This window comes from Bidens hawaiensis, unplaced genomic scaffold (assembly GCF_021521415.1).
Source record: "Bidens hawaiensis isolate Kalapana, Puna unplaced genomic scaffold, B.hawaiensis_p1.1 tig00004773_1, whole genome shotgun sequence".
Classification (NCBI taxonomy): domain Eukaryota; kingdom Viridiplantae; phylum Streptophyta; class Magnoliopsida; order Asterales; family Asteraceae; genus Bidens; species Bidens hawaiensis.
The window spans coordinates 1,458,759-1,530,847 of NW_027491297.1; positions in this window are offsets into that span (position 1 = coordinate 1,458,759).

The window sequence follows — 72,089 nt, forward strand, 5'->3', positions numbered from 1 at the left end:
CGTATGTATACACAGTAAAAATTTTTAAAGAGGTTTAAAAAGATATTCTTAAAGGCCTTTATCATTGTGTGCGTGATCGACTCGAGTCGCAAGACGGACTACACATTCACTTTATCAATCATAAAGATAAAAGGAATGGTTTCGTCGGCGAATTTAAGGTTTATCTTTTACCACGTAACATCATTTATTCTTATTTTTTATATGCATTGATGTTACTAACTAATGAACCTTTCTAAATTATGCTACAGGAGACTCACAATCCAACCGATAATACATTTACATGTTCTTGTAGGAGTTTCACTCGCATTGGCTACCTAAGTAGACACATTTTTTGTGTATTCCAAGTTGAGCTAATTGATCAAATCCATGAAAAATACATCCCCACACGTTGGAGGAGTGACGTTTTACCATCATCAGTTTTCAAGATTGAATCCAGGTATGGTGTTCCTCCAGATGACAGACAAAACTAAGGCAACAGTTTCTATCTTTAGCCAATCAGTGCGCGGGCCGTGCGCAAGGTAACACGGAAATTCTACAAAATTTGGTCAACCAAATGGAACATTTGAAGGATACAATATGGTAAAATATCCCTACTGAACCGTCTTATAACAACAACTCCACGATAATTCAAGATTTGATTGGATACAAGATACCAGAAACTATCACAATTACTGCCCCCATTAGGATAAGAAATAAGGGTTGTCATTCTCGCAAGCGCAAGTCAAGTCCTGGGGAGGAAGCCAAGAAGAAAAGAAAGAAACCAAAGAGCAACTGTAAAAATTGTAACAACCACATCCGTGGTCATGACTTCCGTAACCATACGATAATTATGATGGAAAAGGAACGAAGGCGAAAAGAAGACGGATCAACGGCGAAAAGACAAGAAGCAATTGCAAAAAGACAAAACTACTGTGAGGGCTAAGCAAACTGTAGGATATGATGAAAGCGGTGAGGCCAGGGATTCATATGAAAGCGTCGAAACCAAAGAATCTGATGAAACCCATGATACCGATTCAAGTTATGATGACTAAAATTGTTTTCTTCATTTTTTTCGGTTACATGTTCCCCAAAGTCACATTGTGTTTATGAATAATATTTTTTTTTATTCCATGAGGTTTTTAATTATCTTATCATTCATATGATTGTTTCCACTTTTTGTGTATCATTTGCTTGACTAGTTACGGATGTCCAACTACATTAATGAAAATTATTTGTTTTTTTTTTGTATATGTAGATACGTGTTTATGTTTGAAAGTATGCATGACGTTATGTGTCCAACACTGCATCTAACCAAATAAGCGTTTGTTTTGGTTGTATGTTTTGGTCTATACGCGTATGTATGTATGTATTCAAGTGTGTATGTTTCTATACATGGGTATATGTATGTGCATGTGTACGTATACACGTATGTGTTTACGTACATACATATGTATGTGGGTACATATTAATGTGTGTATGTACGTAGGTATATATGTAGGTACGTAGGGATATTTGTACGCACGTGCTGGGTACGTACGTATATGCGTATGCATGGACATACGTATGCATGTTTCTATGCATGTTCGGACGTACGGACGTATGTAATCACGTTTGTACGTAGATATATATGTGTATGCATCTCCGACATACGTATGTATATCTTTGTGTATGCATGTATGTGACGTATGTTTGTTTGTGTGCATGATGGACGTACGAACTTATGTACAAGCATACGTATGTATGTATGCACGTATGCTTGTACGCATGTATGTACGTATGTCCACATGTATGCATGTATGTATGTACGTATGTATGTTTGTGCGTATGTAGGTACGATCCGATGTGCATGCATGTATGCACCTACTTATTTATTCTACATACTGTACATACATACGTATCTACCCAATTAACTTACTAACGAGACTACTTTACCATCAGATTTACATCTGTAGTTCACAATTTATGTATATGTATCTAAGTTAATAACGCACCTTTTTAGGTACCTTCATGCACGTATTTATCAAACGTATCTACGTGCACACGCGTATTTACATAAGCATATGTGTCCAACTATTAGACTAGTTTTCCCACGTTTTGTAGCATTATACATAAACTTGACCACTTAATATTTACGGTAGGAATTGTCGAGTTTTATAGTATCGTGCTAACTTGTTGTTTATTAGACCGGAGCTTCTTACAACGGTGTAACATATACATTGAATATGTTTGTTTTGAAATAACTATTATTAAATAGCTAAATTATTAATAATCTAATGAAATTGTCAAGTTTAACAATTATCACCTCAATCGAATGAAATTGGATCAAGTTTCCCATGTTTTCCAATTTTAAGTTGTAGAGCATACAGAGGAACCAACTCCATGAATGCTATCATACAATAAACCCCCTCTTATTATTATTATAAGGCACATCAACACACGTACCCATTACCAGTAACGTTAACTTATAACCACGCACATACAAAAGTTTACATATGTAACCCATCAAAATGTATTTATAATAACTTAACTCCATAACCAAACGCAAGACCTTTCACATTAATATTGTCAAACGCAACCAACCACATCATTAGATTATAAAAAGCCAACATACATTATATCATAACATAACAACGTTTCTACCAAAAAAAACTAAAGTTTAGATACTACCAAAACATAAAGACAACACTAAAATATAAGATATAAAGGACCAAAGTCATCCTCCCTTCATCACTTCTTCCTGGATTTTATTTTTGAGGGTGTTTATGCCCGCAATTAGAATTTTTGTTGTGTTCTTGGTCCTTAAGCTGAGTAGCACCTTAGACAACCCAGACTCTTCAAAACTTTATATTATACATTTTAGTTGCAGCCATTTTGGTTCCACCTCCTAAATTGCAATCGCGTTTGGATGATTAACCAATTGTAGATAACTAACAAAAATCTCCTTTTGCATCCATCAATCGTCATTTACAATAGAATTTCTAAATTTTAGCATCCTAACTCAACCCGCTACACTACTACAAATATACTAATTTCAAAACGTTAACATCCTAATTTCAAAAGCTTACATTAGATTGTACTTACCAGTTTCGTGACTTTACTCATGTAAACACTAACATATTCATCATCCATCTTCTTCTCGGCTCTCGACCTACGCTTAGTTTTTTGATTTATCAACACTGTCTAACACATCAAGTGACAGATTCCTCACATCAAAGCACACCAAACAGTAGTGATCACCAAACAAAATCAGCACGAAAAACATGTCATATTGTGCTAACTTGATGTTATTCACATTCTTCTTCACTGCACGGCTAATAATCTGCTTCAACATGCTCACACCGGTGGTGAACGTGAAATCTTTCAAAGGTATCGGACTTTCATTCTGTATTTAACAAATAATATGTCAACAACCAAATCACAAAAAATGAATAATTCAATGCAAAAATCATGGACCGACGGTTTACACCTACGTCTCGTGAAACTTAGACCCACCCAAAATGTTGAAACACATTGTTTTATTACCCATGAAAACTAACCTACACAACATCCTAAACCAACTCACACATCAACAATATTCTTCTTTTTGTACTATGCATTTACATGTTCTGCATCAACAACCTCGGGACTAACCGTACACAAATCTAATCGTCTTTAACAAACATCAATCACTACCAAACTAGTTTAAACATATATGGTTCTATTTGCATACTTGTTTCATATTATGATCCCTACACAACTACTACCACTCACGCTTACTTGCATTCGAATACATACTCCAAAAATACTTACAAGATTAGTGAGTTCAAGATACAACCGATACGCTGATCGCCCACTCTTTTTTGCCTCTGCATCATTCAACACCACTGACAAACATGATATGACGTTGCTTCTAATTACCATGTCGGGCTGTAGGCTCTCAAAATCACCTCGCGTACTAGCCACACCCTCGTTTGACATAAAAATAGTTTCCCTGCAATGATATCAAATTAACAATTGTTAAGTAATTACATATTTTTAATAGAAATTAATATGAACTAAAAAACATACTTACATTGCATGTCCCTTTGTTCTATGAATATGAATCCAAACGTCTCTTTCTGCTCGCTCTTCTTTCTTTTTAATGTCCACTGACCAGTACGTATACGGGGAGGTAAAACGGTAACTTACACGTGCTTTTCTTTTATCCCTTTGCATAACTTTATCTTTTCTGCTCATTTTCATTCCCAACAAATTAAGCAGTATGTCATCCCTACTTTGGTTCACCTCAATCGGTGGTGTATTGAACTGGACACCACCTACGCTTGTATCAACGGGCCCGTTTGTCGTGCTCGGTGTCTTCAAAACATATTCTTCTAGGTCTTGTGTCAGTCATAAACTAAACGACAGCTCAGCACAAACTTCTGTCCCTTCATGTTCCACTTCCACAAACGTACTTCCCCTTTCACTTTGACTACCAAACAACTTGTCTGCACTATCGCACAACTGTTTCAGAACTTCCGGATCATTCCAAAACTGTGAGCCATCACCTTCTGGTTCATCTACATCACCATCTTGGATGCCTCTTATATCATTGACTGCTTTCAAAATAGAGTCTTCAAACCTTAGTTGCTTACACTAAACACGTTCTCCTTTACGTTTCTCTCCAACATCAACTACCGGCTTACCCTTACTATTTTGAAGATTATCCGCATCCTTATCCTTCTCTACGCTACCCCTCTATTTTTCAACTTATTTACTCCAAACCACCACCAAATATTTTCCTCCTGCTAAAGTCACAGCTGATTTCCATTCACAATCTGTTCGAATAAGTCTATTGAACTTGTAAGCAACTTCTTTTAACCCACCGTCACCGGGATACTCAGTTAATGATTCCTTAATTAATTTTTCAAATGCTTCGTTGTACTGGTAAATCAACATCAACAGCTCCTCCGAACGTTTCAACTTGTCCTACATCAACAAATAAATGTACGTCACACATTATCTTCATATTCACACGCTACACAAACATAATACAGAATCATATAACACGCGTATGTATTTCTTACCTTTAAATCCCCCGATGTGCCTGATTGTTTATTACTCTGGTTAACTCTTTTTTTAGCACTAACTTCGGGTCCTTCCACATCAACATCTATGATCGCAATGCGCCCAAACCTACCACCGACAATTTTGATATGCTATATTTCCTTCAACTTGTCATACGTCCATCCCGCAAACCAATTTCTTTATAGTGTGCTGGTATGTTGTCGCTTGTTGCCGACTCAACATAATACAACTGCGAACATAAAACACTCACCTAATTATTTATAATCACACCAATTCATTACATCACAATTTCTTGGTACATATTTCATGACATTTTCTCTAATAGATCAAAAACAAAATGTTGCCTTGTATCCTATCTAAGATTACCAGTTTAACTTCCTACACTATCTTATTATAAAAAAACACTCTCATTCAAATCAACTACACAAATATCATACTTTATTTTACAAACAAAATTAATTAAGAGCATATATAACTTACAACAAGTATTGTTAGCGGCCCCAGGAAGTTCTTTTGATCATCATGCTTCCATTTGTCGGAGCAATCTCTTAAGCTACGGTACACAGCCTCACACCAATATATCTTGTTGAAATCAAGAACCTCTTTAAAAATGCCAGATACGAATTTAGACATCTCCCGTTTCCAGAGCATTCGACTATCGTGGTTAGAACCATCGCAAAATCAACCTTAAACATCCAATCAGCTTGATCATATGTTTGTAGTCTTCTAGTTATATCTGGGGGGGCTCAACTCACCTTTCCCGTGAACCGCTTTACATGCTTTACTTACGATTTGATCTGATTTTGCATCATCACACTTCTCAATGACAACCCCCACGTCTGGTACCCCACCAATCGATGAATGCCTCTCTTAATTACCCTTACTCCACCTTCCTTTAATTTTAGTGTCATTTTCGTAGTATCAAGATTATCGACAACATAATAACCTAAGTGACCAACGATTTCATCAACTGCCAACGATAGCAACTTACCAAACCCCATCTTTGTTACGCACTCCTTCTGCCCATCAGACAACTTTTTTATTGCATTACACAATGAATTTGGCGATGACCTTGTCCTCAGACTTGGAAGATCGTACGCATCATACTTAGGCTTTCTCTTGAACTTCTCTTTCTTGTGTCTTACTGTTACCGCATCACCCACCATTACTTCAGACTGCTCATTAACAAAGTCATCATCAACGTCCATTAATTTGGATGATGACCCAACACCTATAGTTGATCCCCCTTCACCATCTTGTAAATCCCCTACATTTAGCATCAACATTCATTAACAACAACACACAGATTTATTGGAACTAATTACCTCTATAACAAACTAAAACGAAACCTAATTACTTCTGTGTTTCTTCTTAACCAGTGACATTAGACCTTCCTTCATGGTTTCTGTAATACACCTGCTATGAACATCTGCTACATACATCGCTACCATTAGAGAAGTTCAAAACAACAAACCTTACGACATAAATGTAACAGAAACACACGCACCAATACTTGTATGGGTACTTTCGTCTTCAGTATCCACATCAACCGAATTTGATATATCATTAACAAACCTTGAAAAACTAGTTTTCTTCGCGATCCTTTCACTTTTCCTCCCTATTCAACACAATCATCAACCAATTACCAATATGTCACAACACTTAACATTCAAATACAACACAATATTTTTAACGCATGAATAAACCTTACCCCTGGACATTATCAACTTATGCATTTTCGGTTTTCACCTACAATTTCAATTAAAATGAAAGTGTTAATGCTTCTGGTAAAAACCAATAACAACGTAATTTAATGGACTGTCTCACCTCACTCAGAATGTGTACCATGTGTACGCCATTAAAGTCATACAGCATTCCTAAATCTTATAATACTACTAACTATAAAACTAAATAAAACAACAAACTAAATATACTACGTAACCAGAAATTTAACTCGACACCCAAACAAACACGACAATGTACTACTCATATAAGAATCATAAAAATCACATGCATTTCTATAAAAAATATATCTACAAGCACTAACACCAATTAATAACCCTGAGATTTTAACATCTACACAATCAAAACATGAGTTTGCAACCTTTGTCTACCCATGTCTTAATAACAACTACACTATCCAACATGTTGTACATACATTACAAGGAAAAATAATTAAAGCTACACCTTTTCAAAACAAACCACTACATCTACCATTTACAACCCAACACAAATACCTATTTTGAATCTTTTTAAAACAATAACAACACAACAATTCATTAGTGTTTTTACCATAATTTTTGGAAAATTAAACTGTTTCAATAATCTACACTACCTAACTCATCGACGTCTAATCTGTATGTAAAACATCAATTACTTCTACTACCATGCACTATTCACCTTACCAGTACCTTTCAATCACAACACACAACACAATTTAGGCAACATACCTTCAATTTTTGCTTCTTGCTTCCACTTAATGTCGGACCACAGAAAACCACCAATTAGCCCTAAAAAACAATTTGTGGAACTCAAAGATGTACGCCTGCTTTTTATAGTAACAATAACTCAATCAAACGCCTAAAACCTTCTCGATTACGGGTATCACATCAACTATTCAAGTGGGATTTCGTGGAACGAGGATCCGGGATAAGTTTTGGAGTGAAACTAGGAGCTTTTAAGACATAACATATTTTAAGCTACACAAAAGTCATTCATGCCCTTTTCTTTCATAAAATTTGTTTTAAAGGTTCACAATATTTACAAAACTACCATCGTGTACAAACAACAATTGATTTTCATAACTAACGGTTGAGATTCACTTCTCGCACTTCTCTCTATAAGTTCACTTCTCGTGTGAACCGCCCCCTATATATATATAATGTGAGAACCATTTTGAAATTTAGAACTTTGAAAACCATTTTGGACCGCAAAAAAGAATCTTTTTAAAAAAATGTAACATCCGACACATTAAATAATAAAATAATAAATAAATGATGGTAAGCTTAATATAGATGGACTTAGAATAGATCATGGACTTGTGTGGTAATGGGCTTAAGGTATAAATACTCGTAAAACCCTACAACCCTTTCATCTACATTCATTCATCACTTTAGCCTACACACTCAAAAAGACACACTTAAGTCAAACGCTCTCTGCACCGCTCAATCTTCTGAACCGCGATCAACCGAAGGTAGAATATTTTTTATTTCTGCTGACCCAACGCCACAGAACCCGACACTAAAGCCCCGGGGCGTCGTTTGAGCCGTTTGAATCTAGATCTAGAACAAATCAGGAGATTAAACGAGCTTAAGGATCACCTTATTGGATATAGATCAATTCTACTTGGGTCAAAAATGATCAAATTCCGGCAAAACACGGTGGCTGACGGTGCCGAAAACGCTGAAAACCCTAAAAACGCATTAAAAATAACCAGATCTGCATTTTGGAGCGTATATGTATATGTGGAGTATAACTTTGCACATATACGGCGCATATGTTGTCCAAACATATGTGGCGCATACGTAGACTTATACGTTAGAGGACTTATACGCCAGAACATATAAAGGGCATAAGTGAACTTTCGAATAAAAGAATGATATGCGGCGTATGAGTACATAAACGGTGAATATGAACTTATGCGGTATATAAATTTCTGATGAGATTTTTAGTAAATACTTATTAATGAAAATAAATTTTTTTTAAGTTGACTTGGCAGCTTAACACCAGCCAGGGGCTCTGCCCCTTGGACCTGCTAGAGGCTGCCGCCCCTAGAACAAGTTATTTTTTATACACATATATACAAATATAATAAATGATATTGTACATATGTGTACATTATGTATATCGAGATTAAATAAAAAATATACATATGTGTGTAATAGGGGTTTTCTTTTTGAAATCGGTATGAAAAATAAATTTTTTTTGGTGTTTTTTTACTTTTTAAAAATTTTAGTTTTTTTCTTTTATAAATTTTAAGAGTTTCTTCTGTGTCCCAAATTAGTTCTCAAAGTTTTTAATTTCAAAAAGTTATCTTATGATCCCCACCCTATATATATATATATATATATATATATATATATATATATATATGTGTGTGTGTGTGTGTGTGTGTGTAACATCCCTAAATTTCTCGTTAATCGAACGTCACGCATGTAAGGTTTGTCGATTAATTTCTCGGGGTTCGCTTGGGGGCTCGGGGGCCTAAGGGCATATACAAGATGTATTATGTCTAGTTTGGGAGCCAAGGGGACCAGATTTTATAGAGCAGGGATTGAAATGTAACATTGATTATTTTTTTTATCCCAAACCAAACCCTCTCCCCTTCATTTTTCAACCGATCGCAGTTTTTGCAGCTGTAACAACTCGGGTTTTTAAATTTATATATTTATGCCCGACTCGGTTCAAGGTTCGGTTTTTTTTTTATTAAAAATATTTCGTTGTTGAATTAGTTTGATTAATTTATTAATATTTAATTATTTATAATTAATCTTTATTGTTCTTACACTTTTAACCCAAAGTATAGGTTTTAAATCCTTTTGTATCCAACTTCAAACTTCAAGATAAATCTATAAATATATTATAACCCATATGATAATCTGGATATCCTAAAACCTAAACCCGCCCCATGTTAGTTTTTTTAAACCCGAATTCAATTTCCACTAACTTGGACCTCAATTCTCGTTTAAATTGATGGATTTAATTTTGGGAATCGTTTGCATTATCAATTTCGGCCTAAACCGGCATCCTATACAAGTAAATATATCAAACTATGATCCGTTTTCCATTTTTAATAAACCGTTCGAAACCCAAATTCCTAATTATATATAAACGATGATGATATTCCAGCTAAATTCACACCTAGCATCCCTCAGTCGTCTCCTTATATAACCCCATAACCAATTACGTTTTAATCTTGCTTCCGTTAGTCTTCTAGTATGTTTTCTTGGCTAGCAAAGTCTAGGTCTTGTTCACCATCAAACAAATCGTGTTAAGGTAATTATTGTACATGGTTATGGTCGGATTTACGTGGGGATTAAAAGCCATAAACTTAATCTTTCATACATGGACCCGATTTTCCAATTTCGAAATTAGGGTTTATGATCAAACTTTGTTCAAATGGGTTCTGTTTATATGTATTATCCTCTGATCTTGTTTGCATATAGCTGGTTAGCCCAGCTGGCTATTTCACTTGACTTAGGGGGCAGAGGTCGCGGGTTCAACCGCCTACCACCCGTTTTTGTTTGGAAAATTATTGGTTTTATTTTTTAAAGTTTTAACACTTATACTACTAATAATAATAATTAATAAAGTTTATTTTAATAAAATCGGCATTGTAAAACCCGTTTAACAATCGTTTTCGTTCTCGTATATAAATAAAGGCTTACATATATGTGTGTCTATGTGTGTGTGTAAATATTTATATATATAAAGAATATTGTAACATAAAAACTAATGTTTAATAGATATATAATCAAGTAAACTAATTTTTATGAAATATTTATAAAACTACAAATAACATTTATTAAGTTATGTTTTCATAAATCAAAATAATCATTTTATATAATAAATCCTTATATAATATTATATTATTTACTTATTAATGATTATCGAGTTGTTATAATTAATCTTAAATCTTTACTTAAGCATATCTGTTACTCTCATTTTTCTTAGGCTTTAACGTTCGCGTATGATTCTTTTCCTCATTCTCAATATCTTAATCATCCTCGTTCATATTTGAGATGAGTACCACATTCCCCTATTTTACTTGTTTTCTTATATATACTGATACACAAAACTGCAACTTTGTCTTATGTGGTAACAACTTACACTTTACTTGTTTATGTGCTTATATGCTTTCACATTCGGAGAGGTCCAACATAATCTCAGTCTAGTATGATCATATGCCAGTCGTTATAGCTTTGTGCTTCTCGACATCTCAGTTTTACTTGCTCATTTGGTTAACTTGTTATTCTCATATGACTTGTTGCAAATAAGTATTTTCTATATGAACATTTAAACTGGTGTGTTGCTCACTCAACCTTGTGTTGACAAAACTTCTTTATTTTCAACGCATATGCAAGTATTCGTTTGATGTGAAGTACAACATCACTTAAGGATTTATGCTAGAAGAAAACTTAATGAGACATATTGTTATTGATTGATATATGTACTTGTGTATTTGAATTTTGTATGGATGATTGTTTTATTTGAAATTTATTTAATAGATATTGAAACTTTTAATAATGCATGATAGTAACCTTTGAAAAGCTGTGAGCAATCAGTTCACACCCCGGCATTTCCACAGTAGGTTGGGGTGTGATAGTTGGTATCAAAGCCGAAGGTTTAAGATAGGTCGTTAGAAATTGCCTTAGACACATGTTTAGGAGCCCTATACGTGCCTATCTGTTTACCTTTATGTGTTAAATTTTGATTTGTTTACAGCTTTCTTAGATAATTATTTATTATTTATTGTTATGCACACACACACAAACTCCGAGGCTATGCCTCAACATTCAAAGAAAACTTTTCGAAAATTAGATTGCTTTTATTTTTGAGAAATTCCTTAAGAATTCTCACCTGTTGTTTTCGCTTGTTCACCTTAGGGCTAGGTTATTTGTCATGTCCCTATGATAAATGAAAGGGGAAGAGAAACTGTGAGTTGGGTACTTGCAAAACGGTTCCAAGAACCAAAGGTAAGATACTATTCCTTACCTGGGTGATAAACTGACCACAGTACTCAACCCTATGGACCCGAGCGAGACCTAAAAATGTCATATGACCAACACTCTAACCTGTCAACCGTGACCACATTAGTGTTTACATCCCTATAATATTTTTAAACCGAATTCACGGTGGTTCATGGCTTAAATTTGGTAACCTTCCGATTATGGTTTTACGTTATTTTAAGTGGTTAATCGGGAAACCCGACTTTAAGGCCCCGTTATCGGTGCCCTACTTTGGACGTTGGATTTACTCATAAACGAAGTTCTAAATATTAGAGTTAATAAAAACTTTCGGGAAATAATATAAAAGCCAACCATTCATTACAAACATCCATATCTTGTCTTTCAAAAACATACATAAAACATAGTATTTCAAACATCACGACAAATCTCCAGATGCCAGCCTCTTCGGATCCTGTCATGTGTCTTCCTCAAGCCAACTGCCTCAGTCGATTAGCCTGCGTGCATACTAAAAGTCAGCTACGCTGAGTGAGTTCTAGTTAATCATACAACACTCAATACATTCATAACTACGTACTTCCATACATACTTTATACTTTCGTAATTCATTCATAATATACATACTTACCTTCATACTTTATTCTAAATTCTACTTTACATTATTCTATTCTGCCTTGGATTTTATTAGAGTCTGGTCCCTTTTTCTGCCTCGGATATCATTAGGGTCCGGTCCCTTTTCTGCCTTGAGTATTATTAGGGCTCAGTCCCTTTCTGCCTCGATATTTATAAAGGGCTCGGTCCATTTTCTGCCTCGAATATTACTAGGGTCCGGTCCCTGTCTACCTTGAGTATTATTAGGGCTCAGTCCCTTTCCTATGTACCTGACAATCTCTTACATTCATTCATAACAAGCATACATATCATTCGTACATTATACATAACATTATACCTTGACAGTAAGTGCAATATCCAAAGATCGTTCACGTACCGACAAGCAATCATTCATACCTTATCTACATAACATTCATATCTTCAGCTATCACCCGACGGTACATGCAATATCTGAAGATCGTTCACACACCGTAAAACATTCATTATACATAATCATATAAGGCATACACTTACCACTTAAGGTAAGTTTATTGACTAATCACATCGAGTATGCACACAGCCCCGAAAACATAACAAGGAAAGGGGATAGAAACTCACCTGAAGTCGGTTACGTTCACCGTTAATTGTTATTCCTTTCTTCAATTGGGCACGGCTAACTGTATAATAATTACACGTATCAATTAACTATCACTACTCACATCGCGTTTCTAGTTTAGTTAAAACCCTCAACGAACGGGGGTCCAGGGGGTAGCGCCCCTGGCAGTGGGGTCTAGGGGCGGCAGCCCCTAGCAGGGTCCAAGGGGCAGAGCCCCTGGCTGGGTTCGAGCTGCCAGGTCAGCTTGGAAAAATTTTATTTCTATTAACTGTCTTATCACATTTTCCATTAGCATTTTGAATCATTAATTAATTGCTACTTAAAAATCCAAGGGCTTCTTTGTAATTAAATCATTATTTTCTAAGTCTAGGGACTGTTCTTGTCATTTCGTTAAACTTCTAATTCGTTACTGGTTCATACTGAATTGGCTTATCTTAGCGAACTGGTTCCTATAACGAATTGGACCCTTTAACGAACTGGACTCCTTAACGAATCAGTTCCCTAGCGAACCAGTCCATACAACGAATTAGTCCATCTAATTCGTTATCTCCCCTAACGAACTGGTCATAACGAATCAAGGGTATTCGTTACCCTTTTTCCTTAACGAATCAGATACAAACTAGAGCTAGTTCGTTGTGCTCCCTTATGCGAATCAATTAACGAAACACCTTCCAATTCTTTAAGTTCCCATAACGAACTAGGGTTAGGTCAGGGAATGTCAGAACATTCCCTGACATTCTTTTCCTCGTATTAATTTTTCCGGCGCCACCGCCGGAAAACCGCGGATTTGCCGGAAAAACGAGTTTTAACTCATTTTTCACCGTTTTTCGTCCCGTTCGATCCAGATCTGAGCTAGGGTGACCCCTAAGCTCATCATAGGTTTGGTTTATACCCGATTCCACCCGGATCTCGTGACTTAAACGGTTTAACGGTGTCGGTTCTTCGTTTCGTGATTATATCTAACGGATTTAAGCTCATACAACAAAATACTATCATACCTTGGGTCGGGATCGGTTTTCTCTTCTATACTTCGGCTAGAGAGAGAGAGAGCTTAAGTGTGTGTTTTGAATGGTATATGAAATATGTGTAAATGAGGAATTAAGTGGTGTTTATGGTTTATATATTTATGGATCATGGGCTTAGCCCATGGCTTTCCTCTTTTCCTCTAACCCAAGTCCATAACCCAATTCCATTTAATCCAACACTAGCCCGACTCATAATAACTCATACTTTCGTTTATTAACCGAAACTAGAAAACGGGATGTTACACCGACTATCCATTTCTTAACTTGTTTTCGTATTTTTGTTAGAATAATCAAACGTGGTGATTCACCAGATACTCCGACTACTCATATTTATTTCGATAGTTCGTTATTTAGTTTGGTCGGTTAAAACTCCGTGTAACGCTCATTGGGCCGACAAACTTCATTGCATTGTTAATTCGTTAATTAGTTGAGAAAATCAAATTGCCATGTAACGCTCATGGGCTGTCCAACTCAGTTGTTTTTCGTTAGTTTCTTGGGCCATTCAAATTGCCATGGAAAGCTCATGGGAGGCCAACATCCACAATTTATATTTCGTTAGTTTATAGTAAACTTAATAATCTAAATTTTAAACTGACTTAACTCCTTATGTAGTCATCACACATTAATCTTATTGACTACATCATTTAATAACTATTTACGCAATGTATCCCCCTCCCCCTCATCTTATAATCTTTTAAATTTAATTTTTGTGGTGAAAATCCCCTTACTTCTTAATACAACATGATTATTTCCACACAATTAAACATTTTACTATTCTTATGATTTCCTACAATATATCCTTCATTTTATAAATCCTCATTTTTGATCCCTATAGAATGTCGTCTCTAAGAAATCACCTTCGTCACCAACATTCATCCGGTTCACGCGATCGCCGCTTGGCTTCTAGGATCACAAAAGAATTTGCCGCTGCAATGCCCACAATTCACTCAAATCCAGAGCCTTAACTCCAATGGTTCAGCCACCTCGACCACACCCAATAACCATGATTTCCGTAACTTTCTGAGCACCGAACCTCCATCTTTCCATGGTGAGGAAAATGCCACCTCTTTGCTTCAATGGCTCGAGGAAATGGAAAACATATTTATCCACTGTGAATGTCCGAATGCCAAATGGACCAAGTTTGCTTCTAGCCGTTTTGAGAGTCGAGTTGTCATCTGGTGGAATGCCCTGAGGAACGACCAAGGGTCCGATTTGGTTGTGTCTATGCCTTGGGAAGAATTTAAGGAGGCAACGAAGAAGGAATTTTGCCCGGAACACGAACTGTAGAGATTGGAGGCTGAATTCTGGGAACTTAATCAGATTGGTGGGGATAACTCTGCTTACTCTAACTGGTTTCGCGAGCTTAGCCGTATTGTGCCCCATTTGGTAACCCCCGAGACTCGCATTCAGACGTACATTCACGGTCTTCCGATCATTTTATGTGATGTCGTGACGAGTCGGGACCCGTTAACCATTGGTGATGCGATGGACCTAGCTGCCTCTCTCACCGATAGTCATGTTCGGGATGGAACCTTGTCTCGCAAGGATTCGAAGCCTACTCCCGACATAACTAAGACCGACTCCTCTACTGATGTTGAAGCTGAGACTAAGTCTTCCTACAACAACAATCACCGCAACACCAACCACAACAACAAGCGTAAAGCCTATGACGTTAACCAACCTACTCCTAACCAAAACCAAACTACCCCAAACAAGAAGACTTACCTTGGTCCTCATCCCCAATGTGCCAAGTGAAACTTTCATCACTCTGCCCAAACCCCTTGCCGACTATGCACCCAATGCAACCTTTATGGCCACCTTGCTAACACTTGACTTATCCCACCTAATGCACAAGTCACCCCACGTGCTCAACCCGGTGCTCCTAATACCCACGCTTGTTATCATTGTGGAGACCCAAACCATATTCATAATACGTGTCCTCAACTTATCCATGCCCATCAAGCCCAAGCTATGACTACACCCTACTACTTGACCCATGCTCACTAAGTTCAAACCTAACCACCTCATATCCCTCAAGCTCCTCCTACAAATCTAATCCAACCTTACTTAACCCAACCCTATCAATCTCCGCATCCGCAAGCTCAAGTGTACCAAGCCTACTTTGCTCAAGCCCCTACTATGCAAGTTCAACCCATTCAAGCTATCCCAAGCCAGTCTACCTCAACTGCTCCTACTCTTGCAACTCCTCATGGTGCTCCAAGTCAAGTCAACTAAGTTACTCAACGACCGTGAAGACCTTTGCCGTTCCCTTTATCTATCTTGATCATTTTGTCTTTTTCTTAATTATTGTAACTCCTCTTTATGGCCTTGGATTATTTCTCATTTGAACTATTTATCTTTTATAATCTATCTTATGAATAAAGTTTTTTTTTTAGTTCAATAGATTGTTTATTAAAGTTTACTTTTATCTTATATGTTTACCTTCATAAGTGATGTCTTCTTAAAATACTTATATGTTTGTGATGTCTTAATAAAATTCCACTGCAACTTTTGGAATTATTTTATACATTGATGTTTTCTAATTTAAAACTCCTTAAAAAAAATTTCCTCTCAATCATGTTTTACCTAAACGTTTTGTAACTCACACAATGGGACGAGTTATGTGGACCATCCGACGATTTAAGTAATTATGGATGCATACATAATTAACAAAGTCCTCGCATGGAAATTATAATCCGAATAATTGTGTGTCATAATATAGAATCGTAAGCAGTTGAGATAACGGTACAAATGTAAATATGATAAGGACATGGTGGATACGGCGCTGGTACATCCTATCTATAACTACCCTTATCGGATTTTCGTTTGGAGCGTTATTTCAACTATATAAAGTTCGGTACTATGTATTTTTTTATTTTATTTAACGGTGTTGTTATAGTATTTCTTAATTTCGGGACGAAATTCCCTAAAGTATGGGAGACTGTAACAACTCGGTTTTTAAATTTTTATATTTATACCCAACTCAGTTCAAGGTTCGGGTTATTTTTTATTAAAAATATTTCTTTGTCAAATTAGTTTGATTACTTTATTAATATTTAATTATTTATAATTAATCTTTATTGTTCTTACACTTTTAACCCAAAGTATAGGTTTTAAATCCTTTTGTATCCAACTTCAAGGTCCAATCTGTAAATATATATTATAACCCATATGATAATCTGGATATCCTAATACCCAAACCCGACCCACATTAGTTTTCTTGAACCCGAATTTAATTTCCACTAACTTGGACCTCAATTCTCGTTTAAATTGATGGATTTGATTTTGGGAATCGTTTACATTTATCAATTTCGGACTAAACCGACATCCTATACAAGTAAATATATCAAACTATGATCTGTTTTCCATTTTTAATAAACCGTTCGAAGCCCTAATTCCTAATTCTATATAAAGGATGATGATATTCCAATTAAATTCACACCTAGCATCCCTCAGTCCTCGCCTTCTATAACCCCATAATCAATTATGTTTTAATCTCGCTTCCGTTAAGGTAATTATTATACATGGTTATGGTCGGATTTACGTGGGCATTAAAAGCCCTAAACTTAATCTTTCATACATGGACCCGATTTTCCAATTTCGAAATTAGGGTTTATGATCAAACTTTGTTCAAATGGGTTATGTTTATATTTATTTTCCTCTGATCTTGTTTGCATATAGTTGGTTAGCCCAACTGGTTATTTCACTTGACTTAGGGGGCAGAGGTCGCAGGTTCGACCGCCTGCCATCCCGTTTTTGTTTGGAAAATTATTGGTTTTATTTTTTAAAGTATTTAACACTAGTACTAATAATAATTAATAAAGTTTAATTTAATAAAACCGGCGTTGTAAAACCCGTTTATCAATCGTTTTCGTTCTCGTATATAAATAAAGGCTTACATGTGTGTGTGTGTGTATTTTTATATATAAAGAATATTGTAACATAAAAACTAATGTTTAATAGATATATAATCAAGTAAACTAATTTTTATGAAATATTTATAAAACTACGAATAATATTAATTAAGTTATGTTTTCATAAATCAAAATAATCATTTTATATAAAAAATCCTTATATAATATTATATTATTTACTTATTAATGATTATCGAGTTGTTGTAATCAATCTTATATCTTTACTTAAGTGTATCCGTTACTCTCGTTTTTCTTAGGCTTTAACGTTCGCGTGTGATTCTTTTCCTCATTCTCATTATCTTAATCATTATCGTTTATCGTTGAGGTGAGTACCACATTCCCCTATTTTACTTGTTTTCTCACGTTTTGGGGACATATGCGTAAATTATATTTCTTATATATACTTATACACAAAACTGCAACTTTTTCTTATATATATGCGTAAATTATATTTCTTACTTGTTTATGTGCTTATATGCTTTCGCATTCGGAGAGGTCCAACATAATCTCAGTCTAGTATGATCATACACCAGTCGTTATAGCTTTGTGCTTCTCGACATCTCAGTTTTACTTGGTCATTTTGTTAACTTGTTATTCTCATATGACTTGTTGCAAATACGTATTTTCTATATGAACATTTAAACTTGTGTGTTGCTCAATCAACCTTGTGTTGACCAAACTTCTTTATTTTCAACGCATATGCATGTATTCGTTTGATGTGAAGTACAAGATCACTTAAGGATTTATGCTATAAGAAAACTTAATGAGACATATTGTTATTGATTGATATATGTACTTGTGTAATCGAATTATGTATGGATGATTGTTTCATTTGAAATTTATTTAGTAGATATTGAAACTTTTAATAATGTCTGATAGTAACCTTTGAAAAGCTGTGAGCAATCAGTTCACGCCCCGGCATTTCCGCCGTAGGTTGGGTGTGACAGCAGCCCCTCTCCCCTTCGTTTTTCAACTTCTAAAATCGATTCAGAGGTCCAAGAAGTCGTTCAAGGTGTGTACTACATCCTCATAATATTTAATTGTATTCTCTACGTCGTTTTAATGGCCGATTGATCCGTTTTGAACTAGGGTCAGACTTCGGTTTATATCAATTGACACGCTTCCCAAGGTCTAAAATTGGGGCTTTTGGTGTCAAAAGATTCCTAGGTATGTCTAATATATCATACTAATCTTTCATAGTATTTGGAGTTGTTTTGATAGGTCGATTGCTAGAAACGGATTTCTAGGGTTCTTGAGTGTTGAAAATTGTTAATTGTGGTCATTCGGGTATTAACTAAGGAACTGCCAACCCGATCAGTTCGTGGAGTCTCATGTTAGTGTATGGACAGTAGATAAATTATTTTTTTGGTTAAAGGGGCTGATTTGGTTGGTGATTCCTTAATCGATTTGTTAGCGCGCGTAAAATTGATTAATCGTTAATTAAGGTGGAAAGTGATGAGATTTCAAACCCCATTAACTTCGGTGATTAAAATTGATAAGTGGTCTTTAATAACACCAATTTTTGTCAAAATGGGTATAGTTTGGATAGTGGTTGGTTAATCGATTTGTTAACACGCGAATTCAACTAAATTAACATAAGACGCGCATAGTTTGTGAACTGCCAGCCCCATTTTAGTTGTCAGGAGATTATAATATGAAATTTAAGGTTTATGGGCTGAGGGGGATGAATTTGGTAATGTATGGGGCTTCGGGTCGGTTTAATCGAGTCGGAACGACTCGTAGAGTTAACTAGTAGTTAGCCGTCTAGTTAGTGATATCGTGTGTTGTAACTTGGCAGGTTGGTAAATTTGTGAGTGATTAGCTAGAGGATCCGGTTGTGATATTTGTGCGATCCTTATCAGGTGAGTTTCATGATGCCCGTTTTTAAATGTTTTACGTTTTAGGCTAGCATACATGCTAAATGACTATTTTACCATTTTGAACCGTTTGGATGATTTTGCATGAATTATAATAAATTTGCATATATTTGGTATATATATATGTTTATTATCTATGCTTGGAAGTTTATAAGATTTTATATTTGATTTATTTGGATGTGTGGGTGTTACTTATTCACCCGTAATGCTTTTGTATATTATATCATAGACTTGATGAAGTTTGTATGTTATTCGTATATATGTCTATACAATTGTGTTCGGTCTATGATTGAAGATTTTTTGGTTATTATATGATTTTATTGATGTTTGGTGTGGCCACCGATGTGTATGTTTATGTTTTTGTCAAGCCGTGACCGGGTAGAATAGAAGAAAAATTCCTTGATTTCCCTTTTGGGGGTTAAGTTGAGGAGTCCCAGGACATGAAGTATTGTCCTTGGGGCGAATGGATGTAAAATCCCCTAACAGTTTATCTATCCTTGGGGTGAAGTTTATTCGAGTCCTTAACTTTGTGTTTTGGACTTGAGAGGATGTGACCTGTGTTATGTGCTTGACTGAGGAAAATTTATTTATTTATTCATTGATGTTATTTATGTATTTTATTTTTATGAAGATGTATGTTAAATACCTGTCAGGTCCCGATTATGATGGTCGATTCGGCTCGGATCTTAATCAATTATGTCATAACTCACACAAAATTAATCGTGTTGACAAGAGAGTTAATGATGGGTTACTATATTTAGAAAGATGACCATTTGTTAAAGGCGGAATCAATAACAAACATACGGTTGCAATGAGTATTCAAAATACGAAGACACACAAAGGATTCACTCAAAAGATTTCCATTTATATAACGTTAATCATACAAAAGGATAATCGATTAGGGTTTAGAAGGAATCCTCGGACAGCCGTCACACACACAATATTCTCTTAATAAATGTGTCAGGCTTATCCGTATTGTGCTCTTTCGTTTTTCTCTCTCTTGTCCTTGGCGGCGTGCCCTAAATATTCTATTTATAGGCCTGCCAACCTAGGACAGCTGTCATTCCTTCTAGAAACCCTATCCGATAGTACATATTCAATTTACATATTAAAAAATATACTAAATGTAAAACAAGTCTTCCGGGTAGGCTTTTCATTAAACTTCAGTCTCCGAGTACGCAGTGTACTCGGCCTTCCTTCAGACTTGGTAAACATGGAAGTGTACTCGAAATCAGTTTCCGGGTAGACTTTACTTAAAGAATATTTTACTAAGTAAAATATTCACCGAGTAGACTTTAATCTTCTTGGACTTATCAAACTTTGATCGACAAATCCTTACGAGCAACCCTGTTCTTCTATGGTCCTGTTCGGCTCATTGTCAGTTGACCAACTTATTCATAAGGCGTACTCGGGAGTGCATACCTTACTTGAGCAGAACCTTACTCGATATAACTTAGAGATATTCAATTAACTTATCAAGTATACTCGAACCGTAATTATTAAAGAATATCTTGCCCGGTCTTCCAAATACTTGGCTTCTTGGACTTGGTTGACCAAACCTTACTCGGAAGAGTAAAATACTTTGTCTTGAAGAACAACCCTGCTTGACAAAGTGAACCTTACTCGGATATGCCAAATTAATGAACCTTACTCGGAAATCACTAAAAAGCATACCTTGCTCGGATATCCACTTAAGAAGACTATTTGAAGTAAACCTTGCCCGGAAGGCAAAATCTCGTACTCGGCTAAGTAAAAGCTTACTCGAAGGTCCAAGGTGTGCTCGGATTCAATACTTAGCAGTTTCTGAGGAGGTTGAGAAGATTCCAATCTTCCAAATTCCTCGTTTAGGTCAAATCTCCTCATTTTTGTCAAATTCTTGACTCAACAATACCTTTGTTGGTCTTTAAAACATTTTGATGATAAAAACATGAACTCACTCAGCTTAAGCTAACTTTGCGTGTATGTTAGATTAATTTTCAGGCCGCACGTGGATGGGATTACTGATTGGAGGTGCACAAGACTACCCGAGGTCTCGATGCAGTTCTAGTCGATATTCTTCGTCATGTTAACATTTTTGAAAGTTCTAATTTACATTTTTATGTTTTAAGGAATATATGTGGATGTTTGGTAAATTTTCTGCTGCAAGAATACTCTGTATTGAAATTTTAAATTTTATGAAACTAGTTTAACCTTTATTTTTGAAATTGTCTGGAATGATTACCAACTGTAGGACTCCCGGATTTCGGGGTCTTACAATATATATATGTGTGTGTGTGTGTGTGTGTGTGTGTGTATTTATGTTCAAGAGAGAAATGATATTAGTGCGATAAATGCGAGAAATGAATATGAGCCACTAGTTTTATTTTAGGTTTTGAGTATTTAAAAATAAATAAATAAAAATATAAATGCCATAATAAATGCACTCTATCTCTCCAATTAATACAACTAATATAACCATAATAAATCTATCTAAAATTAATATATCTAACTAATTTAACTATAATAATTAAAAAGATAAAACACTATTTTAGTTTTATTTTTTATTTACACATTCTTCATTTTATTCAACATAAATACAATTTATTCATATAATAATATTTCTTTATATTAAAAAAATAATTTTCACTCAATTTATTAGCATATATCAACGTGGTTTTTAATACTAAATATCAAAACATAATATATTCTTTTTCAATTGGTATGCCAATAAAAATTATTGTCATAAATAAAATTAAAAAAAATATCATACAAATGTGTCCATTAAATGTAAACAATAAATATACAACCTACACAAAGTTATATAACTTACACTTGTTTTGAGCAATAAAAACGTACAACATACGAAAAGCATGCAACTTACATATGTAATTCGACATCAACAATTATATAAGCTACACAAAGATACACATATCCTACACATGCGCATGTTATATGTTTTTCGTATGTAGGTTACATGTTTTCTTATTCTTAGAACAAGTGTAAGTTATATGTTTTTGTTTAGGTTGTATATTTTTTATTGACATTTTATGCAAACATGTGTAAGATAGTTTTTTGTATTATTCATCACAATATAACTATGTGTTGATGGATATTGATATGTTGAGTTTGAAGAAATTGGTTTTGAATAAAAAGAAAATAATGTATGAATAAATTGTATTTGTGTAAGATAAACTTTTCGTGTGTAGGTTATATGTTTTTCGTGTGTGTGTGTATTTTATTGATGATGAATTTTGTGTGTATGTTATATGTTTTTCGTGTGTAGGTTATATGTTGTCTTATTCTTAGAAAAAGTGTAGATTATACGTTTTTGTGTAGGTTGTATGTTTTTGTTGATATCTAATGCAAACACATGTAAAATAGTTTTTGGTATTATTCATTATAATGTAAGTATGTGTTGATGGATATTAATATATTGAGTTGGAAGAAATTAGTTTTGGACAGAAAGAAATTTTAATGTATGAATAAATTATACTTGCGTAGGATAAAAATTCAAGACACAAAAAATACGTTATAAAAATAAATGAGTTCTTAATATTTTCCAATTATAATAATTTAATTAGTTATATTAGATAAGTAATATGGTTTATTAGTTATATTAATTAAAGAAAGAGAATGATTAATATTTTCTTTATTTAGCTTTAACCATTTAAAACTTAAAACAAAACTAGTGGCTCATATTCATTTCTCGCATTTCTTTGAGTAATATCATTTCTCTCTTAAACCATCCCCTATACATATATATACGCATACACACACACACGCATATATATATATATATATATATATATATATATATATATATATATATATATGTAAGAGTTCAAATAAAAAACAATTGTTTTGTGAGAAAGGTGATAAGGCTTTAAAATAAGGTAAATCATTTGAATAGGACACTATAACATGTAAATAGAAAACTATACAGCTTTTAATAACTATAAATCTCAACAACTAGATCCTAGATCCAAGGGTCTACATCTATTCTTATGTTTCTCACAAAACTATTGTTTTTTACGTTAACAATACCATATATATATACACACATGTTATTAGATTATTATTATCTTCAATCATAAGCAGGTGATATGCATTTGTTGCCCCCCCCCCACCTATCGGCGGGATGGGGTGGTGTTCATGGCAGCAAATAAGCAATTTTGCCTCAATAAAAGCGCCACTACACTTGGCCGGTCTTATTTATCTTTTATAAATTAAATTGTTGAATTTCATCCATGTGAAACTAGTGATGTTTGTTTTTTCTGATGTAAAATGTCTGCAGTATGCAGACCACATCTTAGACGTCTGTCTGTATGTGGACCAAACCTCTATAGTCTACAAAAAGAAGATTATTTATTTTTTAATGTTTGTAAATAGCTAAAATAATGGGTGGTTGTGTACGACCTGTGGTAGTGGGTGGTGGTGGTGGTGGACAGTGATAGTGGTACTGGACGTTGGTGTACGGTGATAGTAGTGGATGGTGGTGGACGATTGGTGGTAGGTGGTGAACGGTGATAGTGCAGAATGGTGGGTGGTGGTGGTGATGGACGGTGGTGGCGGTCGACAATGGGTGGTGGCGGTGGCGGACGGTGGTGGTGGTCGGTGGCGGACGGTGGTGGTGACTGATGATGGGTGGTGGTGATAATGGAAAGTAGATGTTGGTAGGGTGTAAAGAATTTTAAAGAACTGCATTCTCGCTTTGCAAACATAACCTAAGTCTCTATTCTATTGTTTTCGTTTTGCGTCATCTCAAGGCTTGCTTTGACCCTTTTTAACAGCATTCATAATTCATTTACCATCTCATCCAAAACAAGTTACTAAATATTGTCATTTCCTTAATGATTGCGACAATATGTAGTTTTAGAAATAAGCAAGAATTTTTTGATAAATATTTAATAGTTAAAAGTACTTTTGATTTATTTGTAAAATAAGCTATAACTAACACATTGTCTACTATGATAACACGTAAACTATAAGAGTATAAAATTGTAATCAATATTGGTTTGTCGCTCATTCGTGTTAATATATATTTGAAGAAACTAGTGTTCGTCTACCGTCTGGAACAACACCTAAGGAAATACATTACTATTGACCCAAACTTAAGTTAAATATATTATAAAAATATGAGTTAAATAATATTTTTTTTCTTTGTTTGGTATAATTATACAACTACGAAGGAGGCAGAACATATTGTTGCAATCGCTCCACGTCATATGGACGGAAATAGGTGGGGGCGCGTTTTCAATGAAAAAAGGAGTTCTCACAAGCATAATTTAGCACGAGAAGCATAACTCAATTATTGTTATCAAAACCCACAAAGTTGACCCCGTTACGAGTAATGTCGTCATGTCGGCAATATGCTGCCTGTTAACCCGAAGCTGTCTAGCTTAGAAGAGATTTCCCAATAAATTAAAGGAAAAGTTTTATAGGGGTGTAGTTAGACCGGATATGTTAGACTGAGACCGTGGAAGCTCTATTAGCATCTCAAGGTTGTCTTTCTTTTGAGAACCCTCGATAATATGTAGAAACTTGGCTAATGCTTGATGGGACAAAATGTTAGGCCATCAGGAAGACACAAATGTGTAAGATGGAGGTAGCAGAGATGAGGATGTTAAAGTGGGATGTGTGGGCATACGAGGTTAGACTAGATAAGGAATGAGGTTTATTAAGGAAATGTCTATTATAACTAGCTTTAGAGCCCGTATAACACACGGGATGATTTCAATAATTAAGTTACAAATAAAAAATACATAATGTATATAGAAAAATATATTACATCTATGCTTGGATCATTATACATAGATTGATTTTATTTATATCACAAAATAATTTTTGTCAAAAAAAAATTAACTTAATAAAAATAAATAATGCACGTGCAAAAACATACCCACGAACACTCCATCTATTGAAAATTTATTCTCAGTATCATATATGTATAATTGAATGACATTTAGTTATGAATCAATTTCGAACAATACTTCTCATATAATAATAGTTTTGAGCTACACCATAAAAAAGATTTTGATATGTTTGAGGGTCTTCTTGACTTTGCCAATTGACAAAAAAAATAACAGGTTAACCATTTCAATTTTGTGAATGTTTTGCTTCACTTGAGTATAATTTTATACGAAATGCTTCATAACATTCTGATCACTATTCAAGGAAAATTCAATGCACACCGGCTAGAGTAATGGCGTCCTCAAGGTTCGCGGGTTTGCTACTCATTACTAAGTCCCGGATTTGCATAGGTAAACCGCCAATGTATTTATCAAGTTCACGTTCAGCCGGGGTAACCAAATGAGGGACGAGGATGCTCAACTCATGGAAACAGAGTGAATAGGCGGCATTATCACCACTTTCTTGCTTTAAGTTCCAAAAATCCTTCTCGAGCTTTTGGAGCTCGTGTTTGGGACAAAACTTCTTCATCATGAGTGCCTTGAGATCGGACCATGGAAGCGCCATAGCCGTTTCCGACCCTTGAAGGTGCATAACATTACCCCACCATGTAAGAGCAGTTTTCTTAAACATGCTTGAATTGAAATTTGTATTTTTCGCATCGAGCACTCGCTATGTCGAAACACACTCTCCATCGTCTCAAACCATTGCAAAAAGGTAGTTGCACAGTTTGTACCAAAGAACTCGGTTGGGTAAGCACTAGTGAATTGCTTATAAGAGTAGGATGCGGGTTTGGGTTCAACAGGTGCAACAACGGGTGGAGGAGGTTGGGTAGCTTGTATTTGGGTTATAAGTTCGGGAATCACCGCGGCCATTTGTTTGACGACGAAAGCAGCCATGCGTCGGTTGGAGTTCTGCGCTTGTGGCGACTTATTGGAGGCATTTAAAAAATTATAAAGAAATGAAATAAGTTTGAGAAAAATAGAATGAATATGAGGGTGTATAAAATAAAATAAAAGTTTAAGTTTGATTGTGAATTCCTAGTTACTGAGGAGGAGATGTTAGTGTTAGAAAAAAAAAACAAAATTACAGAAATTGTCCTTTATGTTTACACCAAATTTCACTCATTGTCCTTTATTTTTAAAATTGATATATTTTATCCTTTAAGTTTGCAAATCCGACAGTGTTTGTCCTTTAGCCCTAACCCAGTTAGATTTTCTCGTTAAGTCAAGCCATGTGCCTTGCACATGAGGGCAAATATGTCATTTTACCTATTTATTTATAAAAACATTTTTAATATATATATTATAAAGAAAAAAAACTCATTCTCTCCTTGAAGCTCTCTCTTTCTCTCTATCTCTCTCATCCACCACCATCAAACAACAACATAACTAATAACCCCATTATCGTCCTCCGTCATCACCACCCCGCCACCGTCCTCCGTCATCCTTCTCCGATCCAAAAATCATTCCTCCTTTTTTTCTTCGTGTTTACACTATCTACTTATTTATACTGTTGTTGCTAATTGTACCTTCTCATCGTCGGCGAGTTGTAAAACCTCTCCTTCCGGCCATAGATCCGACTCAAATTCGACATATGGCTGCTGTTGTTGATTGTATCCCAAAATTGGAGGTAAAACAGGAATCAACCCCAAAATTCTACTCAGTTCTGATGGAATTTTAAATCTAGATCTGAAAATTCTAGAAAGAGGTTTTTGGAGAGATGAAGCTTAAGAGGCTGTTATTGTTTCTAAAGCTACCTATAATGATGGTCCAGATATGTCACTGTAGTCTGATGAAAAAAATATGAATTCGAGTGATGATTTATTGGATAAAGTTTGATGGTGATGACAATGACCGGACGAAGACCACCATTGTCGTGGTCGCTGGAGATGATTGATGGTGATGGCGGTGGGTTGGTGACGGACGATGATGGTGGTGAGGATTGATAGTGACGGTGATGGAGAGATTTGTTGGTGACGGTGGTAGATGAGAGAGAGAGAGAGATAATATGTTTTATTCTTTAATATATGTGTTAAATTTAATTATTAAAAAAGTTTTTATAAATAAATAGGTAAAATGACATATTTGCCCTCATGTGCAAAGCACATTGCTTAACTTAACGGAAAATCTAACGGAGTTAGGGCTAAAGGACAAACACTGTCGGATTTATAAACTTAAAGGATAAAATATATCAATTTTAAGATAAAGGACAATGAGTGAAATTTGGTGTAAACATAAAGGACAATTTCTGTAATTTTGTCAAAAAAAAATATAAAACTTTGTATATAAATAACAATTCGAACAAAACATATATGATTTTGAGAGGTTGAAACTTGAAAATTTTGAGATTTTGAGATTTTGAAAACAAAACACAAATTTGTAACACCCTTAGCAAACACAACATCGTCCCACTCTTAGGCAAATCCCACATCGGCCGTAGACAAGAGAGATCCTTGGTTCATAAGTAAATGTCCCGCCTCTTCAATCACCAACGCGTTCTGGGCTTAGTTGGCTGTGGAGCACATGAAAACTCCACGGTTAAGCGTGCTTAGGTGGAAGTAGTACTAGAATGGGTGACCTCCTGGGAAGTCTCCACCTGGGCAACCAAAAAAAAATCCGTGAGCTCTTCGCGGGTAGAGCGGACAATATTGGTGGTGCGAGGGGCCGGATGTAACAGGTGGTATCAGAGCCGAAGGCTATAAGATAGGTGGTTAGACGTAACGACCTAGTAGCATGCTTAGGGTCCCTATACGTGTTCCCATACGTGCACCCTACTTGTTTATATTTTTGTATATAGTTTAGCATATTTAAATTGTTTATCATATACAATTGTACGCAAAAGCACACACCTAATCCGAGGCTATGCCTCACTCTCAAAAATTGTTTTCAAAAATCTAGGACGATTTTTAATCTGGAAATTCCTTAGGAAATCCCACCTTTTTGCTCCCCTCTCCTTGAGGATGATTTGTGGGACGATCACATCCTTAAATTTATAACCGAATTCACGGTGATTTCGTGGCTAAACTCGGTTTTTCCGTATTGTGTTTTTTTGATCGGATGGATGAAGTATGTTCAATGGGGTGGTTCCCGAACTACTTCAACCATCTACCTCAGCACCCCTCAAATTCGATTTTCGATTGATTTTGTTTATTTGGTGTTCGATATTTTTCATTTGTTGGGAGGACTCATGGTGGTTCATGAAGCCCTAACCGACATATGAACCCCTGTTTTTTAATTCGAATTATGTTTTTATGTTTTCTCAGAATGTTAAAGATGATAAAAATGTTATATAATCAAGTTTCGTAAGTAATGAAATTCTCAACCTCAAACACAATCACAACCTCAAACTACTATTATAAGACACTTACAACAAATTCTTATTTTCTAAATCACTTTTGAATCAAGATTTATTAATTCCATCTATTCTTACACTTAGAAATACTTTTCATCCACATAATTAGATACAAATTCCTCATTTATTAAGACTCGACTATCACAAGTTAATCAAACAACTTACACTCGAATATTGAATGATTTACAAATTCCTCATTTATTTATCTTATCACATTATTAAAACATCAACAATATTATTGCATAATTTCATAGTCGAATGACTTTCTCATACTCATGGTATCACACACATAAACTATTTTCCAGTATTCAACCTGAGATTTTTTTTAAAATTTGTTAAAACTCATCAATTTATCAAACTTTGATAAAACCCATTCATCAAAGTTATCTGATTAATTCTCAATATAGATTCTAACTTATCCTTAAGTTAAGAGTAAACGCTAGCTCAACATATTTCAAAAATTCAGTTTTTCTTAATAGTTCATTAGTGGTGTACACAGCTCATCAACTCATTTCTTGAAAATCGTGTCATTATTAATCATAAAAGGTTTTTAGCAAGATATCCTTGTACTAAAAATTAATCAACTATTCTTCTATGGTCACTCACAAAGTAACTTCAATTCAAAATATTGAAAGCAATCAAACCCAATCTTGTGCGTTAAACTAATTTTTGGAAATATTGACTCATTTACCCACTATTTATCCTCATCACCTATCACACTGGCAAAACGCAAGTAAAATCGTCAAGTTGTACTATTCCTCGATCCACCTCAACCCAAACATAACATCCTAAACGAGGAAGGGCTTACGTCAAAATTCACCGTCATGCTCCTCTTGTATCTACCACCATCCCATTTCATTCTATGTTCTCAAAGGAACCCATCATTTCATCGTCGTTTGTTGAATTCTCACGACTGCCTTATGACTACTATGATCACCAAAGAGTTTGCAACTGTTATATGTGACTCAAGTTTAAAGCCTCAACTCTAATTGTGTTGTTTCATCACTTGTTCCTAACAAGACCAAAACCGACTCATCCGCTGACGCTTAAATCGAACCTAAAATTTGTTTCAAATACCAACAACAAGCGTAAGGTCAATCACCAACACTATATTGTTAATCAAAAACAACCCTCAACCTCGACACAGGCCGAGACGCCTCAAGAAGGAAACCATGCACTGGTCCTCACCCGTTGTGCTTCACCTGTAACCGTTGTCGCTCTGTTAAATCCTTGTGCCAGCTATTCACATCGCTATGGCCACCTTTCTAACTTTTTTCGTACCCTGCGTAGTGTACAGACCATCCCACAAACAGCCTACCGCTCACACTCAACCTGGTGTTCTTAATAACCGCACTCGATACCATCATGGAGACCCAAATCATCCCCAGAATATGTGCCATCAACTTGCCCTTGTTCATCAAGTCAAACCTATCAGCCCCACATCCTTCAAGTCTCCTTAGTCAATCAAGGTCCTTATTACCTCACCAATTCCATACCCACAAGCTCAAGTTACCCATTTTGAAAACCCAAATTTCGCAACCCCAAATTACGAACTCAACCTATTTGAGCTACTCTAAGATAATCTACTCTAACCTTTGTGAACTAAATTTCTCATGGTACTTCTTGTCACATTAACTCCTCAAGAGACCCGAAGAATAGTATTGTATTCTTTAGTCGATCTAAGTTATTTTTAGTATTTTCTCAATTATAAATTTATAACGCCTTTTATGGCATCAAATTATTTCAGTATAAACTAATAACATTTCACGTATTTTACGAATAAAGTTCACATTAATTAAGTAGATTGGTTATTAAAACATATATTTGCCTCATTTTTACCCTCCTCAACCATCCCAAATCATTTTATTAACCTCAACTAGTAATAAATTATTTATTTACAACTTTAAGGACTTACATTTAAATAATGTCCTAGAAATTTATGAACTTTTTCCTAATTTATAGTCATACATTTTTAAAACTTGTGCTCCCTCACAAATTAATGTTTTCAAACGCTTTTATAACTCACACGATGGAACGAATCATGCGGACCATCCGACGACCTAAGTAATTATGGATGCATACATAATTACCCAAGTCCTCGCATGGAAATCATCATACGTACAATCGTGTGTCATAATCCTAGAACTGATGGTAGTTTGGGATAACGATACAATGTTGAGATGATAAGAACATGGTGGATACGCCGCTGGTACATCCTATATATAAATGTTCTTATCGGATTGTCATTAGTAGCGTTATTCTATTACTTTAAGTTCCGGGTTAGATTTGTAAGTTTTCTTTCTGTAATATGATTAGTTTTATATTTCAACTAACCCAAGTTCTATATTATTTTAAATCATAATCATAAGTAAAAATTCCCTTTACGGTATTGAAATAATATTCTTTAATTTCGAGACTAGTGTTAAAAGCCACATTAAATCTATTCATGCTCAAATTACGTCTTTGTCCAATTTGACCTTCAATACCGCACCTTCGACGCACGACACGTCTCCGTCACTGAAGATAACTTATAAGACAAGATGTCGTGTTGCGCGGAACTCCAACTTGACACCAAACGTAATGGCTTACTCTATTATTTGGACCGTTTATGGGTTCCCGATCGTGACGGTCTCGGCATGCTCATCCTCGATGACGCTCATAAGCCACGATACTGTAACACCCCGTAACCGCAGCGAAAACGTAAACGGGATGCAACAGACACCTCTGATATCAACCACATTGTTTATAAAGAAAACTGAATACATTAATATACTTCAAATTACATTAACTCGTATTTCATTACCTGTCTAGGTGATACACACATCATACCATACGATACATAATTCTATGTAATATAATGTATCCTAACACATCAAGCACTTAGCACGTAAGCAATCACTTCATCTTAATTGTACCTGAAAAGCATGTGAGAAAACGGGTCAACTACGAATAGTTGGTGAGTTTCACAATTCGAGTAAACCATGATAAATCATTATCAAAATATAATATTATCGATGTAATTATGCTGAGCCCACAAGTGAAACCTCTGACTATCACACACAACCCCGTGGCATACTCCTCCCACGAACCTGCCCCAAACCGCTATGTCTAACATTACATAGCAAAATATATATAACACCCAAAATAGACATGTGCAACTGGCTGGGAAACATCAGCAAATCCATGCCGGACCAGTTGGGTTTGTCGGACCAATAGTACTATCCACACTCTACCGGCTTTCAGTTAATCACTAGTGTTCCGGGGCCTTAGAATGTTAGCAACTTAGACAATTACCATCTTGGTACATTTCCGTACGATTCCCGTACAATAAAATATATATAAATCCACGCAAATCCATGCGTTCAGTATGTACTTAAACATTTCAGTAGTAACATGCTTCCGCCCCGGGAAAATATTTGAAAACAATTCAGAAAAAGGGGCTCGTGAAACTCACCTTAGCACATGCAAGCAGGTAACAACAATCATTATTAGTTAACACGTCCAATCTGTAATATGATCCCTACGATCGTTACTATACACTCATTATTAATATAACTTTAACCGTATCAACCGGTACATCTGGGGACACTGTTAACCCAGTACTGTACCCATTCCGGGGGCAATGTTAATCCAGAAACACTTCTCCGGACTCAGATTGTGATATCGTTTAGAGTTCAATGGTCAAAATTATTATTAGTCGTTTTTCCCGTTTTGCGTGCCTAGCACGGTTATCCGTTTTTACGTTCCAAAAATGAGTTTGGTCACACACTACCCGAAAATAGTTGTTGACTGATAATTTAGTTAAAGTTGTGAAATTAGAGCTCGGTTTAGACGCCCCGATTGGCCGCGGGACCCGTTTCCGTATTTGGCGTACCGGAAACTGTTAAATCGGTTAAAAATACCCAAATCATTCGAATTATTTTCGGATGATTCATTTTTACTTGTTTAACTCAATTATATGAAAATAGTTCATTTTTAGGGTTTTTATACACCAGTCAGTTCGCTTAGGCGAACTTTACCGGTTTACGCGTTTTAAACTTTAAAAGTTTGTTTTTGCACAATTAAATATCCGTTTTGTCTCGGATCTTGAAATTTTTCCCAAATCACTTTTTGACAGTGGGGAATTTTATAAAAATATTTCCAGAATTAATTTTTATATTTAAAATTTATTTATCTATTTTTAAACACCATTTAAACACTAAATATGTCGTAAATACCAAACGACCTTAGAAAAATCCCAAATTTTTCCTGGATGTCCCCTGCCATCTACATAGTCCCCTGTAATTTTTCCAGAACCAAAATCTCTTTTTACAAGCCATTTTCACTAAAACCGAGCTAGAAAACCCTAGAACTCGTTTAACCGGAAAGCCTACTTAGACTTCTCCAACTGACCTAAAATTTTGTGTGTGACTTTTACATGTTGAAAAAAGCTTATCTGCAATTATCCCGAATTTTTCATGATATTTAAATATTTTTCACCATTTTTGGCCAAAACCGAGCATTAAATTCACCAAATATTCATCCTTTATCCAAAAATTACCAAAAATTCACAGCACTCATATTTTCATGTGTAGATCATTCCTGTAAAATTTCATGACCTAACTCTAAACCTACCACAATCTGTCCAAAAACTCCAAAACCGAACATAACCGAATATACCTTTCGTTTTCCGCCACTACAAGCTACAAACTCGTCTTTCCGCCTTATCTACCACTAAATACAGAACCTACAACCAACATACCACAATACCAAGCAAGTTACACTCACGATCAAGCCTCTTACACTATTGTTTCGGTTATTGTTTCAAAACTAAAGTTTAAACCGTAAAAATTCGTTTTTGGTTCGTTTAACTCCTTTCTTGGACCAAGATCCCTTGTATAACCCGTATACATCACTTGATCATGCAAGAATCGGTTTTCATCTTTGAAACCTCATTTTCTTGCAAACAAACTCAAGAAACGAAGATGAACACGTAAATAACTCGGTTTTTACATCAGTTTTCTTTCTAAAAACTCGGGTTTTTAGATGATCTTGTGGAGAGTATTGTGTGATCTTGAATTTGTTGTTTAAAAAAAAGAAATGAAAGGGGTAATACCCTTTTGAAGTCCGATCGGTCTATGTGGGGGGTGGGGTGGGACCCACCTCTCCATTCCTATCCACACATTTGGATTCTCGTAATCCGGATAATGTTTTGGATAATCTGGTTCAGTTCGTTTTTCGGTTAAATGTTTAATTCGGCTTAAAGCGAGGCTAAAATGGTCGTTTTCGGCTTAAAAAAAAGAAATTTATTTAAAACCAATTTAAAAACTTTAAAAACTTAAACCATGACATTTATTAACTTAAAACATCATATTATTAATAATTGCGCATCTTTTCCGGCTTGATCGATCGTCTCTTGCTCGGTTTGGTATTAAAGGTTTCGTTTAACGTACCGACGTACCATTAAATCGAAATTCTTTTTCTGTGCTTTAATTCACTTATCCCGAAGCTTTAATACTTCGTAACATCACTAAATATCATATATATATCGTCTATAATTAAACCCTCGATTCGTTCGGGTTTTAATAACTATCGATCGATTAATCGCATATTCAATACGATGAATTATATATTCACGTACAATCAATACAGTGAACCATGTATTCTCGTATAATTACTATGGTAATTCATGTACCCGACATTAAATATGACGTAACTATTGTCTACCGGTTAGGGTATACCGGGTTTCATCGGAATCGTTACATTCTCCCCCCGTTAAGAAATTTCGTCCTCGAAATTTTACACGCCCACTATCCCCTTCCGAGAGATAGGCGGGGGTTTTTCCTTCAGAATTCACCCTCGCGTTACCAGGTATAATCTGGTCCTTGCTGTGAATTCCACTTAATCTTAATCAATAAAGCTTGGTATGTCCAAACTGTTTAGTTTTCCCGTCTACTAACTCTTCGGAATTATTTATGATATCAGGCATGACTTCTATGAGTACCTCCATTACTGGTACTTTCGTTGCCTCATCGCTTAGGTACTTTTCAATACGAATACATGGCAAACATCATGTATAGTACTTAGCCCCTGGGGTACTTTAATCGACAAACTAAATGACCAATCATGGAGATAGTCTCATAAGGTCCAATATATTAAGGAGCTATTTTCGGTTTTGCCAACCTTATATCACCTCTCGAAGGTGATGCCTTAAGAATGCCTTGTCACCTCTTTCCGGTGACAATGGTTTCCTTTGAATGTTGGCATAAATCCTTTGCCAATTTCGCACTGCTTTCAACTTATCTTAAATATTATAAATCCGATTGGTTGTTTCTCGAATCAATTCAAATCTTACGGCTTGATTGACGCCCATTTTCAATTTAACAAATTGGTGATAATTACTTCACCCATAGAAAGCTTCAAGCTCTCGATGCTTCTTTCCCCACCTTCCAATAATGGAAGTAGGATGACTATTTCGATCTGAGATAATTGAAAATGGTACTCCACGACGAGATACCATTTCACCATCATGAATTTGGGCGAGAATTCATTGTGGTAATCGTCATGGATTGGGATGAAATGCGAGGATTGGTTAATCGATCCGCGATTACCCAATTTACATCATGCCTTTGATATATCTTGGGAATTTGCGTCCCGAAATCCATTGTAATTTATTCCCACTATCATTGGCGAATTTTCTGTCGTTGTGGCGTCCCCTAGGGTTTTCGGTGTGCAGCATTATCTCTTGCATAACTTAAATATTCACCAACATACGTAACCATATCTCTCTCCAAACTCGGCCATTAATAAAATCCTTTCAGTTATTCGTATCATCAATAGTCTAATCCGATCCCGGATGTAAGGAATATTTCAATCTATGCGCTTCGTCCATGATTAATTCACGAAGGTCATGGAGGGTCGGGATCCAAACCCGATTTTTGAAGTAGAGAATTTCGTCCACGTGCTGTTCGAAATTCTTCTCATTGCCGTAAAGTCCCTCATTTTCCAATTGTTTCTCTTTCAACGCCTCACGTTGAGCGACTCGAATCAGGTCCGAAAGGTTCGACTGGACTATCATCCCTAGCGTTTTCACTCGCAATGGCTTAACCCGATCTTTCATACTCAAGGCATCGGCTACGACGTTAGCCTTGCCGGGGTGATAACGGATGTCACAGTCATAATCGTTTAACAACTCGACCCATCTTCGTTGTCTCATATTCAGTTCTTTCTGATCGAATATGTGCTGCAAACTTTTATGATCGGTGAAGATGGTGCACTTCATACCGTAGAGATAATGTCTCCAAATTTTAAGTGCGAAGATAACTGCTCCCAGTTTTAAGTCGTGAGTAGTGTAATTTTTTTTTCTCGTGTACTTTTAACTGTCGGGAAGCATAGGCTATAACCTTATTATACTGCGTCAACACGCATCCTAACCCTCTACGCGATGCGTCACAATACGCGACAAAACCATCGTCTCCATCGGGGAGACTTAAAATCAGCGCTTGGCACAATTTTAATGGTTTCTATCTTATTTGGGTCTATGTGAAATCCTTGTTGCTTTACAACATGTCCAAGGGATTATGCTTTCAGTATTCAAAATCACATTTCGAAAATTTCGCTTACAACTCCTCTTGCTTTAACACTTCCATAATTTTCCTTAAACGTCGTTCGTGCTCTTCTTTACGTTGCAAATATATCAAAATATCATCAATGAATGCTATGACAAATTTGTCAAAATAAAGTTTACCGACTCGGTTCATGAGGTCCATGAACACTGCCGGCGCATTTGTTAGCCCGAAAGGCATAACTAAGAATTCATAATGGCCGTATCGAGTCCGAAACGCTGTTGTTGCAACGTCCTCCTCTTGGATTTTTCATTTGGTGGTAATTATATCTAAGATCAATTTTCTAAAAATAAATCGCCCCTTGCAGTTGGTTAAACAGATCATTCACTTCGAAGAAGTGAATACCTATTCTTGATCGTCACTTCATTCAATTCTCCCTAATCAATACATATCCTAACACTTCCGTCCTTCATTTCCCAAATAACACTGGTGCACCCCATGGCGATCAACTAGGTCGTATGAATCCTTTATCCAACAATTCTTGTAACTGATTGGATAATTCTTGCATCTCGAACGGTGCAAGTCGGTGGGGTGCTTTAGCAACAGGACCAGCTTGAGACATTAAATCGATTCTGAATTCGACCTGTCGGGTTGGCGGTAATCCAGGAAGTTCTTCTGGGAAAACTTGTGGAAATTCGCGTACCATCGGGATATCTTCTATATGTTTTCTTTTAAATACCTTGGCAATCGCGTTTGTTAAATACACCACGTCTTCTTGTCGTAAATATTATAACATCTCAAGATGAGATTAGAGTGGTAACATAATACCGTACACTTTTCTCTGTATCTAATCGCTTCATCGTCCGAAGGAGAGCTTCTAATCATCTTCTTTTCATATTTGATTTCAGCTTCATGTTGAGTTAGCCAATCCATGTTAACTATTACGTCAAAACTTCTTAACTTTACTGGTCGTAGGTCAATAAGGAAAGGTTAATCGTTCAGAATAATAGGACAATTCCGAACAATTTAGTTAACCATTAGGGGTTTACCGTTAGCGATTCTACAGTATAGGGTTCTATAGTTTCACTAATCGGTATCTTTCCAAATGATAGGAGGTTAACAGGAATTAACTTCTATCGACGACCGTAAAAATATCACTGAAGCCTATTGATTTAAAACTACAACATACTTAACACCACCTTTGGATCATGACGTGCTTTATTCGAATTACTCACAAAAGCACGGCTCATTGCTTGATCAGAGGTTGATGCTTGCCATGAGGTTCGTCTTCCAACGACACCTTGGTTCAACTTTGGGCAATTTCTCTCGAAACGTTATGTACTGCCACATTCATAGCAAGTACAACTGTTTGGTATAATTTGGTTTCTTTGCATGGATTGTTATTGAAGTTGTTGGGTTCGGAGTGGTTGTACACGAATGGGTTGGGGTTGCCGGTTCACATGGCTTCAATTGGTTCTACAATTGGGGCATTACGTCCATCTTTACCACACCTGTGGCCTACTATCATTCGACACTCTTCTTCCTACCGGTAACCATATTTTCCACATTTAGGGAAGGACCCTTCATGCGGTTCATGTTTTCACACCCGAACTAGTCTTAGTATAATTCTGGGTTGTAGGACATACCTACTTATTCGAGAGCCTATCTTGCACTATACCTTTATCATTTCTCTTCTTTAACACTCGACGTCTCATCTAACGTCCTTCCAGTCCGCTTCCCATAGAGTCAAATATATCAATGCTGGCTTGTGCCACAACCCTTCCAAGGGTTGTATATTTTACAGGATTGACTATACTCCTTATCGATGGAGTTAGTCCCCAATATAGCGCTCACTTCGCTTAGTTTCAGGAGTAATTAGCCATGTTACCAGGCATGACAATTCCTCCAAACGATTAGCGTGTTCTAAGTGATCAGCACACAACATTTCTATCTTCCTTAGCTCAGTTTTCAGTCTCTGAACTTAATTACTCGAATAAAAGTGCTCTAGCACAAGAATTTTAAATTCTAACCATATCATCTAAGTAAAAATTTTCTAACTATAATTTTGTATCGTCGTGTTCCATCACGATACAACATAATCTACCAACATATCTGTAGCATCACTACACAATGTTCTAGACTCTTACCAATATCCTTAACCATTTCGATCTTTTCTATCCACTTGCTAATCTATTCCTCCCTTTACCATCAGTAAACTATTAATAATTTCCTTAACACAACCAACAAATATATCCTTCATACCGGATCTAATTCATTACGACTACTATTCATGTTTAGTTTATAACTGATACTTGTAGTAGTAATTGTATTCGGTAGGACATTATCACTCTTAGTAATAACACTAAGAATTAAAATATTCATAATCATGTGATTGCTCGATCTATAATTTTGTGATCACATTTGCATCAACACTAGCAGTGATCTGTGATACGACACTCGGTATCATCATCTGCTATCTTTGAGCAATCAACTGAATCATATCAATCTCCATCATTGGAGTTACTCTTTTTATGTCATTCTGCTGTACTCATCCCGTACGCAGTAATCAATACTAATCTCACCGTATAGCTCGTTACCAGCTCAATCATAACAGTAGGTACACATACACACCAAATATTATCATACATATTACACATACCAGTATCTATTATATATGTCCCACAAATATAATATCATAAGGACTTAACCTGACGTCGGTTAACGTTTAAATATGTTTCATAACCCTTGTCACCAACTGACATATAGATCTTTCTCAACACAGATTAATGTTGACTATGCTTGATTTTAATATCCTTCTGCATGTCAGCATAACCGATGCATGCTCACCGTGAGCACCAAACGATTACGTACCACGAAGTTATAATATCCGTGTCTATTTGTATATCTGGCATACACGGTATACCACCTACGAACGAACAGCCAACTAGGCTATAATGATTCCAACACCTCTTTGTGTATGGGTAATCATTCTATTCGAGTATACATGGGTATAGGCATCTAACGGATGTAAGGATAACATAGGGAGTTGCAAGGTTCGAGGTAATCGCGCAACATGGGTTGCCTTCAAATATTAACAATTATTATTATGGGAAACTCTATCACTTGCTCAGTCAATGTCCTCAGGCGTTCTAGGTTTGCTAAAATCGGTAATTCTCGATCTGGAGGTGGCATGTCTCATATGTTTGAGAGTGAGAATACGCATATATATTTCTATATATTATTTTTATCTGCTCATTTATTATCAAATTTATTGTTATTATTATTATTATTTTATTTTATTCTATTTATTTATTTATTTATTTATTTACCTTAATGGAATAGGAATGGGTTCAGGTACAGATCCGTCCGTACGTAAGGGTCGTCGGTTCGGGTGAACATAGGGGGATATTAGGATATACGGTACCGGTGTTGGTAGGGTAAGGGATTTATTAATTTCGGTTGGGAGTGACGGTTACTAGATATTTCTGGTTAATGTCAAACGGGAGATCTAACTTGGTAATATCATAACTATGGCCCGATAAGTCCGACTTATCACCAACCGATGCTCTATAAATTTCAGCATCCTCGGTACTTTTTATTATTTCATCCCCCGGTTCCTTATCCGGGTCCTATTTCTCAATACATGTACCCACAAGATACGTACATATATATATACACATTAGCACGCATAAATAATATTATATACTTTACACATATGTTGCCATTTTTACCTATTAATGTTCCCCGTGACTTCCCCTGAGTTCCCTCGTGCGGACAAGTCTGTTATTATGTTCCGGACCATAATAACTCACTTGTCCATCCAAGTTCATCCAGATCTCGTCACTATAAATTATTAGTTGATATTCAGATCCTATAATACTTGAGCTACTGGTTATATTTTAGGTATCTTTTAAAGACATCCTAAATCTTTATAACCAATGGCTCTGATACCAAGTTCTGTAACACCCCGTAACCGCAGCGGAAACGTAAACGGGATGCAACAGACACCTCTGATATCAACCACATTGTTTATAAAGAAAACTGAATACATTAATATACTTCAAATTACATTAACTCGTATTTCATTACCGTCTAGGTGATACACACATCATACCATACGATACATAATTCTATGTAATATAATGTATCCTAACATCCCACACGCAAATCTTACACACATCAAGAACTTAGCACGTAAGCAATCACTTCATCTTAATTGTACCTGAAAAGCATGTGAGAAAATGGGTCAACTACGAATAGTTGGTGAGTTTCACAATTCGAGTAAACCATGATAAATCATTATCAAAATATAATATTATCGATGTAATTATGCTGAGCCCACAAGTGAAACCTCTGACTATCACACACAACCCCGTGGCATACTCCGCCCACGAACCTGCCCCAAACCGCTATGTCTAACATTACATTGCAAAATATATAACACCCAAAATAGACATGTGCAACTGACTGGGAAACATCAGCAAATCCATGCCGGACCAGTTGGGTTTGTCGGACCAATAGTACTATCCACACTCTACCGGCTTTCAGTTAATCACTCGTGTTCCGGGGCCTTAGAATGTTAGCAACTCAGACAATTACCATCTTAGTACATTTCCGTACAATTCCCGTACAATAAAATATATATAAATCCACGCAAATCCATGCGTTCAGTATGTACTTAAACATTTCAGTAGTAACATGCTTCCGCCCCGGGAAAATATTTGAAAACAATTCAGAAAAAGGGGCTCGTGAAACTCACCTTAGCACATGCAAGCAGGTAACAACAATCATTATCAGTTACCACGTCCAATCTGTAATATGATCCCTACGATCGTTACTATACACTCATTATTAATATAACTTTAACCGTATCAACCGGTACATCTGGGGACACTGTTAACCCAGTACTGTACCCATTCCGGGGGCAATGTTAATCCAGAAACACTTCTCCGGACTCAGATTGTGATATCGTTTAGAGTTCAATGGTCAAAATTATTATTAGTCGTTTTTCCCGTTTTGCGTGCCTAGCACGGTTATCCGTTTTTACGTTCCAAAAATGAGTTTGGTCACACACGACCCGAAAATAGTTGTTGACTGATAATTTAGTTAAAGTTGTGAAATTAGAGCTCGGTTTAGACGCCCCGATTGGACGCGGGACCCGTTTCCGTATTTGGCGTACCGGAAACTGTTAAATCGGTTAAAAATACCCAAATCATTTGAATTATTTTCGGATGATTCATTTTTACTTGTTTAACTCAATTATATGAAAATAGTTCATTTTTAGGGTTTTTATACACCAGTCAGTTCGCTTAAGCGAACTTTACCGGTTTACGCGTTTTAAACTTTAAAAGTTTGTTTTTGCACAATTAAATATCCGTTTTGTATCGGATCTTTAAATTTTGCCCAAATCACTTTTTGACAGTGGGGAATTTTATAAAAATATTTCCAGAATTAATTTTTATATTTAAAATTTATTTATCTATTTTTAAACACCATTTAAACAATAAATATGTCGTAAATACCAAACGACCTTAGAAAACTCCCAAATTTTTCCTGGATGTCCCCTGCCATCCACATAGTCCCCTGTAATTTTTCCAGAACCAAAATCTCCTTTTACATGCCATTTTCACTAAAACCGAGCTAGAAAACCCTAGAACTCGTTTAACCGGAAAGCCTACTTAGACTTCTCCAACTGACCTAAAATTTTTTGTGTGACTTTTAAATGTTATAAAAAGCTTATCTGAAATTTTCCAGAATTTTGCATGATATTTAACTATTTTTCACCATTTTTGGCAAAAAACCGAGCATTAAATTCACCAAATATTCATCCTTTATCCAAAAATTACCAAAACTTCACAGAACTTATATTTTCATGTGTAGATCATTCCTGTAAAATTTCATGACCTAACTCTAAACCTACCACAATCTGTCCAAAAACTCCAAAACCGAACATAACCGAATATACATTTCGTTTTCCGCCACTACAAGCTACAAACTCGTCTTTCCGCCTTATCTACCACTAAATACAGAACCTACAACCAACATACCACAATACCAAGCAAGTTACACTCACGATCAAGCCTCTTACACTATTGTTTCGGTTATTGTTTCAAAACTAAAGTTTAAACCGTAAAAATTCGTTTTTGGTTCGTTTAACTCCTTTCTTGGACCAAGATCCCTTGTATAACCAGTATACATCACTTGATCATGCAAGAATCGGTTTTCATCTTTGAAACCTCATTTTCTTGCAAACAAACTCAAGAAACGAAGATTAACACGTAAATAACTCGGTTTTTACCTCGGTTTTCTTGCTAAAAACTCGGGTTTTTAGATGATCTTGTGGAGAGTATTGTGTGATCTTGAATTTGTTGTTTAAAAAAAAGAAATGAAAGGGGTAATACCCTTTTGAAGTCCGATCGGTCTATGTGGGGGGTGGGGTGGGACCCACCTCTCCATTCCTATCCACACATTTGGATTCTCGTAATCCGGATAATGTTTTGGATAATCTGGTTCAGTTCGTTTTTCGGTTAAATGTTTAATTCGGCTTAAAACGAGGCTAAAATGGTCGTTTTCGGCTTAAAAAAAAAGAAATTTATTTAAAACCAATTTAAAAACTTTAAAAACTTAAACCATGACATTTATTAACTTAAAACATCATATTATTAATAATTGCGCATCTTTTTCGGCTTGATCGATCTTCTCTTGCTCGGTTTGGTATTAAAGGTTTCGTTTAACGTACCGACGTACCATTAAATCGAAATTCTTTTTCTGTGCTTTAATTCACTTATCCCGAAGCTTTAATACTTCGTAACATCACTAAATATCATATATATATCGTCTATAATTGAACCCTCGATTCGTTCGGGTTTTAATAACTATCGATCGATTAATCGCATATTCAATACGATGAATTATATATTCACGTACAATCAATACAGTGAACCATGTATTCTCGTATAATTACTATGGTAATTCATGTACCCGACATTAAATATGACGTAACTATTGTCTACCGGTTAGGGTATACCGGGTTTCGTCGGAGATACTCTATTCATCCCGGTGTGTTTTGGTGGCCGGTAATGAAGAAAAATATCACAGTATATCCATCCAGGTGCCTCACTTATTCTAAGATAGATTTGAGCACCAAGAGCTGTTTGGCTTGCCCGATCAACCACCAATTCCCGCTGGGAAATTAGAGAGCCATACAATTCGTTACGAAACTCCCCAAATACTTAAAGTCGCAATAACACCATTTGAGTTATGGTTAATCGATTGACCAAGTCGGTTCTCCTCAATTTTTTATTGCGAGGAGTGCCCTACCAGTATAGTAACCCGATTCCATGTCAAGGACATCATTTGCCATCATATGGACAAAGAAACCAAGCGTAGCCGTATTCCGCTTGTCAAAGTTCGTTGGGAATCTAAACGTGGTCCCGAGTTCACTTGGGGACGTAAAGATCAAATGGAGTCCCAGTACCCGCACCTCTTCGTTACGGCTTAATTTCTAATTTCGGGATTAAATTTCCTAAAGTAGTGAATGTTGTAACATTTCGGGTTTTCCGTTCCCTTTAGATTTTGTAATCTTTACCCGACCCGGGTTCGGGTTCGGGTATTTTATCAATAAAGTTCGTATGCGTTTAATTTTTATTTAGTTTTCAATATAAATGATCATAACTTTGCAAATTCAATTCTAAACTATCAAAATATCCACTTTTGAACCATCAACCAAAGAAAAGGACCAAAGTGCAATTAATATTCATCCTTTTTCCCTCCTCTTCTCCCTCTCACGTCACCGACACCATCCCCCCCCCCTTCAATTTCGGAATTGTTAAACGCGTAATTGATCATACCATATCAATCCTTACCTTATTTCGATTCTACCGACACTCCAAACATGGAAAAACGTTAACAAATTGGCAGCTATTACGTAATTACAATCCGCGGTTGACCTCGTCTTTAAATCCCTATATAAACCCGCTTAAAATTCGATTAATCGTACACACACGTTCCTCAAACCATCGCTAATCAAAACCCTAACCTAATTACTACACACCAGTTGATTAATACTCGTTTTTATTCAACAAACAAAAGCCCTAACTCTAATTGATTCAATTTTAAACGAATTAAACAAACCCAGATCCTAGGGTTTATGTTTAATTTGGGGAAGAACAAATGTCAGGGCCTGTGTATTTAAATTTTCGGTTCCATCTTAACATCAAATCTAAGCGCTGGCCTGATGGCCAGCGCATGTTTTCCTAAACATGTATATCGGCCTGGGGCGCGGGTTCGAATCCCCCATGTCCGGTTCTTGTATTTTAATTTTTAAATTATCTGTTTTATCAAATTCTTGATATTATAATACATATATAAACAATATTTTTATGAATCGAACTTCGGGTTATTGTTTCTTTGTCTTGAACCTTTACTTCTTAATTGATTTTTTTATATATATAAACACATATGTATACATAAGTATACATATAACAATGTTGATATTAATATTTTTTATCATCCGTTTAATAAACCGAACAAACAATTTTATAATGTTCGAAGAATAAAATGTCTTTTACTTTCCCTGTTAATATATCTACAAATAATGTTTACTTAGCAAAGATTAATGTTTTATCAAACCTAAATAATAATAGTAGTAGTGGCGGCGGCGGCGGCGGCGGCGGCGGCAGTGGTAGCGTAGTAGTAGTAGTAGTAGTAGTAGTAGTAGTAGTAACATTAATAATCGCAACAACCTTATTAATATGACAATAACACGATCAATACCCAAGATCCGTCATATTATTTTATCTTTTAACTCACTTTATCACTAACTACTAGGAATATTTGTCGGTGAACCTCGAGGAGCTTGATCGTTTTCCATCCTAGCCTTTTCTTTTATTATCTCATCCCCGTTTATCTACGCTATAAGGTAAGTAAATCCACATCCCCCTTTTTACCGCTTTACAATTTTGGGGGCGTTATGCGTTCACAATCAAATTATTGTTTTCACTACGATTCCATTACATGTGTAATTGAAATTGCTCGATTAGTTGATATGTGCAAATGTGACTATGTGTTTATTTTATGTTGGCTGGTATCTCATCCTCATCCTCATTAGTATGATCATACGCCGTCGGAGTAAACCCTTATCTATGTGATTCGGTTGAAAAGACAACTTTTATTTATTGTTACACTAATTGTAGTGATTTACGATTATCGCATGGAATTGTCATTTTATTATTATATATACTCAAAAATGTGGTTTACTTGCTCAACTTAATGTTGACAAATATATGTATTTTCACGCATGGCGCAGGTAACTTTATTGGATGACTTCAAGATTGTTGAAGTAGTGATACCTTAGGTTGCTCGATGATGTGAAGAATGCTAAGTTTATTATTGTTACATGTATCTGTTTTGAGAACTATGTATTATTGTGCTTTAATGTATGGTTTATGTGAAATAAAAATTTAGATATTGACACGTGTAATTACATAGTGTCTTCTGAGCTATGATTTACACTATTGTTTTAGAACTAACAACGTCCGTTAAGCGAGTGTTCGGTTTTGTCGGTCCAAACTTTGTTATAAGGTCAAGTTGGATTCAACATTCCAAGTACTTTGAGAAAATATTTAAAATCAGTTTATAAACTATTTCTAAAGAAATATACAAGTCTTGATAACTAGAAACACACTTGTGTGTCTTAAGCGAGTGAAAATCGGTTTAGTTCGGTTTGGTTCGGTTTCCATCTCACAATAAGTTCATGGATGGTTGCCACATGCCCAAATATCAAAGAACTTGTATAATAATTTATAAATGATGATACTTAAGTTTTACAACCAAAAAAGTTAACAATAAAGTCTTTAAACGAAAGTTCGATTTTCGGTTCGGATCTTGTTTCGGGTTAAGACCGAGGTAATATTCTACTAACCCATAACCATAGAACTTATAAAAATGGTTTTAGAAACTTAAATCTAACAATAATCATGTTTAAACAATTATTTAACAAAACTAGTAAACAAAGTTCGGTTTACGATTTAGAGCTATTTACGGTTAAACCGAGGCTAGTCTCTTCAAACCCATAACCATGGAACTTCATAAATATGATATACAAATTAAAAATGAGCAGAAGTTAAGCATGATTAATATGTATAAACAAGTTATATAATTTTATATATATATATATATATATATATATATATATATATCAAGGACTACGAAAGTCCTCCATGTAGTCTTCCCTTACGAGGCCTGACACTCCACCGACCGAGACCAGAGAAGTGACCACCAAAGGTAACAAGGGGTGTATATTATGTATATGTTGCATAACCATATTCAAATATTAATATATTAATAAGACTAAATAAGTTAATTAAAATGAAAAACTTTACTCAGTTTGACTTTTAGAAGTCAAACTTCCAAGAACAATGAAAAACAACCTTAAAAAACCTTGAATTTGAGTGACAAAATGAATTATGAGCATGGATGGATGTAGGAGAGGGTCACGTATTTATAGAATAAGATTAAATGGGTTAAACAAGAGATTTAGTGTGTAAAAACCGGCTTTTGGATAAAAGCACAAACAAGAAAACATAACAGTTGTTGGTCTGATGCCCCCTTCGCGCCACGCGACCCAGGAGGGTCTCACCCATCGCGTAGCGCAATGGGCGGGTAGATTTTTCAAAGTTTGAAATTTGACAAATATGACCCCTGAAGTTCGTTTTAAGCGTTTTTAAGGCGTTTAAGGACCGAAAATGATGTTTTCGAGACCCAACAAGTATAAAACAATATTGTAACATAAAATCCATCATTTTGATTTTTATCATAGGTTTTGGTTTACAGAACGGGTCGGTTTACATAATAAACGATTACAAAACGAATACAAATCGGTCCTGAAATTGACGAATGTCACAACACCTTCTGCTCCCTTCTTAACTAGTGCGTATGATTAAGGTTAAATATCTTTAAGATAGAATACATTTTAGTCTTAACTTTGTGATATAGACCTACTTTTCTGTATATGTTATTTAGGTGTCCTTTTCTTATGTTTTTATGCATATATGTTTCTATGTAGTATTATGATCCTAAATATCTGTTTTATGATGATATGTTACTACCCCATCACATCTTAAGTTATGTGTTTATCATTATATTTTGAGGTCTGGTGGTTTATAAACTATTTGTTTTTGGTCTATATCATATCCTATCTAAACTCTATCAATAGCTTTATAATTTGTAAGACTTATTGGGAATGATTGTTGTTGTTTTCTTAGCTTAGAACTTTTGTCGAAGCTAAAAAGTCCTAGAGGTGATGCATGTGAGTATTAGACTATTAGTTATGAGAAAAAAAATCAATCTATAATCGATATTTAGGTTGTTAGCTTGCGGTAGTTGATTTGGTCAGTTATAAATAGTTTGGTTAATTTAATTATTGGAATAGATGGCTCGGTCAACCTAGAGGTGGACAACAAAACCGGTTCCTGGAACCGGTTCGGTGGAACCGAACCGGAACCGAACCGGTTCCTACCCGTTTTTCGTAGGAACCGGTTCGGTTCCGTTTCAACCCGACGATCCGGGACCGGTTTGACATTTTTGGAGGTGGACCGGGTAGGAACCGGAACCGAACCGGAACCGAACCGGAACCGGTTCGGAACCGGTTCTAGCCGTTGGAGTAGTTCTAGCCGTTGGGAAACGGTTTTATGGCCGTTTTTTGACCGTTGGGGTCAAAAATGGCCGTTTTTTGGCTCCCCAAACACCCCACTACTAGTATAAATAGGTATTTGGTGTAATGGGTTCATCACAACACTCAAAACGCAAACCCGAACGCAAAAAAATACAAAAAAACGCTATTACAACGTTCTGAGTTCTCTAATCTCTTGTTTTCTCTTCTTCTATATTCATATTTGTTGTTATGGCTGCCTCACAATCATCGGTTGGTCAAGGTTCCACCGCCGGACCAAGTTTCGTTCGTATTGTACCTCATAATCGTAATCAAGAGATTTGGTGCAATTGGGATTTGGTTGAATTGAGTGACCATTCATTGAAGGCTCGGTGCAAGTTTTGTGGGATTTATTTAAACCCACTTTCGAATTCAAATTTGAAGAAACACATCGAAAGACCGTATTGCAGGGCGTTGAAACAGAACGTCGAGTCGCAACAAACGCAAATGGATAGTGAAGGCGGAATATTTACATACCAAATTGATCGAGTTCAAGATCGTATGGCGAAGTTTGTGATTCAAGAAGCTTTGCCGTTTAGCCACTTCGACAACCCTCGCTTAACCGCCATGATTCGAGATACGCTTCAACCACAATACACTCACGTAAGTCGTCATACTCTTAAACGTTATTGTTTAAAATTGTGGAAGAAGGCCAAAGAGGTACTAATTGCATATTTTGAAAATATAAATACGGGAATAAACTTAACTAGTGATGTTTGGTCGGCTCCACATGGTCTACCCGAATCTTATCTTTGTGTCACCGCTCATTGGGTAGACCCGTCATCGTGGGAAATGATGAAACGCACCATTGCTTTCGAACTCTTTGAGTATCCACATACGGGAGATAATTTGTTTGAAATTTTAGATTATGTTATAAAAACTTATAAACTAGAAAATAAAATATTTTCAATTGCATTTGATAACGCGTCGAATAATACATCGGCGGTTGACAAATTAAAATTAAAATATACGCCGATTTGCAATGGTGTATTTTTTTCACTCAAGGTGTGTTGCACATATCATTAATTTAATCGTGCAAGACGGACTTGCTTCGGATGAGGTTACATCGGTTATAAACGATTTTAGAGTAATGCTACATGAAGTTTTTAAGAAAAGTAAAAAAAGACAAATGGATTATAGAAAATTTTGTAAAGATACGGGAAGAAAAGCTTTGGGAGCTAATTGGGATGTACCTCATCGATGGAATTCCACTTGCATAATGTTTCAAAGTGCTTTGAAACAAAGAGAAACTTTACAAATGTTTCATTCTAGTCTTGCCGAGAATGATTTGGCAATCCCCTTTTCAAATGAGAAATGGGAAATTATCAATGACTTATCGACTTTTCTTGAAGTTTTTAAAACATCAACTACGAAACTATCGGGAACGTATTATCCGACAAGTCCCTTGGTTCTTTCGGAGTTATTTTTAATCATTAACAATCTTAAAGAATTTGAAAATAAAAGTCCAATGTTTTCAAACATCATATTACCAATGAAGTTTAAATTAAAAAAATACTTTCTTGAATTGCCACCGATTTTTACTTGCGCCGCCGCTTTAAACCCAATGTTAAATGTTACGGGGGTTGAATGTGTGTTAGACGAAATTTTTTCAGCCTTAGATATGCATGAAGTTGACCCAAACTTTTCAACAGAGGCACAAAATGATTTTAACTTGAATTTTAAATTTATGTATGACTTTTATATAAATAAATATGGGTCAAACATACACATGCCTACGCCGGGGGGGTCTTCATCAAGTTCAAGTGCTACTAGAGTACGAGACCCCATGATTAGCCTTATGAACACCGTTCGCAACGTAACGGCTAAAAAACAAAGGGGTAACACCCCTTCAAGCGAACTAGGAAGGTATAGTGCATATGATTTCTCTACCGGTTTATCCGAAGAGGAATATGGCACTTTTGATGTTTTGGCTTGGTGGAAGGTAAAGGAAACCGAGTTTCCGATTCTTGCCACCATGGCCCGTGATTTACTAACCGCCCAAGCTTCTACGGTAGCTTCGGAATCTGCTTTTTCTCTTAGTGGCAGGGTAATATCGGTGAGAAGAACAAGACTGAATTCGGAGTCGGTGGAGATGTGCATTTGCTTGAAGGATCACTTGGACTCAATCGATCGTGTTCAACACGTAACCACTCTGGAAGACGAAACACCACTTGATGTTCGAGTGCACGACGAACAAGAAGGCGTTTCTACAAGTAATTCTGATGAATAAGTCGCCACTCAATAATTACGACGAACAAGAAGGCTTTTCTAGAAATAATATGTCACAACTTTATATTTATAAGTTTAATGTTTTGTTAGTTTATTTTTGAATATTTTAAAACATGTAACCTTTTTTTTTTGAACTTCTTAAAGTAAATAAAATGAATTTTATGTTAATTGTTTTTTTATTTAACATGTTATACAAATACGAATCGTATAACACCGCTCTTGATTATAATTCAGCATTTGACTTGCGTAAGCCAAAAGACTATAATACATAGCAAACTCAACAAATGTAACACGATACAGATTTAAGTTCACCATTACACGATACAGACTAATCAATTCAAACACGTTGACACTCATAGCATTAAGTTCAATATGTTGTTTACCATTGCTCTGTGGGTGAACAACAAAAGTAGCATGAGCCTCTTCAGAAATCAGAAGAACACAAATCATCACCTACACAAGCAGCGGAAACGAAAAACGAAAAAAAAAATAATATTTTACGCTGTAACCGGTTGGAACCGGTTACAGTGTAAGAACCGGTTTAGGAACCGGTCAGTACCGGTTCCACCGGTTCCGGGTCCGAGGGTTGGGGAACCGGTTCGGTTCCCTAACCGGTTCGACCATGGAACCGGTTTAAACAGTGATGTTGACTAATGGAACCGGTTCTGAACCGGTTCCGGTTCCTTTGACCAACCCGATTTGATCACCTATAGGTCAACCAGTATTGGTTAAATAATTTTCTGAAGTTATTGCAAGATTAAAAAGAATGGCCCAAAAACTGTGTTAACTTTTTAATCGATTATTCATGATTTATTGAAATATGTATACTTCTTAGCTTAATTGGATTTTAATAATCCCTATTGACTGATATTAACCGATAATAATCATATTCATTTTATCACCATTGGCGGTCCCAAATTTTAAAAAGTTGGCCCACGATGGCCCCCTGTTAAAAAAGACTTAACGACGTTATATTTTTTCCGAATTTCAAACTAATTTATAAGGCTTTTGGTCGGAAGGGGGGATACGAATCGTTTGATGTAAAACTTAACTCTAAACGGTGATCCAAACGACTTGATTATTGTTTCAATTCGTGTGTTTGAACATCTAATTAACAAAAATCAAGTTGTTTGGATCACCGTTTCGAGTTAAGTTTTACATCAATCGTTCGTATCCTCCTTCCGATCAAAAGTCCTAAAAAATTAATTTGAAATTCGGATAAAAGTATAACGTCGTTAAGTCATTTTTAACGAGGACCACTGGGGGCAACCTTTTGAAATTTGGGACCGTCATTGACGATAAATAAATATGTATTATTATCGGGCAATACCAGTCAATAAATATTATTAAAATCCAACAAACTTACTTTTTATTTACGATTATGAATTATGTATCTATATGTACATGAAAAACTGTCATTCTAATTTTAATTTTAAATATTTAGCCATTTAATTACACATTTATAGGTTATATATGGGCAATGTTACATATACATTACTTACATATTTGTAATTTACATACATAAACGAAACTTACTTATTTATGTGTGTTTGTATGTTAAAAGTATGACTATATGTTCGATTCATATGTGATAAATTTATAGTTTGATGTTCTAGTAATTAGTTGTTATCTAACTGGTTAATTGTGTTAATGAGATCTCTTCCAGAGATTCGGTCTAAAGTATGTGATTATTTTGTTGGCATGCATAAAAGTTAAAGTAGAAAGACTGATGTGCAATATTGAAAAAGATTAGGAGATGCTTGTTACTGGTTAAACGACTAAGAGGCTTGATAGTGAATATAAGGGTTTTTTCTAAATACACAGCTAATAGAGACTGAGAAATAAAAAGAGAAATCGATATCGTTGACTGATATTATCTAACCCTCGTCTCCTTCATTTTTCGGTCTCTTTGATTTTGTTGTTTACGATCATCTTCATAATTTTATCTTCCTTTTGAGATTAGCATGGTGTTAGTCTTAGTTTGAGTGGTAATGTTTTTTTATTGGTACGTATTTTGTATTTTCATTGATTGGATGTGTTTTTGTTTATTTGTATTTGTATATGTAAAACTTTGTTTGAAGTAATAGGAATTGGAATTATGGTTTCGTGAGAATATATGTGGATATTTTAATAAATTGGAGTTAATGAAGGCAGAGTTCGGACCCAAGGAGACCGAAGCAGAGCCAATTTAGAAACATTCAACGAAAAATAAAAATTTAATAAAGTTAATCATGTTTTTAATTAGTTAGAGCATCTTCTGTGTGATTTGAAATTTGAAAAATCTCTCAAATTCATTTCCTTTGGCAAGATCAAAGGGTTTTCAAAAAGAGAATGAATGATATAATGTGAAATACTTCACTTTGATGTCTTAATACACAAATCTAAGTTACTAGAATCGTCAATGGACCTACACTGATCACATCTGGACAAGCCAGATGATTAATAATGTTTTGTGGTAATTTAGTAGAAAAAGGTTCTAACACAAGTGTAGCGTCTTGTATTTTATTTAATAATCATATGTGTAAAAATATTTTTGACATATTTACAAAGATACAAAACATTGGAATTCGGTCACCTTCATGATTTTCTAAAATTAAATAGAATAAAAGATTATTACAATGTTAGTTGCAATCAGAAGCATGTGTAATATCTGTCTAGTCCCTACAAACATTCTTGAGTTTTTTTAAGGTGAGAAAGGAAAACTAAGGATAGTTAAAAAATAAGTGTTTTTGAGTTTTTTTTTGCATGGAAAAGAAAGGAATAGGAGGAGTTAGGAGGGATTAAATTAATGTATTTTCCCAATAAGTTATCCTTCAAAAAAATGGGATGATTACTAAGGATAACTATTTTTTAACATAGTTATCCTTTTCTTTCCTCTAATTTCCTTCCAACTCAAGAACACACCTAATTAAAAAAAAATTCATTCCCTTCTCTTTCCTTACTTGTCCTTCCCTCTCCTTTCCTTTTCTTTCCTTGATTAAAAAAACTCAAGAACAATGCGTACCCACAGTCGAATAACTTTGTAATTTGTCTGTAATGTATGATTTGTAAATAATTCGTTAGTAAAATTTACCTGCAGATTTTAATAATTCATCAGCAATTTAGTGTGATTTATCAATAACACGGGTAATACTGATTATTCTTACTACTAGTCTATATGACTATAACTTAATGCTTCAAATAATGGTTATTTTAAATAATTAAATTGTGTATCAATTCTCTTATTCACATTGTATTCGTATCTATCTATTCTAATAAAAGACTACTAATATTTGCCACTTGTCAACTTCTTAGCCATTCTCACCTTTTTTCAACTCATTTCAATTTATGGTCCTTACTATTAAACCATTTCAATATATGATCCTTATCTTTTAAGCCATTTCAATATATGAATTAAATATTTTTATTAAATGTAAATCCTAACTGATTCATTCATTAACATTAATTGTGAAATAAGAAAATAAGGAAACATAAAAACTGAAGTTGAAGACCTGTTAAAATAAAATTTTAAAGTCACACCTAATTGCAATTAAAGAAAGTAAAGGAGCATCACTTTCAAAGAATTTAAATTTGTATGGTAAGCTACAAATTACTTTTAAACTTGGATTCGAACACCAGTTCATAATTTTTAATATAAGGTTGGTTTCAAATTTAGATTTGAAATTTTCTTATACGCATTTGAACTCAGGAAAATGTGTAATTTTCTTAATTTTCTTCAAACATTTTGTATAAATATTGCAAACATGAAGAATACTTATTATATATATCTTGAACATTATAATTATAATCCATATGTATAACGATTTACTATATGAATAATTTGTCATTTATTTATTTGACTTTTTGTGCAGTATAAAGGATTTTAGCAATAAGAAGATTAATATCAAATTTTTAATATTTTCTTTCATAACTCAGACTAAAATGGTTTAGAAAATATATATTTTATTGTTTGATTTATACTTTTATTATACATTTAAATATATTTAATTTAATATACCTTATAAGACAAATTACTTACTAAAAGCATTCAAAAAGTTAGACCAAAAAATCTGTGTCAGTCTCGTTCCACTATTTTCATTTTTCAAGAATCCTTTGGGATATTGTCACACCCTCAAAATCCACTAACGGAGTTTTACCGTCATAGGGTGTGAACTGGCAGGATCGGAATCATTAGTTATAACCAAACCAAAGAAAAACGTTTAAATGAAAGTAAGTGCGAAAGCGTAAAACCTTAATTCAAAAGTTGCGTCACGCAGGACGACTTAAAACCAAATGTAACTGTTAAAATTAAGTTTGCAGAATAAAAGTGTTTTCATTAATGCATGCTCCTAAACCGCGCGCCCGCCTCGGCTACCTGAGAATAACATACTAAAAGTGTCAACACAAGGTTGGTGAGTTCACAAGTTAAATAAGATAAATCGTTTAGCGTTTTGCGTAACCTCGTTACGGCGTTTCAGTATTGCGTAACCCCGTTACGACGTTTAAGTGTTGCGTAACCTCGTTACGACGTTTAAGTGTTGCGTAACCCCGTTACGACGTTTAAGTGTTGCGTAACCTCGTTACGACTTTTGAGTGTGTAACCACGTTACAACGTTTAAGTGTGTAACTACGTTACAGCGTTTAAGTGTGTAACCACGTTACAGCGTTTAAGTGTTTTGCATTACCAGATAGTGTTATGTCAAATTATATATCGATAGGTAGCTAATCTATACAACAAGTATCGCTAAGTGGTTCGCGACCGAAGCTGACTGTTTATCAAGTGCCCGTCACCAGGTCCTCCAGACCATGGTAAGTGTTAGCCAAAATTTACACCCACTCAACCTCCAGTTGAGCTTAGCGTCGGGTGGGGTTTGTCAAACCCAGTAGTACTACCCAAAAGTGACTCGCTATTCCAAATATTAACCGGTCCGATGTGTGGGACTTCAAATGTTACGTATGCCGCTTAGCCTTTACAAGTGATATATAATTTATAACAAAATCTTTCATATGCGTTTATCTCAGAAAATATGTTTATCGGAGTATGTTATCTCCCCCAAGTGAAAAACGTTTGAAAACAGTTTAAGAGTGGGGTAAGTGAACTCACTGTTTGCGAAGAATATCCGATCTAGATCACCGAGTGATGCGCGTCGTAGAAAACTCTCTAGCGTTCTAAAATAACAAAGAGATTTTCTAAGTATCGGAATGTTTAACGAGTCTCTAGACTCGGCACATAATACCTATGCACGTAACATGTTTCGTGTTTCGTTTGTGAATCGTGTGTGACTTAAACAAGTAAAATTGTGATACGATACATGAGTGAGCAATTACTTTCGTGTCACGTATTAATAACATACTTATTAGCAATTATTCCCGTAGGGGCATTTTGGTCAACAAACAAAGACTAACTAACCATTATTCCCCATAAGGGCAATTTGGTCAATTCATGGCAATCAACTAGCAACTATTCCCCGCAAGGGTATTTTGGTCAAAATACAACAATTATATAAAAACTATCATATTTCATGCATTCCTATACAACTCAGCAGCTAGTTTCGTTATGACAGAATTTCTACTTGAAAGATTGCACTAGTTTACCGATTATAACGTCTCAATTAATTTACCAAAAATTACCACAGGAGCATACATATCTTAGGTTTCCAGAACATCTTTTATCTTATTTTTATTCCATATAGATTGTTCATAATGATCAAAACATTACAGCTAACTTATATCAGTCAGATTCATGCACATCAGAATGTTATTTACCATTCCCGTTAAACGAAAAATCCAATAAATGCAAGACCACTTGGGTTTGGTTCCTAACTCAGTGAGTCAACCTCCAGAAGTGGAACCAACCCAATTGGTCTCGTAGTTCATGAGATATAACATTTACAACATAACCTAACAGCAGGTCTAACAGCTCAGCTTTGCATCACGTTTTTGTAAAATCATAAAAGTATACTTCCACTTATCCAAAAATTACGAATTTATACTTCATAGAAACTAGACTCAACCTAGTTTACTGCAGTACCCACAATCTCAATCAATTTTCACGTTTACACTTCGTTACAGTCAGTTAAACATCGTATATACGTTCTGTCCAGAATCTGTTCACATCAAAACTCATCATAATAACAATCTATGAACTATCATGCATCCATATAACCCTCTAGACACTATAACTACTATCCATGCATATCAATCACACCATACATACAAGTTAGGGTTTTACTTGATATCAAACTCAAAGACAACAATAATCATGCAACAATATCAAATCCAGTTATCAATCATCATCAATTAAATCAAGAATCACATGAACATCATAATACCAAGAAATCAGCCATAAAGGTTTACAATTAACCCAATAAAACTAACAATTAAACATAGAGGATGCATAGAATAGTTGTGTATACCTTCCTAGCACCTTAATCTTCAATCAAACTTGAAAAATCTTGAGTGTGTGTGTGTGTATAGGTTCCGATCGCAAGGTTAGGGTTAGGATTAGGTTCCGATCGGAACTTTGTGAGGAAGAAAGAATAGAAGTTAGGGTTTGGGTTATCATGTATTTATAGACTAATATGTTACACTTTGGCCCCTCAACTCCTAAGTATTACTTTTTCTAGAACATTCTATCATAACTTGCACATTAAGTTAACATTAAGTATTACTTTTTCTAGAACATTCTATCATAACTTGCACATTAAATTAACATGACAGTAATATTATCACATAACACATAATCCTAACACATAATTATCACATAATTAGTGTTTTAGTGTGTTTCGTTTATTCCTCAATCGTTTGCGTTTCGGTGCAAATCCCGAAAGACTACTACACATGTAGTAAGTGTTAAGCGTCATTTAAACCCTAGTTTAAATGTAATGAGGTTTGCGTTTAGATTCAATAAATCTAAAGTTTGAATTGACAGAGTTACGTTAACGGAGTTAACCTGAAATTGACGATTGTCACATCATTCCCATGTTAAAGAATTTTCGTCCCGAAAATTTGAGTCAAGTCGTGATGAGTGTCTGAAAAAGTAAGAAAAAATTTTCAGTTTGTCATATCATCCCCTAGTAGAAAGAAATTTCGTCCCGAAATTTAGTTCATACCTCCGGTGATGTTTGACGGTTTGCCGGGTTTCGCGGTTTTCGGTGTTTGGTTAGCCCTTCAAAAAGGTGAGGATACTTTTTCATCATGTGATCCTCGCGTTCCCACGTGAACTCCGGTCCACGTCTCGAGTTCCAACGAACCTTAACGATTGGAATTTTGCTGTGCTTGAGCGTTTTGGTTTCCCAATCCAAAACCTCGACTGGTTCCTCAATGAACCGTAACTGTTCATCAACTTGTAGTTCCTCCAAAGGGACTACTTGGGTTTCATCAGACAGGCATTTCTTCAAATTTGATACGTGGAATACATCGTGTACGCCACTGAGTTCTGTTGGTAGGTCCAGTCGGTACGCCACCGAACCAATGCGCTCAGTTATCCGGTACGGACCAACATACCGTGGGTTGAGTTTGTTTCGCTTACCAAAGCGAACCACACCTTTCCAAGGTGAGACTTTGAGTAACACTCGATCGTTTACTTGAAATTCGAGAGGTTTTCGGCGCTTGTCAGCGTAACTCTTTTGGCGATCACGTGCTGCTGCCATGCGGTTTCGGATTTGAACAATCTTTTCCGAAGTTTCGAGTACCAGTTCTGGACCAGTGATTTGGCTGTCACCCACCTCTGCCCAACAGAGCGGTGATCGACACTTCCGTCCGTATAGTGCTTCAAACGGTGCTGCGTTAATACTTGCGTGGTAGCTGTTATTATACGAAAACTCTACCAAGGGTAAGTGGGGTTCCCAACTTTTTCCGAAATCTAAGACGCATGCACGCAACATATCCTCCAGGGTCTGAATAGTCCGTTCACTTTGCCCATCCGTCTGAGGATGGTATGCGGTACTCATATCGAGACGTGTGCCCAGTGCGCTTTGCAGCGACTTCCAAAAGTGCGAGGTGAAACGAGAATCTCGATCGGAAATGATCGAGACAGGCACTCCGTGTCTCGACACTACTTCCTTCATGTAGACACGAGTCAGTCTTTCCATTTTGTCTGTTTCTTTAATCGCTAGGAAGTGTGCCGATTTAGTCAACCGGTCAACGATCACCCAGATGGTATCGCATCCCGTCGGCGTCTTAGGCAAACCCGTAATAAAATCCATTGAGATGTGTTCCCATTTCCACATTGGGAGTTCCGGTTGTTGCAGTAGACCAGATGGTTTCTGGTATTCTATCTTGACTCTGGCACAAGTCAAACATTTGCTCACGTAGGTGGCAATGTCGGCTTTCATGTTCGGCCACCAGTAAAGTGCCTTTAAATCATGATACATTTTATCTGAGCCAGGGTGGATAGAATATCGAGACTTGTGTGCTTCGTCCATCACTAGAGTTCTCAACTCTCCGTATCGTGGAACCCAAATCCGGTTCTCAAAATATCGGACCCCGTCCGATTTGGTTTCAAGTTGTTTGTCCATGCCCCGCATGAGTTCCGATGGAAGATTATCATCTTTCAAAGCTTCCAGTTGCGCATCGCGAATCTGATCGGGTAAGCTGGCATGAATCGTGAGTTGCAATGCTCTCACCTGTCTGGGTTTATCCGTTTGCTGAGGGCGTCGGCCACCACATTGGCCTTGCCAGGGTGGTACTTGATGGCACAATCATAATCTTTAAGCAGCTCGACCCAACGACGCTGTCGCATGTTCAGCTCCTTTTGATCGTAGATATGTTGGAGACTCTTGTGGTCGGTGTATATGGTAAACTTGGTACCGTACAAGTAATGCCTCCATATCTTAAGAGCAAACACTACAGCTCCGAGTTCCAAATCGTGGGTCGTGTAGTTCTTCTCGTGAACCCGTAGTTGTCTAGAGGCGTAGGCTATAACCTTCTCGAGTTGCATCAGCACACAACCGAGACCTTGTATAGATGCGTCACAGTGTACCTCAAAATTTTCTGTTCCCTCGGGGAGGGCTAAAATAGGGGCGCTACAAAGCTTGGTTTTCAACAGTTGAAAAGCGGATTCTTGTGCGTCACCCCAGTTGTACTTAGTGCCCTTGTGAGTCAAAGCGGTGAGGGGTTGAGCAATCTTTGAAAATCCCTCGATGAAACGCCGATAGTAGCCGGCCAGTCCTAGGAATTGTCGCACCTCAGTCGGAGTCTTAGGTGCTTCCCAGTTTTTGATGGCCCCTACCTTACCGGGATCGACATGGATACTATTCTCGTTGATCACATGTCCTAAAAAGTGGACCTCGCGAAGCCAAAATTCACATTTCGAGAGTTTAGCATACAGTTGTTCCTTCTTCAGTAGTTCCAGAATTATCCTTAAGTGCTCTTCGTGGTCAGTCTCGTTCTTGGAGTAGACGAGAATATCATCAATGAAAACAATCACAAACTTGTCGAGGTACGCCTTGCATACTCGATTCATGAGATCCATAAATACGGCTGGTGCGTTGGTTAGGCCAAAAGGCATAACTGAAAACTCGTAGTGACCATACCGTGTTCTGAAAGCCGTCTTTGAAATATCTTCTTCGCGCACTCTCACCTGGTGATAACCGGATCGTAGATCGATCTTCGAGTAGTAACTCGATCCCTGAAGCTGGTCAAACAAATCATCAATTCGGGGTAAAGGATAACGGTTCTTGACCGTCATCTTGTTCAACTCCCGGTAGTCGATGCACATTCGGAAAGTCCCGTCTTTCTTTCGGACAAACAAGACAGGGGCTTCCCATGGCGATGAGCTAGGTCGGATAAAACCTTTATCCAACAAATCTTGCAATTGAGTGGACAACTCCTGAAGTTCCGCCGGTGCGAGTCGATACGGGGCTCGTGCTATGGGTGCTGCACCGGGTGTCAACTCGATTTGGAATTCGACTTGACGAATAGGAGGGAGTCCGGGCAAATCCTCCGGGAAAACTTCCGGAAAGTCTCGCACAACCGGTATGTCTTCAATTCGTTTCTCCTCCGCGGGTTTCTCAACAATCTGCGCCAAAATTGCCGGATGACCCTTTCGTAGATACTTCTGTGCCTTCAAAAGGGTAATGACGCTGGTGGTCATGCCGCTTCTCTCGCCTCGGACCGAAATGATCTCGCCGGAAGAGGTAGAAATGTGAACTATCTTGTCGTGACATATAATCTCCGCTCGGTTCTCGGATAACCAGTCCATGCCGACAACGACATCGAAACTACTAAGCGTAAAAGGAATAAGGTCGATATCAACAATATGACCTGACAGTTTTAACTTACATCCCTGTTGGTACATGTTTGTCAGTAGTTCATAGTCTAGTATTTGTTATCGAGTCTGTAATATAGTTAATGGTTTGTTTATGGTTTGTTTTGTAAACTAGCGAAGTTATCAGCAAGTTCGCTATGGCGAACTTGCTGATCTAGCGAGGTTACTGACAACTTCGCCAGTGGCGAAGTTGTCGTGTTTAAATAGAACGTTTCAGCAGAGAACGGGAGTTAGGGTTTTGGCTTTACGTTTTGTTTCGTTTTGTTCTCTGTAACAGTGACCTACTGTCACGTGTTTGGTTATTCAATATAACGTGTTTACCTTATAGCTCGTGTTCATTGTTCGTGTATTCAATCTATACAATATCTACACTCGTACCTATATACGCAGGGATTCCGCACCTGCGTTGTTAGAGATTTCCCGTGTACGATCCGCGTCCAGGAACCTACAATTGGTATCAGAGCCATCGGCTCGATTGTGAGGTTCGGGATTTCACGCGGGTGTAGATTTCGTTTCATTTCGGGTGTTACCGGGACGAGTTTTTGGAGTGTTTATTCATTCTAGCTATCTACCAGTGTGTTTAAGCCTTTAAACCTTCAAAATTCTCGTTAAAATCCGAGTTTCAGATCTGAACTGTTCTTCGCGTTCATCGGGCGAAGTTGCTGAATTCAGGCGAAGTTGCCGTCACTGGAGATTAGGGTTTCGGCGAAGATATAAGGATTAGCGAAGTTAACCACAACTTCGCTTACCTCATAAGTTCGCCAAAGCGAAGTTATCCGTAACTTCGCTTATTACCCAACTTCGCTTACATCCTAAGTTCGCTCATTCTAAGCGAAGTTATTCTTAACTTCGCCAAGCCAAGCGAATTTAAGATCCAGCGAAGTTCTTGTTCAGCGAAGTTAACTTCCAGCGAAGTTATTCTTAACTTCGCCATCTGAGCTGTTTTAATATTTTTTTGTGTTTTTCAGGTTTTTCAGGTTTTCGCAAGGATGTCCGCGATTAACATCTCAGATTTAGTCAAGATGGAGGTAGAGGCGGGGTCAGCCACTAAGGCCCCGAGGTTGATGAAGGGAACGGACTTCGTGGCATGGAAGGACAGGTTCATCCAGTATATCAAATATCAGGACGCCAAGATGTGGGTGTGCATGCAGGATGGATATGTACCTCCAACCATGCAATACGAAGGACGTGATGTGGTGAAGAAGTACAGTAAGATGGATGACGAGGAGAAGAAAATGTATGAGGCTGAGAGTAAGGCCCATGCTGCTATTACTATGGCACTACCTCAAGAAGTTCTTCATACATTCCGAAAGTACACTTCTGCAAGAGAGCTCTGGGATGCTCTGGAAAACAGATTCGAGGGGAACGTGGGTATACGTGCCTCAAAAATTAAACTTTTAAAAACCCAATTCTCCGTCTTCAAATTTTTGAAGAATGAATCCTTAGATGATATTATCACCCGATACTATCACTTAATGACAGAGCTTAGCAACTATTCAATTGCCTATCGAGAGGAGGAGATCGTTGAAAAGCTTCTAGATGCTCTCCCACCGAAGTGGGAAATGTATACCGTGTTAATGAGGGAAGACAAAGACTTTCCTAACTGTGACTTAGAAACTGCAGTGAACAAGCTCAGAACGTATGAGCTAAATATGGTTCGAAAGGAGACACCCACAGACCAGATACAAGACCCTGGTATGTATGGTGCTAAAGTTAACTCAGGCTCAAGTTCAAGGCCTGAATCTGCTGCATTTTATTCGAAGGGGGAGTCAGGTTCTGACTCTGCACATGAAGGAAATGTTTCTGTGAACTCAAATGGGGACGTATGTTTTGTTGCTGGAGGATCTAGTGCTTCAAAGCCTCAATCCTCTACAAGTGGTTATTCAGCTGGTCCCACAAGCAATAATTACACCAAGATGCCTATGAGTGTAAAATCTGCTGAAGAGCAGTTTGCAGTCTACGCTTCATTTATTGCTTCATACGAGAATTATATCCAGGGGAAGATTGTGGACCCTGCCGTTCTTGATGAGGATTATGACCAGATTGATGCTGACGATTTGGAAGAAATGGATTTGCAATGGCAAATGGCAATGATCGTGAGGCGGGTAAAACGTTTTATGAACAAAACAGGAAGAAAGTTTGTTGGTGGTAGGCCTGGATTTGACAAATCAAAAGTAAGGTGCTACAATTGTCAACAGTTCGGGCACTTTGCTAGGGAATGTAGGAATGAGAGAGTTGAACGGGGACAAGTTAGGCCTAACCAACACTCTGGAATTAACCGCGAGATCAATGCCATGTTAACTAGAGAGGCAGGAGAATACAACTGGAACCAACACTCAAGTGGTTTGGGTGAACAAGCACACATGGCTGAGACTGAAGCTGTAGAAGTTGAGAAGGTTGATGGAGAGAAGAAAGCAAATGAAGAAGAAACTGCTTTCATGGCGAACGATCAGGATGGAAGATCCAAGGTATGTCCCAAAATTATTTGTGCTAATTGTGAAAATTTGACTGAGCAACTAACCAATATAACTGATCAGTATGTCAAATTAGATGCTGAGTTTAAAACTGTTAAAGAAGATCACCATTTCATTAAAGCAAGAGAAAACAGTTATAAAGTTAAGATAAAGGCTTGTGAAAAAGACATTAAAAGTCTTAAAACTAAACTTGCTGAGAAAATAGAAATTATTGATCTTAGTTATGAGGTTTTGGAAGAAAAGACAAAATTGATTGCTGATAGAGATAAACAGATTGCTGACCACCAGGTAAAGGTGGTGGAACTGAACCGCAAACTTGAGCAGTTCAGAAACTCCTCGGCTATCCTTGATCACCTTGTGAGTGATCCAAGTACCTCTGCAAAGAGGGCAGGAATCGGATACCACGAGGTTCCACCACCCTTTAACCATAATTACACTTATAATCCAAGTGTTCAGAAATCTGTTGATTTTGAGATTGCTCAGTCAACCCCAATTAGAATTACTAGTGTCAAACCAAGTGTTAGCTGTGGCGAAACAAGTTCGCCTGTTTCTAGTGTGAATATTTCTGTATCAAGTCCAGTCTCATCAGATTCGGATATGTTGTCCGAATCTGGTCAGACAAAAGAAAAGGTAGAATTACCCACCAGTGGAGATAATGATAAAGTTTCTAAAAAGAGTTCTCCACTCAATCCGTACGTCCCACCTTATGTGAGACGAACGGCTGGTAATACTACCTCTACATCCAAACCAACATTTGACAAGAAAATGGAGAGTAGATGTTGCTTTAGATGTAACAGGTTAGGACATCTTGTTGCAGATTGTCCTTTGAAACAGAGATTTAGAGATGTGAAGCCAAATAAAAATGAGAATAAGCGTCATTTTATTCCAGCTAAAAATGAAAACTTTAAAAATTGCCAAAATGTAACGAATTCAAGTTTTCATAAAAACCAACCTCATTTTTACAACCAAACCACAAGAAATAACACTTTCTATTCTCAAAGGTTTGGAAGGCATTACACTCAATCTGCAGGGAGATTCCCTAACAGGACGTACAGAAATTATCCTGACGCTAACTTGAGAAAGCCAGGGTACGGGATGTATCGATCCAAGACCAACTGGTCTTGGGTCCCAAGATTCTAACTCATTGTTTTATTGTGCAGGAACAGTTGAACAGGGCTGCCAACAATCTTTGGATTGTAGATAGCGGCTGTTCCCGGCACATGACTGGCAACAAACACTTGTTGCAAGATTTAAAACCTGTTCAGGGAGCTAGAGTTAGTTTTGCTGGTGAAAGTGGAGGACGAATAACTGGAAGAGGAACAGTGTCAAATGGGAGGATGACACTAGAGAATGTGAATTTTGTGGAGGAGTTAAAGCACAATCTGCTAAGCGTGTCGCAGATTTGTGATAAAGATTATACTGTCCATTTCACGAAAGATGAAGCGATTGTGTTAAAGCCTGGTTTTCATATACCAGAAGAATGGATTGTGATGAAAGCTCCACGTGAGACAAACACTTATGTGATGGATATGAGGTCAACTGTAATGATAACTGGAGAATCATGTTTACTGACAAAAGCTAGCGAATCTGAATCGGAGCTGTGGCACAGGAGGATGGGACATATTCATCTTCGGAAGATGAACTACCTTGTCAGAAATGGGCTTGTGATTGGTGTTCCTTTAAAGAATTTCAACTTTGAAGATAAATGTATTGCATGCAAGAAAGGAAAACAACATAAGAAAAGCCATCTCACCAAGAAGATTAATTCAATAGGTGGTACTCTAGAGTTACTTCATATGGATCTCTTCGGTCCAGTGAATGTACAAAGTCTTGGCGGTACTTCCTACTGCTTGGTGATAACTGATGATTACTCGCGGTACTCGTGGGTATACTTTCTGAAAACTAAAGATGAGACTGCTCAGATGGTAAAGAATCTAATTACAAAAGTTGAGAATATCATGAGCAAATCAGTTAAGTACATCAGAAGTGACAATGGGACGGAGTTCAAAAATTTTGAAATGGAAATCTTCTGTCTTCAGAAGGGCATTGAGCATCAATTCAGCGCTCCGTATACTCCACAACAGAATGGAGTGGCTGAAAGGAAGAACCGAACGTTGATAGAAGGAGCCAGAACTATGCTGGCTGACTCAAAACTTCCTGTGATGTTCTGGGCTGAAGCGGTGGCTACAGCCTGCTATGTTCTGAATCGGGTGTTAACGGTTAAGAAGCTTGGAAAAACGTGTTATGAGCTTATGCAAGGAAGGAAGCCCAACTTGTGCGGTCTTGAGCCATTTGGGTCTCCTTGTTCGATTTTGAAGCCTAACTCGAAATTTGGGGAAGTAGCTGATGAGGGAATCCTCGTTGGTTACGTTGTTGGGACCCCCAACAGACGGATCTTCAATACTTCCACTTGCAAGGTGGAGGTGGTCTGTAACACTGACATTACTAGTTACCAACCGCCAAAACCAAGCAATGGACCGGCGGAGCTCTTTGACTATGTTAAACTTTTTAAGTCGTTTAACGTGCCTGATCTGGAGATTTCTGAAGTGGAAGAAACTACTGCGACGAAGATGATTTTTGATGAGGAAGAGAATTTACTGCACCATCAGATGACTGAAACATCTCAACCTTCCACATCAAACCCTTTCAATACCCCTGCGGCCTCAACTGAAGACGAATTCATTAATCCGTTTCACTCTCAGCCTGAAACAACCATAGATGAGCTCTCTTCAAACTTAGAAGACAATCTGCATGTCGGTGCTGTACCGACCACGAGAATTCACAAGAATCACCCACTGGAGAATGTTATAGGTGATGTGTCCTCCGGTGTACAAACCAGAAGTAGTTTGACCGAGAACACCTGTGTCTATACCAGCATAAGAGACACAGGTATACTGAATGAATGTTTGTACTCCTGCTTTATAAGCCAAATTGAACCAAAAAATTATCAAATGGCTTTAAAGGACAGCTCGTGGGTCGATGCCATGCAGGAAGAGTTGGCTCAGTTCAAGAAGATGGAAGTGTGGACTTTGGTTGAAAAACCAAAGCATGTGCATGCTATAGGCACAAAATGGGTGTTCAAATGCAAGAGAGATGATAAGGGAATAGTCGTGCGTAATAAGGCGAGGCTGGTGGTTAAAGGTTTCAATCAACAAGAGGGTATTGATTACAATGAAGTTTTCGCTCCTGTTGCCCGGTTAGAAGCAATTCGACTGTTTTTGGCATTTGCTGCTTTTAAGAAGATGAAGGTTTTTCAGTTGGATGTTAAGAGTGCGTTCCTTAACGGGAAAGTTGATGAGGTTGTGTATGTTGAGCAACCTCCGGGTTTTCCAGACCCGGACTTTCCTGATCACGTATACAGGTTGAGCAAGGCATTATATGGGTTACATCAGGCTCCTCGGGCCTGGTATTCAACTTTATCTGATTACTTGCTGGAAAATGGTTTCGAGAGGGGGTTGATAGACAGCACGCTTTTTGTAAAGAGAGATGGATGTGACTTCCTGCTGGTTCAAGTCTACGTGGATGACATAATTTTTGCAGCCACAAGAGTATCCATGTGTCAGGATTTTGAGGACGTCATGAAGAAACGATTCGAGATGAGTGCAATGGGTGAACTAACTTTCTTTTTAGGTTTGCAGGTGGATCAAAGGAAGGATGGTATGTTCATTCATCAAACGAAATATGTTCATGATGTGCTGGAAAGATTCAAGATGGGGGACAGTTCTCCATTTGACACACCAATCTGCGTCAATCACAAACTGGGAACTGAATCAGACGGTGACGCGGATGTGGACCCTACTCAATATCGGGCGATAATAGGTTCTTTGATGTATTTAACTGCTTCTAGACCTGATATTATGTTTGCTGTTTGTCTTTGTGCTCGTTTCCAGGCAAACCCAAAGGAATCTCACATGAAAGGTGTGAAGAGGATCTTGCGGTACCTCAAAGGCAAGCCGAAACTAGGGTTGTGGTACCCGAAAGGTGGAGACTTTGAACTGATAGCATACTCGGATTCTGACTATTGTGGTTGTAATCAGAGTCGGAAGTCAACAACGGGAGGCTGCCAATTTCTTGGAGGAAGATTAGTTTCATGGCAGTGCAAGAAACAAACATCGGTTGCAATTTCAACATGTGAAGCTGAATACATGGCAGCATCCAACTGCTGCTCCCAGGTTTTATGGATTCAGCAACAATTGCGCGACTACGGTTTGAATTTTCTACTCTCTCCCATTTTAATTGATAACACTGCCGCAATCTCAGTCATTAACAATCCCGTGAAGCATAGTAAAACAAAGCATATTGACATTCGTCATCACTTCATACGGGATTGTGCTGAGAAGAGACTCATAAAGATCGAAAAAGTTGATACTCTTGAAAATCTTGCTGACTTGTTCACAAAAGCTTTTGATAAATCAAGATTTCTTAACCTGATTGAGCTTAACGGGATGGTCAATCCCGAGTAACCATGTTCTACCTTAAAAAAAAAAAAAAAAAAAAAAAATGTCTTTATTGCTTAAAATTAGTCGGTTATCTCAGTTTGATGGACATCTCCTCGGATATGTTTTGGTCCTTGTTTTCGATTTAGGAGATGAGGATAGCCATTAACCGGAAGACTGAAAGTAACTGGGGCAGTCTTGACATGTTTTCTTTCAGTTGCTGAAAATTAGTCGGTCATTCTTAGTAAGAAGGACACATACTTGTATGTGGTCGGTCCAGTTGATCCAAGGATCTTCAGGATAGCCGTTTACCTGATGACTTTGACATGATTGGGGCAATTGAAGTCAAAATTTTTTTTGGGAAATGAAATTACTTTTCAAGTCTATTACTTCGTAAGAAGTTCTTTGCTATGTTTAACAGAAAATTGATCCAACCTTGGAAAATGATAGATATACTGATTGTGTGTGCTTAGCTAGTGAAGTTATTAGGCTTAAAAGGCTTTAGAACAGTCATTGTATGTCATGGTGATTTTAATGGTGCGTAAAAGTGTATGTGATACTAACTTAAATTTACTCGATTTTATGTGGAAACTCCTTAAGAGTTTTGCATGGCTTCATACATATCTTTTCGAATGATAGGCAGAAAGGCGACTACCCAGTCATACACGAGCCCGTGAGTGTTCTGATTCCCGTAAAGAAAGCATCTCAAGACACTGCAGTGATCCAGATTCGGGACTTGCAGTAGTTTAGTACTCCGATGTAAATACTGATGTTGATTTAAAAAAAAAAAAAAAAAAAAAAAAAAAAAAAAAAAAAAAAAAAAAAAAAAAAAAAATTTTATTCATGTATCATTTTTGTACTTATGAGAAATAGTGACAATCAAGACGAGAACCGAAACTTCTCAAGATTTCTCAAGTTTGGAGTAAGAAGAAAACGGGAAGCAGACAACGAGTATCTACAAGCTAATCAGACACTATGGGTCGAAGTCAATTCGGGGTGACTTGGGTATAGCCAAATACGCTTTGAGAATAGATAGAAGGCATCATTACCTCTGAGTTGTTGCCCACTTAAAATTTTGAGCTTAACTGAACCTTAATCCGTATCACAGAAACGATGAAAACCATTTAAGTTATTTACATGCCTACAACCTGTTTCTCTATGTCATAATACAGCCAAACACGAATCTAAGTGACAGTCACATCGTTAGTATGATTCCTGTTAGGATCTTTTCTAAAATGTAGTGGTCCCTGATTAGACTGAAATTTGATCCCTTATTTCGTTAAAATTTTTCTAAATTTTTTTTTAGTTTAGTTTTTGTAGTTATATTATTTTATTGTTGGTTACTGGGTCTTGATCATATTTGTTTAACTCTTTTTGGTAATTTCTAAGGTTAAATTCAGGATTATTCAAACTTAAAGGGCTGATTTTGAAAATAACGGGCGAAGTTGTTGAATTCAGCGAAGTTGTGCTTAACTTCGCCTTGGCGAAGTTAAACGTAACTTCGCCTGAACCAACTCAGCCCTATATAAGGACTTTCTAACGGGAACAGTAACTTATATTGAACACTTTACGGCGAACATATATTCACTAAACCCTACGGCAATCTTTATACTCAATCGTCTTTTCGATCTTGTGTTTCTTGTTACTATTATTCGTGTGGTATGTGTTATCTCTTGCGTCTTACCTCTCTCGTTCGTAATAGTTTACCCGGTTCGAGACCTCGGATCGTCGGTTTTTCAAAACCAAGTTTTTCCGACCCTTTGTTACGTGCTCATGGACGAGCCTTACGTCTCAAATCCTTTGAAATATGTTGTTCTTCACTTATAAATCAACGATTTTGTCCGAAAACCATCGGACAAAATCGATTGAATCTCAACAGTCGCTGGTTCTGATTCTGGCGAAGTTAAGGTTTTGGCGAAGTTATCATCAACTTCGCCAGTGGCTGAAGTTCGCCAATGGCGAAGTTGTCCCCAACTTCGCCCTCGGCTTAAGTTCGCCAGTGGCGATGTTAACCGTAACTTCGCCAAGAATTTAACTTCGCCTATTTCCAATGCCTTATCAGTTTTCAGACGAACTTAAGGACGAAGCGAAGTTGTCTCCAACTTCGCCTCATCCTTAACATCGCCTGTACTGGTTACCTCACAACTTCGCACTTGGTAAACCGCGAGCTTGTGATTTCGGTTTTAAACGGTTCTAACTTGATTTGTTTGTGCAGATATGGCTGCTGTTGGAGGAACTGGTGGTAATGACGGTGATGACCAACGACGACAATTCTTTCCATCCCACAACCAATATATCACCTTAGATCCGGATGCACGAGGCTTAGATGATTTCAGGGAGATTATCACATTTCTCCAGCGATCAAGGATATTTCATGCTATAACGACAACATTGCCCATCTCCCTACCAAACATTGAGGACTTCTGGGAGACAGCTTACCTTGATTGCAGGGCTGAGCCTTCGGTGATTAGAGCAACCGTAAATGGCCAAAACATACAATTCTCTTCTGAGGATATACGGTTGGCTCTGCAATTCGGTGCAGAAACCAGAGATGACCCTACGGAATTCACAGCTCCTTTCCGTGATGGAGCATATTTGAGAATGGGCTATTCGGGTCCACTGGGGGACTCACAAAGGAGGAAAGGCTTTCTGCTGGACCAATGGCGGTTCTTGATGCATGTGTTGATTGTTTGCATGTCCGGCAGGAAGGCGGGGACAGACGGAATGGGGGCGACGATGCAATCGGCTATGCTTGCGCTGACTTATAATCGCAGATACTCATTTAGTCAGATGATATTCTATGAGATTGATCGCCAAATACGGGCTGCGGCGCGCGAGCGATTCACTATGTATCCGCGCTTCTTGCAGATGATTATCAATCACATTGCTCCGTCTCTACCGCAACGGCGCCCTATCAGATACGTTGAGTGCGTAACAAAACGTATCTTTGCTCAGTGCAGGACGTCAAGCACACGGAGCAACCCTGAGCGTCGTCCCAGGCATACTCCTCTTTTCGGGTATCTAATTAACCCAGAGTATGTCCATGCAGGCGGGGATGAGTTCAGGGATCCACAACAACATCAGGCGGCAGCACCTCATGCTGTATCAGCTGCGCCTGTTGTCACTTCTGCTGCTGTGCCAGCTACTTCATCGCAGGCTGTGTCTGCTGCTGCAAACATTGATCTGGATGCTGCCTTCAGTGGACACGGTCTGTTCTATATGGATCTCTCGGGTTCTGAGATTTTGGGTCCTACCTCAGCGGCTACTTCGGTAGCTGAAACCGAGCTGGATGAAACATTTGCTGAGGCCAGACGGTTGTTGGTGACTAGGGAGAGGACATCGGGTAAGCGGCCGAGGGCTGTGGATGAGGATGAAGATGATGAAGATGAGGAAGAGGCAGTCCGACTTGTGCTGAAACGCTCACGTCGAGAACGACAAGGTATGGCCACTGGAGCGGGGGAGACTTCAAGGTACGTACGATTTGCTCCGCCTGCCTTGTCAGGTATGTCTCTATTGCCTACTACTGCACAGGTTACTACGGTCGAGGCGTCGGCACCAGCAGTTGTGTCGCTACCACCCCAACTGGTTGATCCCCCGGTGGTAGTTGCACGTTTCGTCGACTCAACAATTACAACAACTGCAGGGTTACCTAGTGTACCACCTGCGGTCACTTCAGTTGCTACTTTTCCACCAACTCCATCGCCTGCTTCAGACTCTGAACGGATTGCTTCGCTGGAGCGTATTGTTGCTGAACAATCGAAGACCATTGACCGCCTGGTGGAAGCCAATCAAATCCAAGCCGCCCTCCTGGTAGAACACGGACGAGTTATCGATGCCTTCAAGGAATTCTTGGCATCTCAGGGGGAGACGACTTGCAGGGGCGATGAGTTGAGAACAAAGAGACGACAAGATCATGACGATGATCCCAATGCACCTTCGGGTGCAGGTGGTGAGCTGCCAAGAACCTCTCAGGCTCTTGGGGCTTCCACAACTGAGGGGGAGTCAACTGATGCAGCGGGTGATGATGTTGTGGATGTTGATGACGATGCTGATGTTGAAGATGTCATCGATGCTTTGAAGGACTTAGATGAGGAGGAGGATGATGACTGTGTGAATGATGATGACGTGTTGCCCGTGGAGGAGATAGAAAGGATTGGAGAAAAGATTGATGTGGTAAATGTGTTGGAAGAAGGAGAGATCGTGGATGATGCAGTGGAACATGAGATTCCAGCTGTTGAAAGAGCAGATTTTGGGGATAAGAATGTGGTAGATGAGATGGTGTGGGAAGAGCAGCCTAGATGGAAGGAAGAATATGCTCATTGGTTTGTCAAGACCAAGAAGCCTGCTGTTCCAACCATGTTCAGAAAGAGCTACAACATTAAAGGGTATGCAGAGGCGAAAAAGGGGATTATTTGTTGGATTTATGATGAACAGCTCAAGTTGTTTGTGGTGAAGCGTTATGATGGCGTTCAA